The sequence below is a fragment of the Limanda limanda genome, chromosome 1, assembly GCF_963576545.1.
Source record: "Limanda limanda chromosome 1, fLimLim1.1, whole genome shotgun sequence".
NCBI classification, from domain to species: domain Eukaryota; kingdom Metazoa; phylum Chordata; class Actinopteri; order Pleuronectiformes; family Pleuronectidae; genus Limanda; species Limanda limanda.
The window spans coordinates 10,691,819-10,758,795 of NC_083636.1; the positions used below are offsets into that span (position 1 = coordinate 10,691,819).

A 66,977-nucleotide genomic window follows, 5' to 3' on the forward strand; every position below is an offset into this window, starting at 1 on the left:
ATGTGTGTTGTGCCGGGGGTCAGGGAGTGATTCCCCCGGAAGTGACGCAATTTACCTTTCTGGGTTGATTATAGACGGCAGCTCAGAAGTTGTATCGCCCTCCTGCGGCTAACGCATTTTCTTTGTACAAATTTCATTAAAGTTCGCTAAATACCCACCGTGGACTTCTCTGATTGTTTAAGCTGGCTGGATAGCTAGCGCCCCGCTAGCGAGACCTGCACAGTAAAAAGAAAGCATCACAGCCGGTACGGGAAGGACCACATGCAGCTTCGAGAGCTACGCCAGGAGCTAAGTGGCTAACACGCTACGCCAGCACGCCATCCAGCTTCGGGAGCTACGCGAGGAGCTAAGCGGCTAACACGGAGCTAGCGGCTAACACGGAGCTAAGTGGCTAACAGTGAGCTAGCGGCTAACACGGAGCCAGGTGGCTAACACGGAGCTAGCGGCTAACACGGAGCTAGCGGCTAACACGGAGCTAGCGGCTAACACGGAGCTAGCGGCTAACACGGGGGAAGTGGACAGCCTTCACGCCAGCCCATCACGCCAGCTTACCTCCTCATCTGATATCGTCATATCAACAGACTTTCACCGTCACGGACGACATGGACAACCCGAGTAAAGTGAGCTCAGCAGCAAGCTCCGTGTGCACGGACCCATCACCTGCATCATCCAGCTCAAATGGCCATGGCCAGAGCAAAAGCTGACGGTGCTCAAGCCAGAGCAGCACACTCCAAGAGGGAAATCGAGCTGAAAGTCGAGCAGGCACGCATTCAATCTACTCTGGATGCATTAAAGGAAGAAAAAGAAAGGGATGCTGCCATAGCTGAAGCTAACACGTTACAAGCTGGTTTATTAGAACTTGATGTTAATGTGCCCAGCAGAGGCCCTGGTCCCGTGTCTCAAGAAATGAAATACCAGCGCACTGCTGATTATGTTGAATGGCAAACTTGCTCAAGCACAGGTGAATTACCTATGAAAATAAATGACATTGTTGCCCCTCATCAAAGCAAACCACAATTAAACAATGAAGATGATGATGTAAAGCCAACACTACATTCCCCACACAAAGGTTTTTCCAGAACACAACCTGCTGCTCCTGCCTACACCACGCCTCATCAAACATCGCAGGCGCCTCAGGATTGTGGATCACCACCACAACAGAACATCGATGATCATTCTCCACTTCCTGAGTAAAGAAGCTCAGATCCAGTTATAATCAGCCCCAAACAACTATGGATCTGGCTAAATATCTTGCACGCAGCAACCTAGTAACCTCAGGCCTCACCACATTTGATGACCAACCAATGAACTATTGGGCATGGAAAGCATATTTTCTGACTGCTATTGCTGGTTTAGACTTATCTTCTGGTGAAGAGCTCGACCTGCTGTACAAATATCTGGGTAAAGAGTCAGCAGAACATGCAAGAAGAATCAAAGCAGTCAACATCAGAAACCCAAATGCTGGACTGCTAATGGCATGGGAAAGACTTGAGGAAATCTATGGCTCACGTGAAGCTATTGAACAAGCCCTCTTCAACAAGCTGGAAAGCTTTCCCAAGTTTACAACAAGAGAACCACAGAGACTCAGAGAACTGGCAGACCTGCTGTTAGAGCTGGAAGCAGCAAAGAGAGATGGCTCCCTCCCAGGCCTGCTGTACTTGGACACCTCCAGGGGGTTAAATCCAATCATCGAAAAACTCCCACACAACATTCAGGAAAAGTGGATGTCTTTTGGTTCAAAGTTCAAACGTGATCATCGTGTCAGTTTCCCACCTTTCTCTGTATTGGTAGACTTTGTTCGCACAGAAGCAAAAACTCGCACTGATCCCAGCTTTAATCTATTCACGCCAGTCTCCATGGAGAGAAAGAATAAATGGGACAGACCTGTGAGAATGCCTGTATATGTGCACAAGACACAAGTTTCACCTTCAGAAATATCTGAGTTCAGAGATGACAAATCAGCGGACCCCAACAAACATTGTCCCCTGCATAACAAACCACATCCTTTAAGGAAATGCAGAAGCTTTAGAGAGAAGAGTCTAGAGGAACGCAAACAGCTTTTAAAGGAAAACTACGTATGCTTCCGCTGCTGCTCATCCACAGATCATCTCGCCAGGAACTGCCCAGCTGAAGTCCAATGTATGGAGTGTGGCAGCACCGGTCACGTGACAGCGCTCCACCCAGGACCACCTGTCTGGAAATCCAAGACGTCCCCTCCCTCTTCAGAGTACGGCGGGGAGGAAGACAAAGCGGACATCCAGGAGGTCACATCAAGGTGCACACAGGTGTGTGGTGAAGGAGTAAGCTCCAGAGCATGCTCCAAGATATGCCTTGTAAGCGTGTATCCAGCCGGACGCAGAGGGGAGGCCAAGAAAATGTACGCAATGCTGGATGAGCAAAGCAACCGCTCTTTGGCAAGCTCCAAGTTCTTTGACATTTTCAAAATCTCAGGGTCCTCCTACCCGTTCACATTGAAAACATGTGCTGGACAAAAAGAGACAACGGGCAGGAGAGCCTGTGGGTTCACCGTGGAGTCAGCAGATGAGAAACTTAGTTTTCCTCTACCCACACTTCTAGAGTGCAACCAAATTCCTAATAACCGCTCAGAGATACCTACCCCGACTGCAGCTCCCCACCATACTCACCTGAAGCACATCGCCAACATGATACCACCCCTCGATCTGGACGCCGACATACTCCTCCTACTGGGCAGAGACATCCTCAGTGTCCACAAGGCCCGTGAACAGAGAAGTGGTCCAGGAAACGCTCCGTTCGCTCAAAGGCTGGACCTGGGATGGGTTGTCGTCGGTGACGTGTGCCTTGCAGGAGCCCACAGACCATCAGAGGTGAGCAGCTACAAGACATCCATTTTGGATAATGGTCGGGCCAGCCATCTGCAGCCATGCAACAGCAAAACCAAGGTAAAAGAGATCTTCAGTCAAGCACCTAAGCATTCACATCATGCTGCACTGACCCCCTCGTTCTGCTCAACGACACATCATGATGACAGCTTAGGACAAACGATCTTCACTCGAAGTGCTGATGAGGATAAACTTGCACCATCAGTAGAGGACACGATGTTTCTCCAGACCATGGAAGCTGAACTCCATCAAGACAGCTCGAACAGCTGGGTGGAGCCATTACCCTTAGGTCAAAGGTCACCAAGAAAGAGACTGCCTTATAAGAAAAAACAGGCACACAACCGCCTTGTGTCACTGCGGCGCACACTCAAAAAACGGCCTCAGATGAAGGCCCATTTCATCGAGTCCATGGAAAACATGCTCAGCAAAGGTCACACAGAAGTTGCTCCACCTCTGAAACAAGGACAAGAGTGTTGGTATCTACACCCGTTTGGCGTATATCACCCTAAGAAGCCAGATAAGATCCGTGTGGGATACATCCACAATAGAACCCAACGCATCCGTCAGTCACCAGGTCCTGGCCAATGGAAGTGCATCCATACGGACCTGAATCCAGCGGACGTCGGCTCAAGATCGGTGCCACCAGCTCTCTTAAAGCATGTGGTGCACCCTCAACGCGAAACTGACTCTCGTTAAATTATATGGAATCTTTAAAGACCCCAGACGGGGAGTGTTCTGTCCCACAAATGTAAACTATGTTTAGCTTTGCAACAGCGCCCCCTCGGGGCAGTTCAGATGTGTGTTGTGCCGGGGGTCAGGGAGTGATTCCCCCGGAAGTGACGCAATTTACCTTTCTGGGTTGATTATAGACGGCAGCTCATATGTTGTATCACCCTCCTGCGGCTAACGCATTTTCTTTTTACAAATTTCATTAAAGTTCGCAAAATACCCACCGTGGACTTCTTTGATTGTTTAAGCTGGCTAGATAGCTAGCGCCCCGCTAGCGAGACCTGCACAATATTATTAAAACTCTTTAAAGCTCACTAACTGAATGCACCTGTTCTCTCCCCACTGGGAACACACAAATCTACACTCTGAGTGCAGCACTCAAACAACTATAATTCAAAAACCATAAGTCCTATCTGTGAAATAAAGACACCGGGCGAATGCCAAGACTTTGCCGGACACACAGATATATTTTAAGATTTGTGAGAGTAAAAAAATGGGACCGTGGGAGCGAGTTATGCGAGTTGATGCTCCTTCCAGATATGTTTTCTCTGAAATAACATTAGACCCAATGGTGAGGGATTGGTTTGCCTTAAAGGAGCTACACACCTCATGCAATGTGCTCATTAGCTTAAGCTCCCGTCAACTTGTTCATAGGCACAGCCTGCAGAGAGAGAGAGAGGCAGCGAGAGGCAGGCTGCATGTACTCAGTGACCCCCCAGGTCGTGCATACCAGATGAACACAGAAAAATATTTCATGCATTTTTATATTTTTTGAAAGTAACCGTAAACCAGGGTGATTAAAATAACATACGGGCAACTGTGTGAGATACAAGATAAGATATTGTTATATATTCCACTCAGTGTTTTGGCACAACTCAGTTAAAAGTTTGGTGTTGAATCTTCTCCACTTTGTTTAAATCCTGGGTTCAGTGTGACTTTAATTGTCGCTATCGACGTGCAACGTTTACCCAAAAGATAATCTGCCTCTTCTTATCTACTCACGCTTGCAAGAAATGATTTGCGACACAGTGGAACATCCCGATCAATGCGACGTGTCTGTTCTGTCGGCTAGCCTCAGTGATAAGTCAAAATGTCGGGTTGGTACACGTTGCACGACTTTTACAGCAGCAGAAGAGTCTTCCTGCTGTGTGGAAGGTGGAAGGTTGTGCGTAAATCAACAGCTCAGACAGTAAAAGTGCTCACTGATGTGCCCTTCCAGTCAGACTCAGTGTAAACATGAACAGCTGTTAGTCAGTTACATGGTGCCTCCTTGGGGGGCTGTAAAACAAAAAAAACAGACACACATGAAAACATAACCTAAGTAAAAAAAACACGGGTACAGTTTGTAGCTAGTATTCAGAGGTGAGAGCTCTATGCCCAGTATGACTTCTCCTCTGGCTCTGCTGGTTTTATCTCTTAGCTTCATGACATATAGGTCATGTGATTAAAAACTCTAAATTGAATTGTATGTATTGATCTCTGTGTGTGATACATGGACGACTCTACCAGTGATGGTTCAGTGTCCGGCCACTCGCAGCCCTCAACAGGATAAACAGCTTAGAAAATGGATTGAATGTTAAAGTCTGAATAACCTTCAGTCATTCATTATATGTTTTAATACAACACCAACTATCACTTTGGCAGAGCACTAGGTGTCATTTTTCAAATAGCTGGAATATCTCCCCATTCTTTTTTTTTTTTCTGAAATAAAGCCATTACCCGCACGGCCATAACTCTTCTTCTTATTTGTCAAAGTGTGAATATCGATGGCCATAAAGTTATTCATGCCTGCATGGCGCATCATCTTTATTTGAGAAAGAAATGAAATCCTATTCCCTCAGACTCCCAGGAGGGAAATAATATGTCATGCCTCCCTCCCATCCATTTCACTATATCACCTGAATAAAGTGTGTGTGTGTGTGTGTGTGTGTGTGTGTGTGTGTGTGTGTGTGTGTGTGTGTGTGTGTGTGTGTGTGTGTGTGTGTGTGTGTGTGTGTGTGTGTGTGTGTGTGTGTGTGTGTGTGTGTGTGTGTGTGTGTGTGTGTGTGTGTGTGTGTGTGTGTGTGTGTGTGTGTGTGTGTGTGTGTGTGTGTGTGAGAGATGCAGTTGAGGAGGTCAGTTAAACTCTTTGCAAGTAATATCGTCCTCTCCGAGTGCAGAAGTGCTCTTGTGAATTTGTTCCGTGAGTAGCAAAGCCATCGGTTGAGCTTGAGCGCCCCGAATATCTGAATCTCGATATAGAAACTATTTACAACGGCGAGATATATTGCGAGATACAGTATAGAGCATTGAAGCATCACCCTCCCCCTGCAGAGTTGCTCTTTTTTTTCACAGTCCACGTCTTCCTTTTTTTAAAGTGATTTCAATGCCTTCGCCTGGATTCTCTCTGGTCACTCTGTGTCATAAGCTGTTTTCAGACATGAACTTTGAAGTTGGGCTTTCACATTTGAAGAACGCAGCAGGAGATTGTCAGTGTCGGACACGTTCACAACAACGGGAAAATGTGCGGAACATTCAGGTCGAGGGGGGGGGGCAAACGGGATATATAAATTCCTGTGTAGAAAGCCGAATAGCATGGCGAACAGCAGGGTCCAGGGATGACTCCTTTGATATTACACGTAGATATGTGATCATTGTTAATGTTTAAAAGATTAAATATTATAGCAGCTGTAATCTTCACAAAGGCGATGGCTTTTTTTTAATGACAATGTCCTTTGTGCGTGCTGCTGTGAGGACTCCACAGCTGCTTTGGTTCGTCAGTATGTGTGTGTGTAATTGTACGTTCTATGAACAACAGACTTCTTCCTAATAACAGAGACTAACTGTGACAGCGAAGAAACAACGTGGCTTGATTATTGCTTCCTCAGCTCAGTGTTAATTCCTTCATTCATTCTTTTGTGGACCTCCGCAGCTCACAGTCACGTTGTTCCGGTGTTCGAGATAGTCGCCGTCTGCAATACTGAAGATGACAACACAAAGAAGAAGAAGATCGGCTCCCAGCTGTATCCACATGCATTCACAGGTACTACGTTTGATTAAAGCAACACTGGGTAACTTATTACTTATCAATTCTGTTGGGCTCCAAGTGATTACGTGGTTTTTATGTAGAAAATGAACTGAAACATAACTGAATGCTGGATATTACCCATGATCCCCAGCTCCTGGAGCCAGAAGAGGTTTAAGAAATCTAAAAAAAAAAAAAAATTCCTTTTGAAATGTTGGAAACATACTTGTTATTAACTTCAAAGTCTTACAAATAACTTGACTTCAGACTTGACTCATGAACTTCACTCTACAGAAAATCAAAGTCTGTTACCTGGAAAAAAAACAGATCATGTGTCAGAGCTTCCATTTAAATATCAAAAAGTCGGCTTTCGGGGGTTTAGCTCCTTCATAATTCAAACCACGCAATCAAGCTAATTTTGAAGCTGCCATTTGAAGGTAAAAAAAGTTGCATGGTGTTGCTTTAAGGCCATAATATATTAACTAATGTGCATTTGACATCTTTGCTTTTACTACAATGATTTTCCAATTCTTTGAAAAATCTGTCCTTCATTCTCCATCTTTCTGGAAGTGCAGAGTTAATTGCTGAAGTTCCACTTTCAGAAACAGTTACAGGATCTTTTTTCTTTTGTCCTTCCAACAACATTGCCTAAAGCTGGCATTCACTTTCATTTGATTTGCAGTAGGTAAATGCCATATCACTGGGGTTTTTTTGGGTGGTGGGGGGTGGTGAGCATGCCAAGTGGTACTAATCACAAGCGATCTGCCAGTGGGGAATAAGCCGGTAGACAGCTCCACAGTCTTGCAAGCAATGCATTAACAAGAGAGTCAGTCACAGCTTAGCCTGACTGGGTCTGGGATGGCAGCGTGCCCCTGACTTATGAGCTAATGCTTGATTTTGGAGCCATTAGATTAAAATCCAAAACGAGATCGGATTTACATTATTTATCGCAGCCGAATGTTGTAAAAAAAATTAGAACATAACTGGCATTAGAGTGCGTCGACTCTGACACGGCAGAATCCGCAGAAACTTCAAAGACGCGTCCTGTCCTGATTATGTAACTTACTAAAAGGATGATTCAACATCTCTCCTACCTCACTGTAAGAGCCCTAAGTGAGGACTCCTGCCTGGAAAGTTAACTTCTCTATCTGATGTAGAGAGAAAAAAAAATGCTTATGTGATAACTTCACTTTGAAATGCTTAGCGAGTGAATCCGCTGTCAAAGTGCTTAGCGAGGGAGTTTCTTTCGGTCTTTAACGTAAATATTTCAGTAATGTTCCTTGAAAGATATTTCGCGACTTCCATCTCCACATCCAACTTCCTCTTACCTGGCTTCTTCTCCCCTCTTTTTCCCATCATGGCATTATTTCTTACTCGTTCACATATCTGATTTTGTTTTGACCTAGCGGGTGGAGATAAAGTCGGGGTTCATTCTGCCCCGGAGGAAAGCCAGGTAGTCGGAGCCAAAGAGAACATATGGGGAAAGTATGATACGTCTGTGGTGACAAAAAAAGACCAGCACGACAGCCCAGCAGCACTGACAGTGATTCAGAGCTGGGGAAGCACTTTTAGATGGCTGATGGCAAACATGATATGAAAGGAAAAACCTATCTAACGGTTTATTTAGCACGTTTGAATCAGATTTGGAATTCAACTGCGTTCCTTTGACTTTCTTTTTTTTTATAATGTTGGTCTAGGAACCGTGACGTGCTGCTATAAGTGGTGAGAGTGTAACACGGAGGTTGAAGGTCGATCAGCTTACGTGACCTGAAAGTACCTTTTGTGAAATGTAAAATACAAGCCATCTTCAAAAGTATAATTTTTTTCTCATTCTCTGTTCTTTTCTCGACAGTTTCCTACGTGGGGAGGACGCGGCAGCACCAGTGGAGCTGTAGTGACGTCACCTTCCACTGCGCCGATCTGACGCTCTGTGAGCAGTGGGTCCAAGTTATCAATGAGCAGTTGTCACTACTCAGTGCGTAAACTTAATTTCTTTTGATTCTTTAATGCATTTGATGACGTTTATTGACTAGATGCCAAAAGTGCCATTTATAGCAGCAGAGCTGTGAAATCCTCAACCCTTCCTCCTCCATGTTAGCAGAAAAGACATGAGCCAAACTAAAAAGTCAAAATACAGAGCATGCATTTCTTATCATCCACTAATCTACTTTTATTCGCACATAGGTAGATAATAGTATGTACTTCAGTGGGTCACTGCTGCTGATTATCATCCTAAGGGGGCTTGGGTCTGATCTATACATTATATTTAATAAGGTTTTATGTATTTTTGATGTTTTTATAAAAATTGCTCATATTTCTATGAACATTGGTCAAAGGTAACTGTAAGTACTGTATATCCAATAGCACTTAGTCACATGAAAGTGTCAGCTTAATGGCAAGGGTACAGTTTGAAATTTCATTGTAGTTGTGGTCCATGCTGGACAGCTACACTTGGTCTGAATTATGGTTTAGAAGCTGCTACAGCTGTAATTTGCCTGTCAGGCCGAGATAAGACCAGAATGTGTATATTGTGTTTGTAGGCACAGTGCGTTCTGTGAGAATCAGGCTATTTGACCTCTCGAGCAGTTCTAACAGCTGACAGCAGCTCTGGGCCGTGAATAAACAACACCGTGTTTTTCCATGCTTTGCTTACGGACTTCTTCACAGGGACGGCGTCCAGCATGGATGATAAGTTACTGTTGTTTCCCAAAGAAAGCGATTCCCTCAGCCTCCCTCATAATTAACTGTAACGTCTGTTTCGATTCATGACACTGCCTCCTGTCATGTTATGAAAAGAGTAAATTATATTTGTATTGAGGGCCACATAAACAGTGTTTGAGACCATGTTAAAGAATTTGACTGATCAAAATGTTCTCATATATGTTTTTGGGCATTATAGTTAGTGACAGTACACTGATTTATGTTCAAGTGTTCATGTTTCCAATGAGTTTGGTTTTACGTCATTATTTGATGCTATGAAAACTCAGTAAAACGTCCTTATATCGCAGACTCTGGCTCTGCGTTCGTACCCAGGATATTTCTGCTTCATTTCTGTATAGTGGGAGCACATGGAGCCGTGTCGTCCATATCTTATAGAACTTCACTACGTCAAGTTGGTGGAGATTTTAGATTAAAAAAAATATAAAACGTGGGTGAATATCTACATCGTTCATACAACTCATCATCCATCAGAAATGTTTGGAAATAATAGATCTACCTCTCTATGTTGTTAGTAATTTATCTGTTTTCCAGTAATTAATGAGCATGTTACATTACCATAAAAATGTTATTACACCATCAGTCAGAACATATTAAGCTTTGTTACATGTTTGACTGAAGAAAACACATTGTTCAGCACTTTGGGACATGGGATGATTTCACGATCGTTCTATTGGGCTCTAAAGGATCTAGCATGTGGAGATAAGCGTTTACTTGGCCTCATTTTTCCTGGAGAGATGAGTCAATTCCATGAAATGAACGACATTCATCGTGAATATGAAGCCTTGTTGTGCTCCAACAGTGTTCTTCTCCTCCACAGTGCACCCTTACATCACCCCGCTTTCGTTCGTGCTCATTTACCACCTGATCCCAATCCATTCGTTCTCCATCTCAGCAGCATGCTTTGTTCTCAACTATCTCGGTTTGTTGTCCCGAACGCAGTCTTCCACAGCAGCCATAAACAAACCATTTACCATGCTCCATCGCAGCACATTTAGGTTTATCACCAAATGATGCAGCACCTCTGAATCGCTCCCAGCTCCACCCAAAGCCAGTAGATGCACCATTATTCCTCCAGCAGCGCGTCTTGGAGACCAGTCAGTTTGACGGAGCATTTTGAGAAAGGTCTCTTGTTAATGAAAACTTCATCAGGCTGCTGTCATCCACACACTGGAAGAAAAAAAAAGAAGGTAAACACTGGTTTTTTTTAATGACTATCTCAATCCTCTCCTTTACTTTGCAGCCAACCGGCCGAGGAGCCTCCTGGTTTACATCAATCCCTTTAGCGGAAAGCAGCGCGGGACGCGGATTTACGAGCAGAAGGTGGCTCCACTCTTTCGCCGCGCCTGCATCTCGGCCGATGTGATTGGTGGGTCCCTCTCAGTGGTGTTCTTCAACATTTAAATAAAAAATGAGTCCCGGTGGCGGCCATATAGATCTCTGTGGCGGCCGTTGCCTCGCGTGGGGACCGCAGAGGCTGGCGAGGATATGATGTGGCTTATGGCGCCATCAATCACATCAGCACCTTAATGGTAGCTCTGATAGTTGATAAGCTTGGGTATCCAAACACATCTATTATTCAATAAGTGCTTGCTACTGCTACACATAGTCTGGTGTGTTGATAGTCCATCAGAGTGATTGCTGCTCACCGGGCTTCCTTCGGTAACTATGAATCGCAGGATTGTATCTGTGTTGACATTCTACGGCCGGTGAACAGATTTACTTTTGAAATATTACTTTTGTTTTTATGGGCACTGGACTCACTTTGCGGACTAATATGAAACAGCTGAATTACATTGCTGTGTGCCCTTGTGCCTTTTTTGGAACATTAATCTGCACAATGGGTTCCGGGTTAATAGTCTTTTATTTCAAAATGCCAGTAATAGCTCACTTGCTGTACTCCTCAATCCACACAGAGTCGAGTCATTTTTGTCTGCGCGTTCCTTTTCATTGACACTTGTCATTTTTTTTTCTATAGTTACAGAGCGTGCCAATCATGCCAGGGACCACTTGAAAACAGAGGCCAGTCTGGACAAATATGACGGGTGAGTGCTCGAGCTTTCAGGCTTATGACACTGGTACTTCTCCGTGGCATGAATAGAGTTGACTGTTGTGGTTCCTACTGTAATAAAGCCACTAAGAGGCTCGACCATGAGCTGTATGTCACTTAGTGCGTATTAGAGGCTTTTATTTTTTAAGGCCCTGCTGCGTTTAATGACTGGGATAAAGCCCTGTGAGTTTCTCACACTTAACCACCATCATTATATGTATGCTGATCTCAGACACTGACCTGCCTTCCCTTCTCCACACAGATAAACATCAACAAACATGTACATGGTCATACAGCAAACAAATTCTAAAATAATTATTTACATAAAGTATTTATATCCTGCTTTTCCAGTCTTATCGATCACTCAGAAGGCTTTATACTATAAATCATATTCACCCATTCACACACACATTCAAATAGTGCTTTTATACGAAGCACTTTTTCTATCACACTCAATCCATGTTCTGCTGGCACAGCCTTCAGGGGCAATCTGGGGGTACAGTGTCTTGCCCGAGGACACTTTGGCATGCAGACTTGAAAATGAAGTGGTCAACTGGAGCAGAAAGCAGCAGTTTAGCTCTAAAAGCAATTAAATAGATGTCACTCACGATGTCACAGAATTTCCAGATTTAACCATCATATCCAGCATGTAGCAGCACTTACAAGACAGATAAGTCAAAGTCACCGTTTATGTTTTCAATTCAAACTGTACACGATGCTTGCGCTCAGGTCTGAGTGAGGGGAGAGTGTGAAGTAAAGTGCAACTGATAATTGTAATTGCACATAAAAAGGTATCAGTAACATGAAAGGGTTTTCCAGAGCCCAACTCCAGCCTCTGTCTATCAGATATTCAGTTCAGCAGCGAGGGGTTAGAGCCATTATGCTTTCACCCGGCAGTTCAGACAATTTATACGACCACTTCTCTAAGGTGTGGTGAGATAGACCTAAAAGACTGTAATGCAGGGTGGCACCGCGTGATATTCTTATTTATTAAAGGGTTTCACAGTTAAAGCTGCTGCCCAGATGTGTTAATGTCAAGGTGAGAGGTAAGAACTTTGAGCCATGTGTGCAGCTTTTAAGTTGTTGATGTCATATATCTGCCCAGGGTGGTGTGTGTGGGTGGAGATGGCATGTTCAGTGAGATCCTGCACGGGTTGGTCACCAGGACCCAGACTGACCATGGCGTGGACCAGAACCAACCAGATGCTGAGCTGGTGCCGTGTTCTCTGCGCATAGGGATCATTCCTGCAGGTGAGCCTTCTCAATCATGCTCAAAGACTGTATGTGAAGATGGACGATGTGACTGCTCCCCAAAAGTGAAGCCAAAGTGTCTTGATTGCCCCCTGGTGGCTGGCTGCAGTATAGCATCATAAAGCCCACCTCTTGGCATAATATGAAATGTTGGCTTCAGTACTGGTTAGTGTAAGGAAATAGATACATGTCGTCCATCTTTTTACACAGTCAGTGATTATTTCATGTTAAACACATATCCGGGTTTTGAGAACATAATAAGTGTTTTTAGTGGTAATCCCCTCACTTTCCCCCCTGCTGTTCCTCTCTTCACCCTCACACGAGTATGTGAGACACGCCAGGTGTCTCGCTGTTGTCAAAATGTCCCTGGGAAATGGAGGAAATAACTTCTGACTCCATGGTGAAAGTTAAAAAAAAAATATATCGAAGAAGTCAGAAAATTAAGTGTAGACTGTGTCAGAGGGCTGCAGTCATTCTACTGCACATGTGCAATGTATAGTGCTGACACGTTTGATGGTTGTGTTGGATGGAGGTCGAGTTTCTCTCCAAATTGTACGATTGAGGTGCTGAAGTCTAAAAAAATTGACTTAATCGGTCACTCCTGCATAAAAATCCCATTATAGCTGTAATTGATTCTCATTGTGAGGATCAGCTGATCCCTGTGTTACACAAGATAATTGCTATGGCAACAGGTCAGGGGGTCCAGCTCGACCCCGTGGAGGGTCAGTCATTCAAATTTCCATCAATGGGAAACGTGCTGGGTGACACTTTGAAATCGTTTCGAAATTTTCATGATGATTGGAATACAGTGCATGAGGCCGTGTGAAAAAATGGATTGTGATTACAGGAGGGTTCATTTACAGCCCTGATTTGGATGTGGGGATCAAATTATCATCATTATTAGTTTTCCATTACAAAAGCAGATGAGTTACAATGTGAGCTGTGAAACACTGTGGTGTTGAATCCTTTCAGACGACTATACAAAAGGTCTAACATCTTATCATTACACTCCTGCTCAGGTACTTTAATCTGTCAGCGGGAAAAAAGGCCGGGCCGATCCACAATGAAAAGTCTCACTGTTCAACACCTGTTGCCAAGAGGAATTTAAATGTCATCGCTATGGCATTTAAATACGAGCTCTTTAGTGGTTGGATGTGGTATTAAAAGTGCTTTCTTTCTTTAATTACACCAACTTAAACAACCCCCCTCGTGGCCAAGGCCGGCATCTCTTCAGTGTTTTTTAAAAACCTTCAAAAACATTAAATAAGCACAAACATCTTGATAAGCAGTTGAAGGAAAGCTGTAGCCTGCTGTATACATTTTATAAACTCTTACCTACTTAATCTTGCTTGTTAATACTTTCCCCAATGCGTGCCTTCACAAACTGTTGGGTTTCCGTTGCTTTGGTTTTCCAGCATCAGATCACAAAGGATGTAAAATAATTGAGGTAGAAGCTTGAAGTAATCATGATATTGATTTGAAGTATTATCGCCCAGCCCTACAGTTGTAAACTCGATTCCGTGGTGATTCCTGCTTATACTATCACAAAGGACTGTGCCGTATCCTCCTGGGTATTGCTTATGATCTCATCGATGTAGTATCAATATTACTATCAAAGTAATCCTTTGTGATAACTGTGGTACCAAAGTCCTGCGTGCCATACTTCAAATGAGCTCATTCATGGCTTTGTCACATGAACTTCTATAACCACCTTTGGTTTTAAAGAGGATGTCAATTAACCCTGAAACTTTAAAAGACGATTATAATTTTTTTAAAGGAAAAAACTAGTGTAAGTTGTACAAAGATCCCCTGTCTGATTCCAAATGGTTCACTGATGTCGTTATGTGATACTGTCACAAGTGCAGCCATAAATCCATTCATGCACTGAGGATTCCAACGGCGGAAAACATCCTGCACTAAAAAGCATCTCGACCCCATTGTTGTCCCGGAGATAAAGATGATCTCCCTGTCAAGATGATCTCACTGGCGAGACAGTCTGGGGGAGGATACGCGGATAAAAACTGGAACTTCTCCGCTGAGGATATGCCTTGTGACAGTTTTCGCTCGCTCGTCTGAATATTCCAACAGGCTCCTGTGCTTGGGCAACTTAAGGGGGAATAAAACATTGAACATCTGAGGGCTGAACACCATTGAACATCTGTGAGCGCCACTTAAAGCCATTCAAAAGTTGGGTGGCTTTTACTGTGTTGCTTCAGAGGAGTCGAATGGCATATGTCACCGCTTTTTCTACGCTCGGCGAAAGAGCAGGCGGCGCGGCGCTTGTCAAGAGCGATCGCGAAGTGTTCGGCTGTGATTGCAAAGCTCCTGGGAGAAGAGGCAAAAAAGGCCAGAGTCAAGAGAACGGGGGAGCTCGTCTTCATACTCATCTGTGCCCGCCGCCGAGTGACGGGCCTGATCTCCTCCGCCATGCTTCCGTGAGCCAACTCAAAAACAGCACTAGTTAGATTTCACTCACTCCTCTCCGTCTTTTATCTGCGGCAGTGGGTCAATTTCACCACTGGAAGATGATCAAAGAGGGATGGATTGGTCTGAAATTATGGTGCGAGGGGGAAAAAAAGAGAGATGGAGCCTTATTACCTCTCAAGTTGAAAGATTTAATGTCAAACTGAGCATTTCAGCCAGGGTAGGGGGCGGGCCTCTTATTCTTCATTTCCTGGCTGAAGGGAGCTGATGATCGCCCAGGGGTCTGCAGCTCTCCGATTGGTTGACGCCTCACTTCCGCTTAATAAAATAAAATCCCTCAACTGAATTTTTCGCACTTGGCAGCAAATGTGCTGTGACTCTGACTTCTTTTAAGAATGTGCTTATGATAAGAATTTCCTGTCCACTAAAAACCAGAAGTAATTGTTGTATTTGTAGAATGAGTCCTGCATCTGATTCACTTCCCTTCTGCAGCAAAGCTGGAAGAAACAGGTTGAAAAACATGAAGGAATGCACTTTGCTTGCAACTATGCTGGGATTGGCCGACCAGCCAAACCAGACCTTGACATAGTCGAAATATCTATTAATTTCGAGGAAAAAACACATGGGTCATCTAATGGAACATTAATGAAGGAGAGATGGATTTTTCTCTGCAGAGAAGATGAGATGAGGAAATTCAGAACTGACACAGCAGCAGGGGAAAATGCAGTAAGACATAAATAAAGAATCTAGAATAAATAAGATAAAAATAGATCGTTGTGGTTTTTTTGTCAAGTGTCTCAACAGCTAGAATAAAATGTTCCTTTTGTAAAGCTGAGAAAATCCAGATGAAACTTAAGCTCCTTTCAGACATGTAATGAAAAGGAACGGATTTTCTCCGGAGTTGTCTCGCCAACCCTGATTTAAAAACTCCTGATAATCTCCAAGTAAGATTTGGTGGACGTGTCAACCACAATGACACTTCGATATTAACCACTAACGTATGGCAAAATAATTGATTTTCACTCGACACATAGTGGATTTAAAGGAGACATTTGATGCACTTTCATTTTCTCTTTCCTCCAGTGTGTTATGTAGCTTTTATAAAAGTTCTGCAAATTCAAAAAGCCCAAAGTCCCCAACAGAAAACACTGCTCATGAAGCTCTTGAAAAGCCTTGTCAGTCCTAAGACAAATACTTTTGCATAATTTTCCACATGTAAATAATGCAGGTCTAGTCTGACCTGACCAATCACAACAGAGTGAGCCAGCTGGCCAATCAGACAGTGGCTGAAAAGAGGGGCTGCAGCAATGGTGAATATGAGGAAACATTAGAGCATGTAAACCTTTTCAAGTAATAACCCAAAATATAAATATGAACCTGAATATGACCATAATGTTTTCTCGAAGTAGTGAATGTTTGTTTTTGTGACAATAGAGTCTATGCATCTGTCTTTCTTAAATGGAACACTAACCATCCACCTATGTGCCTCTCGTCCACCAGGGTCCACCGATTGCATCTGCTTTGCCACAGTGGGAACCAACGACCCAGTTACTTCTGCTCTACACATCATTGTGGGTCAGTAGAAATGCTTGCAGCGCACGTGTTGTGTATCTCAGTGGGTTCAGGGTTGCATCCTATTTCCATCTCAGAAGAAGTCACAACAACTTGTGGATGATAATCACAGCAGCTTTTCCACTGGGCTTGTCTCCCCAGGTGACACTCAGCCGATGGACGTGTGCTCGGTTCTCCACGACGACGCCTTCCTCAGATACTCGGTCTCGTTGCTCGGCTACGGTTTCTACGGAGACCTGCTGACAGACAGCGAGAGGAAGAGGTGGCTGGGTACCGCCAGATACGACCTGTCAGGTAGGGGGGGCCGTGGCTCTCTAAACTTGACTGACTGTCCAGGCTAATCCTGCTGTGGCTCACCGGTCTCAGAGCTTTAATGACCACACGCCTGCTTATATTAATGTCGGGTAAAACAACTGGAGTTGATCCCAGAGCTTCCTGGTCTCGCTCCAGGTCCAGGATCTGGGGGATTAAAGATATAAATAATACACACAGCCTCAAGCTTGCACTCCTGTGTAGTTCTGCAGTGAGACTCACTTCCACCACCTGACTCACTAACACCACCAAGATTTCTCTTCGCACTGGGGCCAGACATAAATACTCACATTCATTGTGGTGTAAAGGCATCCACCCTGATGCCAGTTATGGAACCAGGCTAAATTAAAGTGGGGACGACTGTACAGAGGAGAAAAACAATCCAGAAATGGAAACCTGGGGCCTTGTTTATCAACGCATGCATAAAACAACGCCTTAAGTGTGTCTCAGCATGAACACAAAAGTTTGTATTTAACTCTGACATCTTTACACTATGATGCACTGTGCTGTAAAGCAGCGAGCACACAGGCAACAGGCAACAAAATCATTAGGTTTTATTTTATGTCTTTTCCCACAAGGATACCAGTGTTAAAACATAAGATTTCACTGTGTCGTTTTTTATTTGTTCTTATACAACAACAACCTAATATAAGCAGGGGTGTTGCCCCTGAGAACCTCTCGTTCTGTTAGTCCGCAGCAATGACAATTTTGGGAGAATTCTGTGACTATTTTATATAAATGTTGAAGTTCATTATCACATTCATTTATTTTTTGATATTAATAGATTTATTAGCAATAACGTATTGCCATATTGGTCTGATTTTTCATTGGTCCTGATATCACGAAATTGCAAAAACAGCCCAAAGTAGCCTTCTCTCTCTATATATGCATTTTGTGAATTTATCACCAATTCGTATACGAACAGTGTATATGAAAAGGATTTATGGACACAAAACCAAAACTGTGTGGAAACGAGTGAATCAAGTACAAAACTACCACACCACACACTGCATTAAACACAACCAGACGTGACACATGTTAACTTACAGCGGCTTCGATAGAGAAAATCTCAGTTGGTTATGCGGATGACACATTTCTCCTCTTAATTGTCTTGTCAAATACAAAAACATATTGACATGCAGTCTGTGGCCCACACTGTGTGTTTGTTTCTTCCAGGGGTGAAAACTTTCCTGAGCCACAAATGCTACGAAGGCACCGTCTCATTCCTCCCCGCCGGGGACGAGGTGGGGAACCCGAGGGACAAGCTGCTGTGTCGATCCGGGTAAATAAACCATCGCAGATATCTATTTCCCTGCAGCACTCCCGGCACTATTTCAAAAAGTGCTAACTTATCTGATGTGCTGTAGTTCAATAGCGACGCTGCACCTGCCAGAGCTTAAATGGGCCAGGTTTACGGTGTCAGGTAGCCTAACTGATTTATGGCAGACCAAAACACGTTCGCTCTTTTCTGAAAAGTGCTTGACTAAGTGCTTTGTTGTTTTTTCTGTTTGAGATGCAGACATTGTTTGCATTTGTTACGGGGACTGAAAAGAGGGCTGAGAGCCATTAATCTGTACAAAATAACGCCATGTTCCCCGACAGCTCACTTCACCATAAAAAAGTGGTTTGACTGTGCTGCACAAAGGCCGCTCTCGACTTCTGTGAGCAGCTCTGATATAAAAACCCTCTGATATTTAAAAAACGCAGGTAAAGTGCACTTCAGTTAAAGATGGACCCAATTCATTCCTGCTTAATGAATCAATTAGGCTTCTTAGAGCGCCGCTGATGGTTTGATGACTGTGAAAACAAGGTTACGCTGATGTTTCAGGTGCCACGTGTGTCAGCACAAGGCCTCGTCAAACGACAACCGGCGGGAGATGTCAGCGGCGAAGGAAAAGTCTGGTGAAGGTACGAGTTCGGGGGATGTGTCAAATAAATCATTTCTGCCTCATTATCGGCTTGTATGTCTGCTTTAAAACCGCTTGTGAAAATGAGCAGGTAAGAGAGGAGAAAAAAACCCAAAGCAGAGACGAGACAATCGCACAAAGACTTTCTTTTCTCCTGAAGTAACACACAATTGCACAATTACACAATTACACAATTACACACACACACACACACACACACACACACACACACACACACACACACACACACACACACAGACCAAACCAAATCATGGGAGATTTGCATTTTTCCCTCTTTTAAAGTGTAAAAGAGTGTAAATAACATCATCTTCTGACTCTCATATTTTCACTTTATCTCCAATTTTCTTTCCGGGCTATTTTGTCCCTCCCTCGGCAGCACGCTGAAACTGTTGATGAAATTCTTGATGAGTTATTGACGAGAAAATATAAAACAATTTTAGTGACAGTGCAGGACTCCCCCCCGTCGGAGCCTTTTTTCTACCTCTATCGATTTCCAAATCTCCATAATCCACCCCCTTAACCCTGCTTGATCAGTTTGCTTGTTCCTCGATGAGGCTGGTGTGTGTGTGTGTGTGTGTGTGTGTGTGTGTGTGTGTGTGTGTGTGTGTGTGTGTGTGTGTGTGTGTGTGTGTGTGTGTGTGTGTGTGTGTGTGTGTGTGTGTGTGTGTGTGTGTGTGTGTGTGTGTGTGTGTGTGTGGTTGTGGGTGTACTCAGCTTTGGGTAGGACAACATCACCTCACCTAATCCCTCGCCTGTCCCCCCCCTGACCGTGGGACACACACATACACACACAGACTTCATTATCTACAATCCTCTCAACCCAACAACACGGCAGCACAAGCCTCTGGAGGCTGATGAAATACTGACTCCTGTGTGGGTGCACGGGTACGTGTGTCTGCGTGTGTCTGTGTGTGTATGTGTGTGTGTATGTGTGTGCGTGCGTTCTTTTCCCTCTCTAATTAGTGCCCTGATGTTTAATTCCAGATTTCTCTATCTTGGCCTGGACCTGAGGCTTCCTATGGCACATGTGTGTGCGTGTTATCTTGTGTGAATATTCAAGCGAGCGCAACCTGTTTGTGTGTGATGTGTGACAGACTCCCACTAATCAGGATGAAATTTGGCTCTGCCGGCTCTGACGGGGTGGTTTGCCTCACGCCACCGCCGCTGTTTGCTCTGCGATCCCCTCTTTCTCCTTCCTGGCGTGGGAAATCTCCGACAACTGCTAAATCAATGAGGCGCGACACACTCACTCTCTCTGCAAATGAGCCCCAGCCTCTCCTCCGAAAGCAAATACTCATTTGGAAACATTTCAGCTAATGAAGAGCCTGCAGGCCACAGTTGGATCTGTTGTTTAGTTTTTTTGGGAGTTAAAAATTTTGCTTTAATCACTTCTTCCCAATTAGAATATTGTTGTTTTTATGTAGCCTCAGCGGGCTTGTTATCATCGGTTCGCGTTATCACCTCCGTCGGTTTGTTTTGCGAAATGAGGGGGAAAGGTAATGAATCGTTTTGCTTTGCGAGATCATATAATTTTCCCTCTGAGAGGCTCGTAAAAACAGTCAGACGCTAATTTGGACGTCTGTGATCACTTTTTTGCAGCTCCCTCCGCTGACTATCACGCCGGTGACAGGCGCCTCCGCTCCCACGGGTGACGCCACCGTGTCTTTTGATACGCTGCTGCTTGTAAACAGTCGCTTAATCTCCGAGGAGCAGGGCGGCGATTTGTGAAGTGCAGCCATCGCGTCTGTCACTTGAGACTCGGAGGCCGCGTTTGCGTCTAATCACAACAAAACAACTTGAAGTGAACGCAGTCTGTCTTCTATCTCCGCGACTTATCTCCAGATAAGGGCGAGCCCCTTCCTCGCCCCCCAAACGTAATTGCGTTTTGGCACAGAAGACATTTCGGCTTCAGTACAGTACATTCAGCATCAAAGTTTCTATCTGGGCTCAGTCGCCAGGGTAACTCCGCTCTGAGGCTTCCTGCCAAGACATCTGGATCTTAATGGACCCTCATCAGCAGCACTGCCGTACTGTGACAAGCTTGGAACTTAACCTCAGGACTCATAAAGCCCGTGGAAAAAATACACAGCATGATTTCAAAACCAAATACCTGCTGGAACTCAGATGATTGGTTTCAGAAACTGGAGGCTGATAATGTTGTAGTATATATTTATCTCTTATCTATTACACACATATGCACGTCTCACACACAAAACACAGACAAACTGGAGTGCTGTGCTGTAAAGTCGTATTCGCAGTGCAGCGTATTCACTGCGGCACCGGCTCTCTTCATTTTACATCGTCAGTGTCAGACGGAGGAGCTTTAATGCTGCAGGAAAAGAGAGCAGCTCAGTAAATGGTTGGTGGACGAGGCCTGACGTGTTCGGCAGCGCTTGATTTTCTAAATATTTATTTTGGCTTCAAACCCACCGGTCTCCCAGTGTGAACGTGCCGGATTTCATTTGATTTCGAGCGAAGGTAGTTCACTTATTTGGTCTAAAGTTATTTGGAGCGTGCTGCCTGCTGAAAAACCTCACAGGCGACTTTTTAAATAGTTAAACTTGTCTACTGTGGTTTTGTGTAGCTTCTCAACAACAAATATACTAAAAGCAATATTAGTACTCACAAACCACTTTAATAAGGCAGGACCCATCCTTATAATTTGTGGGGATGTAGAGAGGTCCACAAAATTTCATGAAAATTTATTGAATATTTTTTGCCTAATCCTGATAACTAACAAATAAAAAAGGCAGAAAAAAAAGAAACCTCCTTAGACGAGGTAACTAACAAGTGGATATACTCGTTATTACTCGATTTTTTAAATCAAGATCAACTTGTCAGACTTTACAGTAGATACATTTGGAAGATCCTAGTTTATTTTCTCTATGTCTAGGTTAGTTCACTGTGAATTTAAAGGGGTTCAACAGAAGTAAAGTCAACATGGTCATTCTGATAATAACCCTTGACCCCTGTTTCAGATGACGACAGTGGTTTGGGTGTGATCCGTGGAAAGTTCATCGCCATTAACGCCGCCAGTATGAGCTGCGCATGTCCCCGCAGCCCACAGGGCCTGTCGCCGTACGCCCACCTGGCCGACGGGACCACCGACCTCATCCTGATCAGGAAGTGTTCCCGCTGGGACTTCCTCAGACACCTTCTCCGACACACCAACAAGGACGACCAGGTAGGAGAGAGGCCGCTGGTGTTAACATATGCAACCTTAACTGGCTCTGTATATTTTCTATCTGCAGCGTGTCATCCCCCCCCCCTCCCCTCCTCTCCCCTCATATGGCAGTTTACAGCACATTAGCACTGTGCATGTGTGCAACATTTTTTTAGAGCTGAAATAGGCCAGCCAATTCGATATGAGTTGGATCCAGCAGGGATAAAAGAAGTCCCGTCTTCAAAGAGCGAAGAAATCTCTCCAAATACCACAAAACTTTTTAGGCGATTTTCGATTTCATTTCAAAACGCCCCACCCCCCGCCAATCGCCCCCTCTGCTGCAGAGTTCAGTGCTCGGCATCAAGAGTTTCTCCATCTGTGCGCTGATGAATTGAGTGTGTGTTAAGTCTGTGAATGAGCCCGCTTGCTGTGCTAGCACCTCCGTTTGCTGACTCCGCTCAATTTCCCAACTATGGTTCAATTTAGTTCAAATGCCTCAGCCCTTGTGCCTTCCCACGTATCATAAATAACCTCCACCGGGGTCCGGAGAGGCGCTGGTAATCGCTGCATCAGGGATATGCTGTATACTAGAAAGCAGGCTGATACCAGACTAATGCCCTCTTAGGGTAGCGCAAGTATTACCAGGGGAAGTCTGGTGATTAGTAATTATTACCTCAGGAAAGACCTCGGGAAAGTTTATCCCATTTAGAAGAATCGTGTAGAGTAATTTGAGTTGCTGCCTTGGTACAAGAAAATGCATTGCAAAGTGTATTTTGAGCCAACACTGACATCCTGAGGTGAGTTTAAACTCTTGAACATCAACATTTTGCTTCGTGCACACGACTTTGTGCATCAGAAGGAGGAGTTTTACCCTCGGCGTCAGGTAAAACCGAGAGATGATGTTTTTAAAGAAGCGAGAGCAGATGATGGCGAAATGTATTAACTGGAGGAAATTGGATGTGGCTCTGTGACATGAACCGTGTCCTTGGATTGCTTCCATCCAGGCGACATGAAATGGTGACACGCTGAATGTAATTACCAGCGTGCGTGGTTAAGGTCAAATTACCAACTTTTCCCACTAATACTGCTGCAGAGACGCATTAAATCAGTTTTATGACAGAATATTACAGTAAATTTCAATAACGAGAGACACCAGCAAGATGTCACTGTATCAATATTAGACACCTCGAGCAGTGATTCTAACAAAGGGTTACCGACCCCCACAGGAGCAGCGAAATTATTTCTTGGGGTCTCCAGTGTGGCTGTGGAGAAAAGATAAATCATTGTACAACAACCATTCGTACATTCAGTTTCATAGGTTCTCTGGCAAGAGGACGTCTGTGTTCACACATACAGACGCTCAGGAGAATGTCCAGAGATTATCTGGAGCTCATGTGCACCTACCTACAATCACCTAACTCTGGATAATCTCCATGCATGCTCCAGAAGGGCTGTATGCGTGAACACGAATGTCCGGGGTTTTACAAGGGGGCCGGTAGGAGATACTCCCCAAATTGTCCGGAGCCTCTCACTTGGATATTTAGGCTCACACATCCAGCCCCTCTGGAGAATATCCACAGCTTATCTTGAGTTCTTTGTATGTCCCTCACTTTAAAATCATTTTGTAATTTGTTGACTAGTAATAATAATCAAAGTTTTTTGGACCATTTAATTCTGCACTCATGGTGAGATTTTGAAGATCCAGTGACCTTTACTCTAGCAACATTTTGGATTTACCAAGTAAAAGAAATGTGATTTATCGTAAACCTTTGCCTCAGGATCACAGTATCTCAGTATCCCTGCTGTGGTGCCGGCAGTTAAAACAGACTCCAGCTTGGGGATGTCTTGGCTGCTTTACTTGCAGCACCCTAACGGTAGACAAGTGGTCGTAGGAGCAGGCGGAGCGGGTCTTTGCATCAGAGTTCACTTAATATCAGCATCACTGTCCAGCCGAGCAGAGAGAAACAAGGAGTGAGAAGCCACTAAGCGTATTCATGGCCTTGTCAGAAAGCCTTTTAGACAGACCGACCGGCATGAATGCAAAACGGCTGCAGTCATAAAGTGGGTCTGATGTGAAATAAATGGCTGTCACTCCGCTTTTCGGGACGACGGAGGAAGAGGAGGAAAGGAGAGGGAGAGAGAACGGAGGAGGAGAACAGAGGAGAATAGAGAGAAAGTTCCACAACGTGAAGTTAGAAGAAAATAGTGCGGCAGACCGAGCTGAACCTTTCTGCGACGCAGAGGGAGATGAAAGGGGATTTTGACAAAATAATTTATTTTCACCTCGCTCTCTCTTCGACTCTTCACTCCTCTGGCATTTACATGTTTTTTTTAAAGCACCTGAACTTTATCCCGACCTCCTCCCTCCTTCCATTTCATATTTGTTCTCCTGTTTGCTATTTTTTGATAGAAAGCGGAAAAGAAGGATAAACCCACATGTAGTTTTGCACTTCATTACAAAATCAGTAGGAGTCCTTGAAAAAGAAAATAGAGGAGATATTACATTTTTACCTCTCACCAGGAGATTGTGAGCTTAAAAAAAAGGAAATTACATACCAAGGATCGGTTTACCGCGCAATGCAATCATCATATTTCAGAGAAATGGTCCATTGCCCATTTTCAGGGTTGATTTGTGTATAAAATAAAGTAGATTAGACGTTTAGATGTTCAAAAAGTTTATGTTGTTTTCAGAAGACGGCCTGAGCTCAGCGTGAACACTAATGGATTTAGTTTCAGTGATGATGCAATCGTTTTATTGTTCTGACTTCAAGTAGAGCCATAGACCAAGCATTAAAAACTAAACAATAATTATTATTATTATAGTAATAGTGCTGTTTAAAATAAAGTTGCAAAGTGCTTCCCTAACAAAAAACACAAGGAAGAATACATTAAAAGACCAGTGTTGGGAGTAACGGCGTTTAAGTATAACGGCGTTACTAACGGAGTTCTTTTTCAGTAACGGAGTAATCTAATTAATTACTTTTGTCATCGTTACAACGCCGTTATCGTTATTGATAATGTAAAGTGGCGCGTTACTACAATTTGGTTGAATGAAGCGGTCAGTCGGCGATCTCAACCGGCAGCGACTCCGCAGTCACCGACCGGCCAGGGCTTACTCAGTCTCTCTCAGAGGTCCGCTCCTTAGTTTCGAGGGTTTCCACTGCCTCTCTTTCACTTCCTCCGCTATAGTGGTCACGGTGTTTTGCCGGCTTCCTCCGCACTTCCGCTTTCTCCTGTCCCTTGCGACTCCTTCTCCACCAATAAATAGGCTTGACGTCGCTCGCTACGTCATCATCCGGCGACGGCTGTCAAACAACACTCTGGTGGGGGGGGGGGTCTCTCGATCCGTTACAATATTACACCCCAGCTGCGTGGAGAGAGCTGTCTCACTGCACGCTCTGACTACAGCTCAAGACAGCGACAATGGCGACGAGCCAGGGAAATTCAAAAGTAGCGTTCAATAACTGGAAGTACCGGCACTACTTCTCACACTACTTAATGGCCAGATTTTCCTTTGTTTCTTTTTACCCAAGTTTACATTTGCACTTGAATTTTATTTTCAATATTTATTTTTATATGTTTTAATTCTATGCATCATATGGCAGGCTGCAATCTATTGAGTTCAAATAAATACCAAATGTTCTAAAATACTGTATATAGTGTTTTTATTCTTCAATCAGTTAATATAAACATCTTTGACGTTAAAGATGTTACAGAACGTAACAGCGTTATAAAACATGAAAAATAACGCCACAGTTACTTTGCTGAGTAACTAATTACTCTAACAATGTGGTAACTGAGTTACTAACTCAATTACTTTTTGGGAGAAGTAATTTGTAACTGTAACTTGACCAACACTTTAAAAGACACATAAAAACAAGTACAAACTCAGCTATGAAAGAATAAATAAAGAATAACAACACTTAACGTGTACAGAGATTTAAGTATCACCTCCCAAAACTATAATGAAATAAGAAATGGAAGGAATGCGGTACAATGCAATCACATCTTATGCTTTGATTCAGAGGAAGCTTGTGAGGGCTCCATAAATGGACTGAGTGTTCAAAAACTCGATAAAATTCTTTCTAGAAATATTTTTTATACCGTATTCTAAGTGCGTTAACTGAGAATTTTCAGCATCAAAAATGAAAATCTTAAATTAAATTAGCTTTTGCTCCAGAAAATCATGCCCCTGCAACGTGTTACAAGTGAATGTAACATTTTTTTGTGTGTTATTCTTACTATACATAGTAACAGATAGAAATGATGAATAAATATTGTGTTAATCATATGCAAGATTTGTTTATTCTAGTTTTCAATAGAATGTTTTTGGATAAAAAGTAATTTACCATTAAAACATTCTTAAGTTCTTAGGTAATAATTCATGCAATCGGAGGTAATAACACAAAATAAATCAGAGCCTCCTGAAAAAAACTTTTAGAATTAAAAATAATAATAAATAGTTTCATTAATGTAATTAATGTTCCTTTATAACATTTCTGTATTATTAAAAATAATTTTGTGATTAAACTCGTAAACCCTTTAAGAGACTTGGGGTCTGTAACCTCTGCCCCATCTGTAGCCACATATGTTCCTTCATCCGTTCATCTCTCCATCCCCCTCCTCTCTTTCATCCACTCCTGCATCTGTCTCCATCTCCCTCCCCCAGTTTGACCACTCCTTCGTGGAGGTCTACCGCGTGAAGGCGTTTCGCTTCCTGCCGCAGGACCAGGAGCTGGTTTCACTCGAGGACCAGAGCGAGACGCAGTTAGAGAAGACTGGCTCCGGTCCCATCTGCTCCGTCCAAACAACCTCCCACAGCAAAGCCCACAGCAGCTGGTGCTGCGACGGGGAGATCCTGCCTCACGCCGCCATCCAAGTCAGGTAACCAATCAACTGCAAACTCCAAATAAACCATAGACTGTATGGACGACATGACAGCTCCCTCAAAGTGAAGCCAAATCATCTGAACTGCTCCCTGGTGGCTGAGGCTGAAGTATAGGTCATTAACCCCGCCTCCTCTATGTTAGTGGATGAGACTTGGACCAAAATAAAACACAACTTCAAAATAGATTTACCGTCTGCTACCAGCTTTAATTATTTTCAAACTAAACTTTTCTGATTACTGCAGACTTCTATTGAGTTTCTTTTATTCAGATGTGACATAATTTTGCATTCACAATATACAATAGTCTATAATTTGTCAGCTGTTTTTCTTTTAATTAACATGAGCGCAATGCATTGTGGGATACAATGAGTTCATTGTATTGGGTATGCAGATTCTCACCAAACATTGGGACAGCGCTACACTAAGTAGTGTCTGATTTGGGACTCAGCCCACTATGGCGAGGTTTGGTACAATACTTACGTTCACGATTTCTTGGTAGCTTCAGTAGACTCCGAGGTCACTGTGTGTTAATGAGTGTAATCTGGTCTCCTGCTACTTTTTAGATAGATATGTGGAAACGTCCCCTATCCAGAGGTGGGTGTCCTGTATGCACCACTACAGCCACTGAGCCAAAGTAAAGGAAAAATATCAATAATTATAATAAATGATGAAAATAAAGTAATTGCATTGTGAGGATTCATCTTCAGAGGAACAAAAATTCAGAAATAAATAGCAGATAATTGAGATATTTTATTCTAGACCAAAGAAGTGTGGCTCTAAATTGGACGTGTGCACTTCAGTGCACTGTGAGCCCAGAGCTCCCAGGCACATAGAACATGGTTTATTCCTCCTTCAGTTCGTGATACTCAGTAACATTTTAGGGCAATTTAAACCAACATTAAAGCCTAATACCCAAAAGAAGAGTCTTTTCCCTGAATACCCAGCTATGGTGATGCAATGTGAGTGAGCTCTGCGAGTGTTTCAATACTTCTTCCATTACAGCGCCTCTACAATATTATGTGCACAGATTCAAAGCCATTTGCCAGTCGTCATCTAAGCAGAGAGTGATCCTTCCCGCCTGCCTGCCTCATCATTTTCGTCACAGGCTTCAAAATACAGAGAATAAGAAGGCACGGTGGGAAAATGATGGAAGTGTGCCTTTCTTTAGCAGGCAAAATGCCTCTGTGTGCCTGGTTAAAAAGCTATGTACATGAGCAAACATTCATCACTACAAGTAAGAATAACTTGTTTTTTTTTCCACTGCTGGCTGCCAAGGTTCTTATTCATTCTCTACAACGAAGTTTGACTTTCTTATTGTTTTCAGCTGAGCAACTTTATAGCTTATAGAAAACAGAAAAGCATGGAATATGTCGCTTGAGATAACGTCTACTGTATGTTCGGAGCATAGACTGTGAATAAAGATGGACGACTTGTCTCCGCTTCCTCCTGTTGTACTAAAATTTAAAATAACACAATGCCGTTGTTGCTATCTTGGGCTTTTTTCCCCTAAGAGTCTGGGAAGTAGTGATTGTGGTGTTGAGTCGTGGTATCGCGGTCCCACCCACATTTGACATGTACTTAACTTTTCCATGTCCCATCAACTAACATGGAGGAGGTGGGTTAATGTTGCTAGTCACTAGGGGGCTATCAAGATGCTTTGGCTTCTTTTTTGGGGAACAGTCATGTCATCCATCTTTATGTACAATCTATGGGTTTAAGTTTCTATACAAGGAATGAGTGATCATCGCCATTTTGGGCATGTTAGCATTTAGCTCAAAGCAAAGTGGCATGTTTGCAGGTTCCGACTGCTGGTTCTACAGTATGTTATTCATAAACAGGAAATGGATAAAGCAGTTGATATACAACAAGGGGCCAAATTTTAAATACTGCAAGTATTAATATGTATAATAGTGAATCAGTGAAAAGCAAGGCAGAAGCTGTCCTCCTTGGTGAGACAGTAATGAGAGCAGTCGTGCCATTAGCTCTGCAGAGACTCTTTCATTGTTCTCTGCTGGATCATCCCGGCACTGCGGTAGTACCAGCCACTCCTCATTATTCCGTCCCCGTCCGCACCTCAGCCTACCTCACTATCAGATCTCTATACAACCAGCGGGCCGCCGAGCCACGCATCATTTATTTCATGCTCCATTGTATTTTGCCAATGATGCATGGCGCTGTAATGTGGCTAATTTAATGGCCCTCCCCGTGTTAAAAGGCTACTCCCCTTTAATTAAAGCAGAAGTCCGTCCTTTTATTGCCTCTTCCGCTCGGCTAATCGTTCTAAGAGTGAGCCAGCCAGAGTGCGGATAATTAATGGTGATGGCCCGGGCGAGATAGATAGAAAGTCAGAAAGAAGGAGGTGAAGAGTTTTGTTTGGGAAGTTGCAAATATGTTTGGAAGAGAAAGTCAAGGTGCAAACAATTGAGAAAAGCTGAAGCAACACTAAATATGTTGCTGTACTTTGATTTATGTGTTGTTCTGAGCCTTTTGGGTTTTTAACATGATTTATTACAGGAAATAAACATTTCTCATTGAGCTGAAAATGAGAAGTTATCATGCTACTCCATTTCTAAACCGCAGCTGAAGCCTGCAGGTAAACAACAGGTGTTCCAGTAAAAACACAGGTGCCAGAGGCGATACAACACTACTGTTCTTTGACTGCTGTTTTTAAATCAGTGTACTTTTACTTGTATGAATCAGGGTGTGTTATGCATGTCAATAAAGTACGTCAGGCCCATCAGTATTATAACATCTGTTCTCGCAGCTCTTTATACTTAACACGCTACAAAGACTGTATCACTTAAAAGTTTGTGTGTCAAATTCGTACACAGGGGCGCCGTTCCATTCCGTTTACATCCGCCACATGGACAGTGAAGTGTCATCGAAATGAGCATTGTCGTTAAGTTGATGATTAGTTACGCTAAATGATGTGTCGTGTGTGTTTTGCCTCTGTAGTGTCCAGTGCCAGCTGATCATGCTGTTTGCCCGTGGTATCGAGGAGCAGCAGGAGTGTGTTTCTGAAGACCCCTGCACACTGTGGGATCCAGAGCCAAACACACACTGAGTGAGTGGACTGAGAGCTGGATGGGCCACTAGAAAACACAAACTTGGCAAAAGTTTTCCTGGAAACTGCACATCACATAAGTGTAAACTCCAGATGTTGGCATCCAGGTCTCTCTTTCTGTGCGTCTGCCTGAGGGAAACGTGCACTATCTGCACAAGAAGTGAAAGAAAGATTTAAAATAACTAACTCCAGAAAAAAGATGGAAAACTGCAACTACCAGCCATAAGAAAATGAAAGATGGAGATCCAAAGAGACTGTGTGGATGTTCAGACGGCCACATGAAACAGAGCTGACCTGGCCTGAGCTGGACTCATGGACTCACAGCAATCAGACAAAGGTTTCCACGCTGCCATGAAGGAGAAGGCAAATAGGATATCTCCCTACACACAGAGGAGGGACAGCCAAGGAGATACAGCTTTGTGAGAAGGATGAATTAAACAAATACCTGTGAAGTACACTGATAATATGAAAAGACTTAAAATGCCTGGGCTGCACCAAAAAAGACCCACGCATGCAATCTGCTGGTCCTTTTTGGGACAGAAAATATTTCATTTTCTTTTCACCCAGGTGAAATCCGATTCGAGCCAGGGGCACTAATGAAAAGAACTGAATACCCTGCTAATACACTAACAGGACCCCGGTGGCTTCTGGGTAATAAGGCAAAGTGGTTGCTAAGTGATTCACTGGGTCTCAGCACTGCTGCGCTGCACCTGTGGCTCCGAGCTCTGCTCCCCTCTGGCTGAGAAACTACCGGCAGTTCAGTCATCGCCTGGGATCAGCCAGAACTATACGTTGATAAAGTTAGGAGAGATAATCTATTGTACGGCTCTGAAATTAGCAGGTCAAGCTGGTCTTGATGTGTCTATAGACAGGTTCCTGCAGAAGGACAGCGGCAGCTTTAATTATTCCTGTTGCTGCTTCAATAAAACTACATAGAACTGCCTCTATGATAATATCTAAACAAAATGAAAGGTGTGTGTATGTGTGTGTGAGTGTCCGAACGGTTTTAGGGTTAGGGTTAGAAGGAGGGTAAGAGGAAGGGTTAGGCATTTAGTTGTGATGTTTAAGGTTAAGGTAAGGGGCTAGGAAATGCATTATGCCAGTGAGTGTCCTCACAACTAGAGAGAGACAAGTGTGTGTTTGTATATGTATGGGTGAGTGTCTGTGTTTGCAAAGGTGCCAATGTGATGAGTTTGTTTTATCACAATTAGCCTCATGACTGCTATTTTGCAGATGCTCTCTCACTGCAGCCAACACACTGCTAAAACAAGTATCTAGACAGGCACACAAACACACACACACAGTTTCTCTTATCCGCACACACACACACACTCTTTAACTTTTAACACCATAAAAGCTCTGTCCGCTCTTTGAATCCTCTCAAGTTTAGTTAATACTCACTCTGAATGTCTGTGATGCTTCACCTTCAGCACTGGCTTTTGACAATCTGCACTTTGAGGCTCAAATGCTTTTAAGTCCACATACAAACATGTGCTTACAGCGAGGATTGTTTGAGAATTTTAGCAATTAGTGACGGACAATGCAAAAGCTGAAAAAAGTCCAGATGAAAATTGGAAGTTTCTTCGTTCTGCGTGCAGGATTTATTGCCATCTAGTGTTACTGTGGATATTACGACCAATTAAACCAGCCTTGCCTCATGGCCCCCTTCAAGAGTGTAGGAGAACAAGTGATGGCTACACAGCAAGTGCTAACATGTGAAAGGTCCTCTTGAGAGCCGGTGTCTGGTTTGTCCTTTCTGCCATTTTAAGCCAACAAAAACACAACAATTCCGCTCGGCTAGCTAACATTGGCTCTATTACATGTCCTGACATTATACAAATTTGGCTAACATTAGCCCAGCCATAATACGACGACAATCTTGTATCACAACTCAAAGTAACTAATATTTGGTTTTACTTTATGTGGATTAAAAGTCGTTGATGAGGAACACCCAGGTTCACAAAGCTCAAACGTCAAGAATATAATAAACGCTGATTTCTTAGCAGGAGATAATTTGCATTTCAGCTTGACAAGTTTTTTAATTTAAACTTGTTGTGCTCCCCGTATTTGTGAAAACACATAAATGAAACTGTGATGTGAGCAGATACTGTGATGTAAGTAGATTTGACCTATTTTATGAAAATGCTTAATAAAGTGCCTCTGAAGTGCGTCTCTCTGTCCTGTGTGTGATCTCTGCGGTGTGTTGGATGCCACTGATGTTTCATTCCCTCCTCTTCTTCTTTCTCTCCCACTCATGCACAGAAAGGTCAGAACACCCTTGCTCTGGCTTTCTCAATCTCACTCTTTCTCTGTCTCCCCCTGTATGAGTGGAATTTAATGGGGTGCTCTGATGTGAGCGAGATGTTTCATTAAAGAACATCAGACATCAAAGGTATCTGCTGAGATGGAGTGGTATTTCAAGCTGTGCTCATTCTGCACACAGTCTAGAGCTTGTTTCTTCTTTTTGATACCGCCAGGCAATTGCAAAAGTGTCAGGCGGCAAAGGGGAAGGGAAGTCGGAATTTGGCATCCGTGTTGTTCAAAAATATCAATCCATAGTCGGAGTGATCCCGATGATGATGGAGGCCGTGGATGATACAAACTTTTGATCTGTGAGTGGTGCTCAGGGAATCTGGTGCCAAAATATACCACAACAGCAAATGTCTGTTCCTCACCAACAGTTAAAAGGCAGTGCCAGAGCAGCCATTCAATATCCATAAGATCTCCTAGCCTGTAAACTGTTACTGATCACTTTACTTAAAATGAAATTTCAAGGCTGCAGCAAACTCAAGTAACTTTTATTTGTACAGCATCAAATCACAAAATAAATCATATGACGGCACTTTTCATAGTGAGGCTGAGACCTTAAAAAATTATAGAGAAACCCAACACTTCCCACACTAACGACTTTGGAAAGGAAAGAGAAAACTCCCAGAAATGTCATGTACATCAAATGATCTTCAAATGATGTTTTTCTGTTAATATTTAGAGATATAACAGCAGAACAGTATTTACACAATGGATCTCAGATGTAGAGATGAAATTGTGTGTAAGTTTTCTATCTCAATTACAGTATTATTGTTATAATGTGCTGACAATGATTTAAATCTCATTGAAAATATTTTGTAGGCGTAAAAATACTAAAGCAGCTTATTAAATGTGCAACAATAAGATTGAAGGAGTTTGTCATCAGCTTGTTAAAGAGTCATGTCAGTCACAGTATCACGATGAGTCCATTAAAAATCTGTGTTTTCTATAAGAACTTCCTCCTGCAGAGCAAAGACCTGACTCCAGAGCAGAGTTGAACATTGACTGAACTTCACACAAACACAAATCATCAGGTCACATAGTTCCAGTGGAAAATTACACACAAGAAGAAATAACGTGTTGTGAACAGCAGCACATGTTTCTCCTCCATTGTCCGTTTCACTGTCAGTGTGAGTCTCTACAGTGTGTTGTTGTTGTCACACAGTGTGTGTCTGTCACTGTGCTGTTGTGCGAACACTTACTGTTTTCCCTCCACTCCAACTGGACTTGTCCGGCTCAGTGGGGTCACTGCTGCTGCACACCTGGGGTTGGAACTCAGATCAGAGACCAGAAAAGAGGTAAGAAGTCTCACTCTGTAGATATTTTACAACCTGATACTTTTTCACAACAAGGTGAAGCTAGTTTTCACCCCTTCTGTTTGTTTCGGGATCATCAGAAGGAATACCATTGGCTCTCTCACTCTGTTGGGCCTGAACCTCACATTTTGAATTGTCCTTGCACCAACCTCCCTCTAAGTATGTGATGCAGCAGTGTTGAATTTTGTAATTTGTATTTATTTATTTTAATGTTAATTGTGTAGATTGTCTCTGAGCACCACAGACTCAGACTGACTTCCAACTTCCCTGCTCACACATTTACGGTGATGCAGTGCTGCAGGTATATGTTCCACTGAGTCCTACTCTAGTTATCTTCTGCACTCCCTTTTGGCCACCACATTGCAACTGTGCTATGCTGCTGTTACCTACATGTATTTAATATTCTCTAACAAAGTGACTGACTGGTCTCATAATCTAATACAAGCTCGAGTGTGGCAACAAAGACCACGGGGGGATTTCCCAGCCTCTCTCCAGTCTGCAGCTGCGACCAAAAGTTGTTTCCCCTCGCTCTCTCATTTTCTCCTCATCACTTTCATATTGATTTACCCTCCATCTGCTTGTCGGAGGCCCACGAGAGGGCCGCTATCTCATTCCCATAACCCACCTGAGACACAAGGTGAAACCAAAACGGTGGCAAACACACACAGAGAGCGCGGCGGCTGTCCCCAATTCCCCCGGTGACTTCTCTCAAAGAAAAGGTTCCAAACAGGACGTGACAGCGCCGCCCCCCCCCCCCCACACCTCTTATTCACACTCTGCCCCTCTCTCACCCTCACACATACACACTCACACTTGCATTAACATGTCTCTCTTTCCTCTCCCACGTGAAGACTCACACCTACGACAAGCTCCCATCCTCTCTTTTTATTTCTACCAGAATGTGACCCCATGCATTCTCTCCCATGAGACTTTGTGGCTTTATGAGCTGTGTTGAGACTAATCCCATTATTATTGGTCTGATTTGGCCTTTTCAACTAGTTCCTCCAATCACAGGCAAAGAATGAACAATTTTCGCGCCTTCAACCACCTCCAATGTAATTTTCTTCCTGTAACCTTTACCCCATCTGTGATCCACACATACAGTGCAGCAGGAGAGCCAGTCTCCTAGAAGCTAAACAAACTCTCCTGAGATGGAAAGGTTGAGGCAGCATAACACCTGCCACGGTTTGCGTGACGTACAGTAAACAATTACAGTGGCCCACTATGGAAAATTACTGTTTTCCTAGCGCAGGTCGGGCAACAAGAGCCAAACAAAAGCATAAACGGTTTTGCTGGTCTGAGAGACTGAAGGGAATGATGTGGGTGGTGTGAAAGCTTTGCAGCTGAGAAACAGCGGGAGCAGATAATGCAGGGGCGGCGGTCCAAGCAGCACTTCTCCCAGTATTGATTGGAGCCAGCTCCCTGTGAGAGATTTAGATCAATGAGGCCATAAAAGTCCATCTTCTCAGTCAGGAGCCACTACCGGCCACTTATCTCTCACTCTCTGTCTCTGTCTCTCACACCCACACACACACACACACATTTCAACTCACTAATGCAGTCACACACGCTGGAGGTCTGACCTCGAAGGGATAGTTCACCCAAAAATCCCTCATTATCTAGTCACCACTATGCCGATGGAGGGGCGGGTGAAGTGTTTGAGTCCACAAAACACTTTTGGAGTTTCAGGGGTAAACAGTGTTGCAGCCAAATCCGCAGCAATTGAAGTGAATGGTGACTGCAAAGGTAAAAAAACATAACATGTCTCCATGCTGTGTCATCCAGGGAAGCCAGTTCTGAACTGAAAGCTCTGATGAGGTAAGGTAAGGTTAGGTAAGGTAAGGTAAGGTAAGATAGGAAAATAAGATAAGATAAGATTAATATCAATCAGCTAAAAGCCAAAACTAAGAATAATTTAAGGTTTGTCAGGAATCAGACATTAATACAAATTAGATAAGATAAATAAATCCTTTCAACCTCTGGTGTGTTTCAAGAGTAAAGTAGAAAACGTCCACGTTTAAACAGATGTGATCACCAGTTTATTATGAATGTTGTAAGTAAGCACATACCAGCTCATAGTGTATTCCTTCTTTCATTCATTCTTTCATTCATCCTCGACTGCCAACCATTTCCCTTATTATGCTACTTTGCAGTTAAAGCCAACACTCAAAGTGAGAGGCCCTTGAATCAGCATTAATTCAGCAATTAGCCAAAGCAAAGACGGCATCTTCGTAATCTGGAAAATCATAATCATCATCTCAAAGTACTGCAGCGATGTGTAGTTCACTCAACAGTGATTTCACTGAAGAGGGAGCGTGGCCTCATGTGTACTCGCTGTGGAAACTCCTTACATGTGCTGTCTTCACACCAAATGAGTTGTGGCTTCAAAAACAAAACACAGAAAATGCATAGAAGATATGTTAAAGGTTCAGTGTGTAGAATTCAGTGACATGTAGGAGTTCAAAAGGTGTTGAGTTTGTCCAGTCTGGGCTACTGTAAAAAAAAACATGGCGGCCTCAGTAGACAGGACCTGCTGCAAATGTGAATATAAAAGTATTTAAATATTAAGGGCCCATTCTAAGGTAGTCACGCAAAAGTGAAAAAGCTTTAGGTGGCCGATTTTGTTTGTGGGTGGCAATGTCCTCATTTCCCGCTGTGATGAGGAATTCAATGCATCATTTTATGTTTCAATTAACTGACTCAAAAGACATGATCATAAGAGCCTTAACCGAGCTAAGCATCTTGTTTCTGGAAGAACTGGAACAAAAGGCTGAATATGTGTTTGTTCCCTAACAACTTATAACGTGTGATGAGTGTATTTCAACACTTTTTAACAACCCCCTCCTCGCCATAAGCAGCCAGTGATGATGTTGGTTAATGTTGACATAATAAAACAGTCGGATTGGTAATTTTCTCTTAGTTAATGTTTAAGTGTCATCTCATTTGAAAAAACATATTTAAAAAGTTATTTTATAATAATTAGCATTAAAGTGCTTCATCAATAGACAGCGAAAAACCGGGCAATTACAAACTCATGACTAATAACTGTCTATATCAATGGAAACCTCTCCCACTCTGACAAGTTCATCACTCACGATGTAACAATGGTGCTTTGGGATAAACACTAATGATCAAACATTTCAATATGTCATCAAGCACTGATGATTGAAACAGAACAAAGCTGGGAGCGGTGACGGGCTCTAACACACACGATCGATATACGGAAAGAGAAAGTCACCAATGAGTCTCACAAATAATTGTTGTCAACGTGACCATGGAGGTCACAGTGAGTGAGGATGGAAAGCAGTGCTGCCTTTTAAATGCCCGAACAAACAGGAATAATGAGAGAGGGAAGGTCTGTCTCTTAAGTGGATGAATGGTAAATAGAAAAGTTTCGAAAATGGGATTTGGACCAATAATTTCAGTGCATCTGCAGGATTCTCTTCTCGTGTCTCTCAGGTCGTCACGTGTGGAAACGCAACTCCATAGACCTTCATTCATATCAACTCTATTACCTGTTCATAATAGAAAAGAGACACAGTGTGGTGTACTCAAAAACTGTAGCAATTCATGAACTGCATCCTTCTGAGGCTGCATTTTAAGACCGATAGCTGACCTGTGGATGCATAGAAGGATGGAGGGATGGTAGGATGGATGAAAGGATAGATGGACAGACGGATGGAAGGGGGAAGGATGGATGGATAACTTTGAGGAGTGGACAGAAAAACTTATATCGTCTTGTCACCACAGCAAAGTGAAAAAATCTGTTTTGTGGTGAAGTTGTGCTTCCCCTTAGCGGATCAATCTAATGTGTCACTAATTACTTCCAAAGTAGCTTAAGACGGACCAGACTTCATCCTCGGCGACACACTGGGAAGCTGCTGCTGCAGTCGTAGCTGCTGGGCCCACAGAATCACTTCGGCCTGGGCCAGCGGGCGACTGCAGAGTGCTCCTCAGTGATAAGTCATTACCTCTGCTGGCACGTTGTTAGCAAACAGAGGATGTGTAGCCGGAGCAATCTACTCATTACTTGTTAATCACTTGAATAGGAGGTCTTGTTTGTACAGCCGCGCGTAAACCAAGCGCCACACGCACAGACACATCCGGCGAGCACGCTGGACTTTGTTTTTCCGCTAAGCACGAGCGTTATTGTGTTCCTAATGGTGCTTGAAGTAATTACACTCTAATGTTACTCGCCGTCTTGTCCTCTCCAGCAAGCCTCAGCGTGGTAGCTCCGTTCAGAAGTACACACACACTCACTCTGCCATTCTCCCCTAAGCACCACAACGACTCCATTAACCAGAAGGCATCTGCAATTGCTTTGTCTTGTGCAAGAATATGAGGCACGCTTCAGCGACAGCCTAACTGACTGTACACACAGGGTGGCTGGTCAGCAGGAGCAAACTCAGAGAGAAATGTGTGTTTACTGCCGTTCTAGAAGTGTGTGTGTGTGTGTGTGTGTGTGTGTGTGTGTGTGTGTGTGTGTGTGTGTGTGTGTGTGTGTGTGTGTGTGTGTGTGTGTGTGTGTGTGTGTGTGTGTGTGTGTGTGTGTGTGTGTGTGTGTGTGTGTGTGTGTGTGTGTGTGTGTGTGTGTGTGTGTGTGTGTGTGTGAGATAGCGCTTAAAGATCTGGGAGAAGTTTGAGACAATATGCTGTCGAACAAACATCTGAACAAAGACAATTTGCAATTTCATTGTGGAAGTGGTTGGAGTCAATGTGAGACAAAGTAGTTGAATACATTTGAGGAGCTCCAGCATTGATGCAATCGCTTGCAACTTTCCCCGGGAGTGTGCACCACTGAGTGATGCCCTGAGTTTTGGAAACAGTGAGGACATTATGTCACGGCGCTGCCACGCTGCACACGGCAGATCTGGATACACACCAAAAAACTGAGGTCACTAATGCAATTATTTATGACAGGGTATTAATGCCACATTAAGGGAAAAAAAATAAGAAATGTTGAGACTAAGTCATAATTTTATAAGAATAAAGTTGTTGTTTTAGGCTTCTTGTCATGTTAAAGAGTGAATATCAGAAGAGCCGTCTCTCTCCTGAATTACAATGAAGAATACGAAGCATCTTGTAGAGTTATACTTGTATAAGCTTCACAACAATATGAATGGTTCAAGATTTTACATCCAGACGGAGTTGGACTCTGGCAAGCATGGTTTTTCTTTACAGCACATTTCATAAAACATAACATTTTCTTTATTCTCATAATCTTATGACTTTTGTTCACATTAAACTATGACGTAATATTCAAATTTTTTTCTACATCTTCTATCTCTTAATATTCAAACTTATTTCTCGTTAAATAACTTTTTTCCTCTTGTAATATTGAGACTTTTTTATCGTCAATTACAGCTTTATTTTGTGATATAAAGCCTTCTTTCTCATAATATTAATTATTTCTTCTCTTTGAATTACAACTTTATTCTAGTCATATCATTTATGTTAAATAATAACATTATTCTCGTAATAATAAAGACTTTTTCTCATTGAATTATGACTTTCTTCTATTAAATTAAGACTCAGAATAGTTTTTTCTTCAATATTCCCCCTCTGTCTAAATGTACGCTGTTAAATATTATGCACAATTTGAATAAAAGCCCTGAAAACCTATGTCATTTTTTTAATTGGTTTGCAGTAGGTGGGTGGAAATATATAATCTTACTCTGTTTTTTTTATGTGCTGTCAGTTTATGAATAAATCAAAATCAAACTGCTTTAAGTTGTCAGGCAGTGACAGTGTTTTACTTCTGTTTTCACTCTTAAACTCGTGAAACATGATGTGAAACTCACCTGTCAGGAGCTTTAAGTAAACCCATGGACCCGCGCTGTCCCCTTTAACGTCCTCTATTTAATGCCTCCTGTATAACCTTCAGCCTAGGATTTAACATGGCACAGTGTTGTCTGTGTATTGCCTTCTTCCTGCAGCACAGGATGGATACGCTCCTTTCCACTGGCTCTTGGTCTGTGTCAAGACAAGATGCAGCCCAATCCACTATTAATGCACCTCAGCCGCTGTGACTGCACTGCTTGGTGCTGTGAGGCAGTTTGCCCTCCAGAAAATTCAAACCGATACCTCCGCTCTCCAATCACCCTTACGACCCAAGTCTCCAAAGCCCCTGAGGAGTATTTTGTTTAAGTCATTTCCTCCTGTGTCTATCTCCCTCCTCCTCCCTGCCTCCCTGCCTCTTCCTCCTCCTCTTCTTCCTCATATATTTCGTGTCACAGACCTATTTTCTGTTTATGACTGTGGATGATGGAGGCGCGACGCTCCCGCTCCAGGGGAGAACGCAGTAGGACACGGACAAACAAAAACTGTCACCTTCTACGAGTGGTTCAACTGGCATAGGGGGGATGAGTGTCAGTGTCTGAGAGAGTGTGTGTGTGTGTGTGTTTGTGTGTGTGTGTGTGTGTGTGTGTGTGTGTGTGTCTGTGTGTGTGCGTACTTGCATGCGGCCTCCTCCCTGGGGGCTGACATCTTATCTCAGCGGCGTCTGTGAGGAAAAACAGGCCAATATGTCGGTGCAAAGATGTGCCGTGGGTGAGAATGGATAAGGAGACTTTCTGATTTACCTGCAGTGACAGGACCAAAGGGCGTCCTACTTTACTGTGCAACCAGCCATTTCAGACCAACTCTTAGAGACATCGAAATGGAGGCGGAAAGGTAAGGAAAGAAATTCTGTAGCAGGATCATCCAGAATGTTGGAGCACACCGCGTTTTGTCTGTGGCAGACAGAGAAACCAAGCTGCCGTATCTGACAAGGGCTGACAAATAAAAAGTGGGTGTCCGACAGACGTGATAGGTGGTGGGTTCATGCTGGAAACAGCACAGTCAACTAGTCACCGGACATCTATTCATTTCCTGTTAAGCTTTGTCTACAGCACAACATAACTTCATTTTCCTTCTTGTTTCCCTACCAGTGTGATTATATGTTGTGACAAATCATCGGTGGGAAGTGGGGCCGTCACTTTTTATGAGACTCGCCTCCAAGAGTCCACGATCAGAGATGAAGCAGGTGTTGACAACAGGAGAGACACAAATCTCTTTGTACTATTCGATCACGTCCAGTAGGCCTTCACCACAAAACCATGAACATACTCGACACAGATTGTCCAAACACGTCTGAAGACAACAGGGTCATTGTTAAGACTGGGCACACCGCAAAGCGAGGTGAGGATAATGGAGCCCAAAGATCCTGCACTTGATCGTACAAACAAGTGAACAAAATCCTGTTTACATCCTTTCCTCCAAACACATGACAAAAACTTTGTGAAGTCATTTTTTCGAAAAGATACAAATAGCGTCAGACCCCAGGTGACGGGGCTGCAGACACATCAGCCAGCACTTAGTTTGAAGCTTACTGCAATTTTGCAAAGTGTTCCTCCTTTAACAGTTGTACACTGACTTAGAGGATGACCAGCCACAATGATGGTCGCCACCCAACCAGCCATCCTGCAACAGATGCTGGTCTACAGCATATCTACGAGACTAGAGGATCACAGCCAAGTTTTAATGAGGGTAACACGCCAGAAAATTACAATTCTGGACAGAACTGAAACTACTTTACCCTGAAATAAAAGCTTCAAAATCATAGTGATGGAAGCTGAGTTGTAATAATGAACGTACTCTCCCGTCCCAGTCTCATGAATCCCTCATCCTGCACTACGTATGTATGGCTCCTAGCACCTTCAGTTTAGTGCATAACTGCTGTGGGTTTGGCTGTTTTCGAGCAGATGATCCAATGATTAATGGTTTGTACTGAGATGATGATTTGATGTTCCCCTGCTGAGGGATTTAATTTTCTGCATAAGAGCTGTTACTTTCTCCAGGTAAGCAGGGGCGTAGGCAAAGCAAGGAATTACCTGGGGCCCCAAGCTGAGAGGGGGCATCCCGAGAAAGACAATTTTGTAAGAACCTGTTTATATTTTATGATCTGCTCTGTACAGGAAACTTTGAAAAACAGAGTTTACAAAGTGCTATGACAGACAAAGCAGACATAAAGACAGACTCAGGGGAAATTGCAAAAATGCATTTACACAGATAACAACAAAAGCAATAAGACAATAGTACAAAAGTTGTAATTACCAATAAAAAAATAGGAATGATAAAAAGAGGACGACATAAAAACGGCAAATAAAGTAAGAGAATAAAAGCACAAATACATAAAAGCATAAAAAGATGACCTTAGTTGGAAACCCCCAAATGAGAAACAAAACTTTTTGCCGAAAGCTTAATTTTAGAGCTTTTGTTGAATACTAGAATTTCTAAATGTGTGTATGCTGTGCCAGGGCTGATCTTTTTTGTCTCCATTACTATTATTTATGTGAGTGCACTTTATTTATAATTTTGATCGTCAAGGAGTCATTTGATGATTTGAGTTATGTTGATGGTATCATATCATTCTTGAGGTTGGTGATTATTTTTGGGTGGAGGAAGGCCCACTCAGTTCCCTTTGCCTGAGGCCCCAAAGTCCCTTAAAACCCCCCTGGATGTATGTTACTTTCAGCATATATAATATCTGCTTGTACCAACAGAGTTAAATACTCTGACGTCCTGCCATTCTTACTTGTGACTCCGGAGGCCACTGTTGCTTCTTCTCAGCAGAAGTTCACAGTGTTGCTTTAAATCGATAGACTTTCAGTCTATCTTCAACTGACCTTACATCTTTCCCGAGAACCTCGTTCCTACAAGTGGTCGTTACATCTAACGGTAATACTGTGCATCTCAAAGGATCGGTCTATGAGCTGCTCTCCTTCAAGCACTCCTCGAGAGGTGTGCATAAAACTGACAACCTGCTACTACTGAGAATGTTAGGAAACAAGTATTACCTTCAATTTGTATTTCCCATAAACTCACTCATCCCATGATGCTCTCAAAAATAGATCTTCTTGAGCCTGTGAGCTGGGGCCCCGACTTCCTTGCTTCCTGATTGCAGGTCCTCCAGTGCCCCCGTCAGGATCTTTTCTGCACCTCCACTGCACCTCTCTTCATGCTTTCCTTCATCCTCAACATCTCATTTTCCTTCTTCTTCTCCCCACCACCACAATATTTCTTTTTTATTCCTCTCTCCCCTCATATCTATTTGTGGTGTGAGTCAGGAAACCCCACTGTACTGCTTTTGGGTGAAGCCATTAAGAAACGGCAAACAGAACCGTCGGGTCTGCAAACAGTGTTGTGCGTCAGGTGGTGCAGAGCCAACAGACAGGAATCATTACACTGTTCCACCTCGATCGCTGCAGGTCCGCTGGGACCCAGTCCCCACAGGCCTGACATACAGACACACACACACACACACACACACACACACACACACACACACACACAAACAGAATCAATCAGATATGCCGCGCAGGTATATCAAAAATAAAAGCATGCCAATACAGGCTTACAGGTGCATCGCTTTATCTCAACTCCAGTTCCTGAAGAGAGGACAGACACAGGAGGACAACTAGAGTGAAAAGACAGCGAGCCAAGAGAAAGGCAGAGACAAACCTACATCTCCACTGGCTATTGTACCTGAGGCCAGAGAGTCAGCTCGCTCCGCAGCCTGGCTAATGGTGCGTCATTCTCCGGCATATTTCACCTGACACATTTACATTTGCTGCCGCCCTGACCTCGTCATAGCACATCTCTCCCTCATTTGTCCCCTACGACAGTGTGTGTGTGTGTCTGTGTGTGTGTGTGTGTCTGCAGCAAGGATAATGACTGCATTGATCAGAGACATCCCCAATGGGTGGTCTTGTTCCGTCAAGGCTGAGAGAAAACGAAGGGAGAGAGAAAAAGGGAGAGAAGGGGAGCAGGGCCAAACGGGATGCCCTCTGCCGCTACCCGCCTCATCGCATTAGCCAATCAAATATCCATCTTGGCTGTCGCCTTCCTGCACCACGCAGACTATCAAAAACCAATCTGCTGCCCTGTTTTTATCGCCTGTCATGTCTCCGCGCCTTCCTTCCTTCATCATCCCGCCCCGCTCCCGCTTAAAAGTATCATCTCTGGCGCTCACGTTTCAGATCTGTGGCTGATTTACAAACCTGGGGAAGAAAATTCTGCTCGTATACCTTTTCTTTTTGTAATTCAGCTGAGTTACTCACTCGAGTGGGGTTGACAGGAACCCTTAAGCTCCTGGTGACAGAGGAAAAGTCTTTAAATCTAACAACTGCAGACGCCTCCTGCAGGTCAGGGTCACTGAGTGGTTTAATGAGTATGGAAATTGTGTGTGAATCATATACAATGACCTTCACAGTCACCTGATCTTAACCCAACAGAGCACCCATGGGTGAATCTGGACAGTGACAGTGCTCTGAGATACCATTCTCCAAACACAGAGGGACCGAATGAAGCTCCTTTTCTCCAGTTGTGTCCATATTTGAGTCCTTTAAGTTGTGTATTCTTTAAAAAAACATTTCTCAACTCTGTAACGCATATTCCAGCAAAACCAGCTGCACTGCAAACCCCTCAGTTGCTCTTTTGTTCACCTTGCGTCACAATGAATACCAGGACTTGAACCTCCTACCTCAGGGGTCACAGTACAGCTTGGAAACCTACGCACAAGGTCCAAGCTACATTATGATGCACTTAGTTTTGTGGCTCCTCAAAACTATGGCAAGTTAATACTGAAGATAACAACAGGGAAGTTGAGCACAGTCTCAACAATCAGCTTGAAGTGCCTCTTCATCAGTGAGAAGTAAAAGAAAGTAAAAGCACTTTCAAAGGAATAAAAGGCTATCTTCAGATTCAAGAGCAATGACGCTTACAAACAAATCCAAGGCCTGAGTTCCATAAATAAAAAACTTTTATATTACAGGGCTGTTAAAACATGACTGAAAATGTTATAAGACGCTTTGTCTGAGTGTTTAAGGTCAAATGCAAATTCACTCTACAGACACTTAGTCAACGTGGATGTATGAATGAACCTACAGCACAGGAACACTTTCCTATTCACTAACTGATTTAACGGGATGTGACTCCATATTTGAGACACATGAGTTTATGTTTAACCCTCTGCTGCTCTTTATAGCATTCATAATTGTAATAATAATCATAATAATAATAATACTTTTAAATACAAGTTACACATTTTCCAGCATTTTCGGTCAATAGAGGCTCATTGCAAACTTTCCGAAGAGTTGTTTCTGTTCTGTGTCAGGACTGAAAACGGGATTGGAATGTTTCAAATAAGTTATCCTCTGTCACGTATGCTACTTATTGTTTGAAGCTTTTTCAAGGATCTTGGATAAGAAAGAGAGTTTTCAAACAGTTCTGTAATTATTGAGAGAAGAGGGTCTAGGTTGAGTAATAGTAGTAAATAAAAGTATATAAATAGAGTTCCTGTAAAAACACAATGAAAGGATGACAAGATCAAAACGTCAAGGATAACACAACAAAGTCGATTTCTGATCCTTGATGCAGCACTCCTAGATTAAATGCATCTTACAAATACTTCAAAAACAAATATATAGTATATATATATATATATATATATAAACCAAACAAATCAAAACAAGAGACCTAGCTTCAGCAGCCATAGAGTCTCTTTTAACAATAAACTTTGCTGTTCATACCAAAAGCCTGGTTGAGTTGTTCAATTTCCCAATTGTCATAGTCATGATTTTCATCAAGTTAAGTAAAAGTACATCCATAATCAATTAGAATGGAAACAACAGTGTGTCCAGAAGACTACTGTGTGGGACCCCCAAATGTAATTAGATAACCATGAGATGCTGTATTTGGCCTTGAACCTCATTTTTTGACAGTGTAGAGAATATGAGGCAGGCCTAGAGCTCTGATAACATCTACTGTGAAAATAATCACACAAGTGAGAAGTATAGGATATATGGGGAAGATAGCCACCCCCACATTGTTTGAATTATGCAGTTTAAAATTGCATTTTAATCTACAAGGAAACAGGCTTCTTCTCACCACAAGGTCACCAGGGTTCGCGCAAAAAGTTTCAAAATAAGCACTTTTCTATGTCTGGCAACACATATGCACCCACTAACGTCTTCTTCTTATGACACTGAACATAAATTTGGATATGGAAGATCGAGGAATCGCTCTTATTTAAAGATAAAAAAAAAAGGTCTGAGGTCTGACAGCTCTAGAGTTCCATTAAGAATTCTTCTAAATTTACAGTGAGAGCGAACCGCCACAGCTTGCCGCCCACAGAAACAAGGCAATCACTCACCTCAGCCCCTCTACACAGCCAGACAGCGTTCACAAACACACACACACACACACACACACACACACACACACACACACACACACACACACACACACACACACACACACACACACACACACACACACACACACACACACACACAGGCACGTGCACACAAAGACGCAAAGACAAATGTTTGTGCATACATGGAGGCAGATTCGGAGATATATAGCCTACAGCCACTGGAGACTAGAGGAGAGTGCAGATGATAGTGCCAATGATTTCTCGTTGCTGACAGTTGGCTTCTCTTTCTCGAGTCCCACGTGTGTGTGCACATGTGTGTTTGGAAATCTTTATGCATGCACGTTTGAGTGTGAGTGTGTGTGTGGGTGGGTGGATAAGGATTCGTCATGGAAAAGGTTACGTCTGGGGCCAGTGCAAACAAGAGGTGCAAGATCTAGCCGCAAACCACCAGACAATCTACAGTACGCTTCCCCTTTGAGACATATTAAGGAGAAATGCGCACATGTGGCTCACACACACACACACACACACACACACACACACACACACACAGTCATGCCAACAAATATTGGAAAGAGTCATGTTGTCGCACACACATGTGGAGGAGAACACAGAAGTACTCCCCGTCTCATTATGCAATCAGAGGAGCACGTGTTGGGGCTGACACTTCTATGGGAGTATTAAAGGTCTTTGCTATTAGTGTAGATGACATTCAGAAATATTGGATGTTCCTTGGTTTCTTATCTCTTCCTCAGCTCTCCTTGTGGGAGCATCAGGTCTTTACAAACCAGGGCATATGGCACGATGCCTGCAGGAGACGTGGAGGAAGGACCCCCCCCATCTCATCATCAGCGATACACAACCCTAACCCAAAAGGAGGAGGGAAGAAGATGAAGGGAAAGACAATGAGCGATGGAAATAATTGAGATGCGAAAGACAACAGTTTCAGAGCGAGATGAAACGAGTTGGCGGTTTGGGTGCGCGATCGCAAATTGACATAAAAGCAAAAGAGCACACAAAGACAATAAATCCGCAGCTGTCTCCGGTGAGTTGGGCTGATGTCTCCCAGGCTCGGTGAATATTAAATTGCCTCTGGTAAATCAAAGAGTGGTGTGTTGGAAAGGACTGAAACTGAACCAAGTGGGAAAGGGCAGATAATAAATTGACTATTTTTCATGGATGATGCCAAAGTAGAATTCTCCCCACGTGAGAAGACACAGAGTGAAGTGTTGGCGCTGCCTAATGGCGTTGATTTTTCAATGCCAAAGCGTGGACACACACACACACACACACACACACACACACACACACACACACACACACACACACACACACACACACACACACACACACACACACACACACACACACACACACACACACACACACACACACATTCAATAAGCCATAACAAGGAGAGTTATAGTACTGGTCTTATCTCATCATTTTCTCTAACATCTCACACAGTTGAGTGCACTTGTATTCGCATGTGCGTGTGTGTGTGAGTGTGTGTGTTTGTAAGTGTGTAAGTGTGTTTCCATGCCTTGGCGTTTACTGCACTGGGTCAGTGCAGATATTCGCACAGAAAGAGGAGTGGATGGAAACAAAGGAGGGTGTGTGTGTACTCTGTGTGCTTCTCTTTTCTTCCCTTGGATGCAGCCTTGGGTCGTAATGCGATGGGGAGACAGAGGAGAGAAGGCAACAGACATGAAGCGAGGGAGTGAAAGAGAGGGGGGGGGATGATACAGGTGAGAGAGAAAATCAACCAGCCCTCACACAGAGACAATCAATAAGCTCTCTTCTCAGTCTATTTCCTATGGGCTGACCTGGGTAATAGCATTGTGTGCCAGAGCCGCGCCGGTGTAGCCTGGGAATAGGTTCAGGAAGATGTGATAGTGAAGTAAGAAGCCGGCGCCGCGGTGGAACTCACACTAATTGTTACTTTTGTCATAAAGAGGGCAGAGGAATCAGTGGGCGGTGATAAACGTACAACATCAAGGGAGTTTAGGTGCAGGGAGAGGAGGAGAAAAGCGTAATAACTCATATTTTGTTTTTCTTTAAATGGCCTGAATAGAGAAATTCACTTTGAGATATTTATGGGTTCTGTTTATTCGGTTCCCGATGCTTAGTTACAAGCAGAATATATATATATATATATATAAATGTTTACGAAATGACATGAAGCCAAAGACTCTGGCTGGCTACAGCATAGGTTATAAATCCTGCCTCCTCCATGTTAACAAATGGGACATGCACATAAGTAAATAGTCAAAGTTCACATGAAATACTTTTTCTGTCAAAGATGGTTTCTGTCATTTAGGGAGTTCTTATCACTTTGATGTTTGTTCAATAGCTAATTTCTCTGGTAAGTTTTAATAACTTATAAAAAATGCTATAATAACAGATTGAACAGCGTGATTGACAGCTGAGACTGACTCATGATTGGTTGAGCATGTGTCACCGAGAGGATCACACCTCCATCCCCTGATCACTACAGCACACAGACTCTGGCTCTAAAGGTGCAAGGTGGCAGTGTTCTTTTACAAGTTTATCTAGTGCTTATGTTGATGTACATTTTTATAATTATTTAATGCGAGTACATTTCTCAGCTTGACACAATTTTAGCTTGTTTGCAATCCAAACTCATTCACGATACAATACAAATTACACATCCCACTTTTGGCGGATGATAAGAAAAAGCTGATATGAAACATCACTATGTAAAGAGATGTTTGTAGTCAGCCAGTCAGTCGAGGTGGGCTGGAAAAAAGTGACGTAAAATAACAACCTGCAAACGCTTGGGAAATGTTTTGACGGGAAAGTGTAGTTATTAAGTACCAAATAAAATGTATTTTACATTGCTACAATCTTGAAATGTTTATTTGGTTGGTTGGTTTTAGTTAATCATCTCTCAATCAAAAACTAAAAATACTACTCGCCCCCTCTGTTATTATTTGTTAATGCAGGAGCCCTATTTTTGCAGAGGGGTGATTAAAATACCGTCTCGTCTTATAGTTTCCATGCATCATGCGCCTGCCTGTCCCTCTGAATCTCCACCAGGAGCAGGAAATAAAACCCAGTGTGACACATGGGGGATGACGAGAGTGGAATTTCCACTCCAGTGCAGGTGAACCCAATGATTCATTAAAAAGAACGAGCAAGTCAGCATGAGTGCTGTGGCGAGGGGGGATACTTGGGCAGGCGGGGGGGCGGGTGGCGTGGGGGTGGGCAATGCGGAGAAGAGGAGCGCGGAGCCGAGTGCAGCTTCCATCCATATGGTCAGCCAGTTGGTCGGTGGGCCAGTAGTCAGGTCTCGTTGGTCCTGAGCTCCAACACGCAAGATCGCCAAATCAACACACACACACACACACACACACTCTGCGAGTTGTGTGTGTTCTCTGAGAGGCGAGAGGGCTGAGGAGCGTCCACGAGTGTGTGCGGTGTTGGACAGGTGCACCAGATGTCCACTTTCCACTCCCATGGCCACTGTCTCTAACATGCTCAGGTAGCATGGGGAGGGATGGAGGCCAAATGGCAGTGGCAGGAACCAGCGTATCAAGGAAACTGAGAGGGGGGGGGGGGGGGGGGGGGTCGGCTGCATCCACCTGGCGAGCAACCCAGGTAAACACCTCGCATGCCAGCAATCCTGAAATATTTCACAAAAAGGCCAAACACAAGTCACACTCAATCCCTTGCTTCACCCCAAAGACCCAATGGTGTTTTCTGAATAACTACAATGATCCCATCCTATTAGGGTTATCCACTGCTCATGTTGAAGCATCAATTATTATTTTGTTTTACATCAGCTTGGCTGCAAAACTTGAATGGGTCACGTAGAAAAAGCTAGGGAATCTAGTTTATCATAAAAAGATCCGACACAGATGACAGAGGTAACAAAATAAATACATTACAAGTGCCTATGAAGCTCGTCCATTACCATGTAATCTTTTAAATAAAGACTTTGTGTATAAATGAAAGTGGGCAATCGACAAAAGCCCGAGCAACTGACTCGGACATGCCTTTTCGCATACAGCTCCAATGTCTGGACTTCAGTGCCATCTGAAAGCAGTTCTAGAGATAGTGCTGTCAGTCAAGTTTTACTAAAAAAGCCACTTTCCTGACCTTATAAGGCAGTTCTCAAATTACACAGACAGATTCGTCAAAAGCCCAAATTGTTTTCTTTAATTCCTCGCAGAATTTCAGGAACTCCCACGCACAATGTTAATTAAAATCATGACATACAAACAACCGTTGCGGGGCAACAAATACAACTGTGGCCTTTCAGTCGGTCCCTTAACTGAGATCCTGATCACTGAACTGAGCTCAACAGGCCCCAGACCTCCCAGAGCCTCGAGCTGGAACAACGCAGCAGACAGACACAGAAGAAGAGACATCAGCCTTTGTTTTCCCGCTCTGGAATAATGCACATGTTCCTGCTTCCTTGATTGTGACTAATAGTATTTTGACAGAGCAGCCAGCTGTTGTAGCGGCAGGATGGGCTAGCGCATCTGTTATCCTTCTCAACTTCTGCACGACCTCTTTGAGGGAAGTTGACAATGCAAACACACACACACACACACATAGCACACACACAGCACAGGAGGCCTGTCCCATGCAGGGCAGCTGAGTGAGCGGCTAGCAGCCTGTGACCACGCTGTAATTATGAGCTGTTTTCTAATTATGATGCACTCTGGTGGTTCGGCCTCGACCACTGAAACTTTTCTTTTCTTTCTTCTATTTTCTCTTTGACGGGCTGCAGCAGCACAGACGACAGGTATAAGGATGAAGGGAACGGATGGGAAACAGTGGGGGTCCGTTTCTACTACTTCAGAGACGAGAGAGAGAGGACAGAAAAAGCGAAGAGAAAGACAAACAGCAAACAGTGAAGGAACAGGAACAGCTGTCCCTCAGCTGCAGTCTTCTCAGCAGGATTCTCCGTGGAGGGAAGTGGCAGCGAGGGGCCTGTAAAACACAATCATTACACCGTTAACCCCCGATCCATCTTCATTTGACTGTGCTGTAAGAAACTATATCAGCAAAGAAGCCATGGAGCTTCTCGGAGTAGAGTGGAGTCGAGTGGAAATGGGGTGGAGCAAGGGCTAGGACCGAGTCTGGGTCTCCCCCCCCCCCCCCCCCCACCCCATCTGTGGATCTGTGGTTGGGTGCAGCAATGAGAGGTGACTCGTGGCCAATTGTGATTTATGTGGCGGCAGGTTCGGGCGTACGGGGCGTGGGCCGGTGGAGGGGGGGGGGGGGGGAGATGGATCCAAGGCGTGACCGAAGGAGACAATCTGATTACGGCCTTCTACCTCCTTTCATCTTCATCTTCATCTTCGACACTCGCCGGTTCACTCGCCCACGTCACGTCTCCATGGTAACCTCAAAACCTGGTGAGAAGCCAGGTTTATTCAGAGATTAGAGATGAAGAGACTGGGAATCAGATCACAGAGGTGGAAACATCACTAAACTGTTCCCAACAGATGAGCCAGTTACACTCCAGTTTCCCACGTGAGACAACCAGCTGAGTGGAAACTTTAAAGCTCTTCATCAACACTTTCACTTATTTCAGTGAGTTTCAGTCGCCAGGTTTCCAGCCAAACTTTGACCAAATGTAAGAAAACAATGTGTTTATTGTGAATATTAGAATTTGATTCATCAAAATAATCAGTGTGTCACCTTAAAACTTTTGCATACGGCGAACATGCAACTAGTATTTGTGAATTTTGGCATTTCTAAATTCCTTTTTTGTATGTGCTCATTAAAGACAGGGGAGTGAAACCCACCTGCTGGTTTTTTTACTTTAACATCTCAACTATTAATTTAAACGCTTATTGGCATTTCATGTCTCAAATCTTCAGCTTTGAACGACACACATAATTGACTCAAGCTGCTTCTCACTTTCATTCCACTTCAACCTACATCTCCCTTGGCTTGATACACTTAAACTGACATTTCTTTGACAACTTCAACTGTGACGGACCCTTCCAGCAGAATTTATCTCTGACCGTACACGTCTGGTGACATTTCAACTCCTTTAAGTACTTGAACTCCAGCTGAACGCGCACACACACTCACACACACACAAGTTTTTACATTGTAGACTCAAAATGATCTTAACAAAGATATCTCTATACACACACAATGACACACACATTAACATGACGATGACTGACAGAACAGTCTGGCACCTTATACTCACCTCTCTCCCTCTCCCTCTCTCTCTCCCTCTCCCTCTCCCTCTCCCTCTCCCTCTCCCTCTCCCTCTCCCTCTCCCTCTCTCTCATCTGAATGCCAACCACTCTCGCCCCCGCAGATTATTTTATTTATCTCTCTTAAACTCAACGTCATTCTGTTTTACGCCGAATCCTCACATCACGAGGAAACTTCTGTTGAATGAGAATAGCGGGATCACAATTGGAACACCTCACATGTCTAACCCCCAAATGAGCAAGTAAATAACCAATCAGCTCGTCCTCTCACTTGAGAAGCAGCCAGATGATTGGCTGTGACTGGCACTCACACAAACAAAACAAAAAGTAACTTTCATTTGGTTTTGAATTGTTCGTCAGCTGCCACCGGTTTAGCTTCATCTCAGCTGATCCTTTCTGAACAGTTAACGCTCCGACAGACACTTGGGCTCCCTTCAGTGTTTCAACCTCAACTCAATCCTCAAATCCTCTCTGCACATTTGCTTCCACTGATATTTGCCCTTCATGTGGCACTCACAATTAAAACTACTTGATTTACATCTACATTTTAGACTTTGAGCTTTGCCAGGTCAAGGTGAATCATGCATGATAGTTGATATAGCTTGGAGCTGCATATATTCAGGGGAAAATGTGCATGTGACAGCAGTGCATTGTTGATAATTGTACATTGAAGGACGTGTAACTCCTGGTTGTATTAGTATGAATGTATAAATCTATGAATCAGATATACGTCTCCTGTCCAATCCCTACGAGCATTTGCAAACATCACAGAAACCTATACAGAATGAATGTGCATGAACGTCAAGGCCAGCCATTAGTCCACTGTGTGCTGAGACTGCCATCAAGTGGCCGCAAGAGGAAATGGATGAGATTGCAAATTATTTTCTGCACTCATATTTGATGATACAAATTATGTGACTGCATAAAATTAAGAATACATTTACTTTACACAGTAAAGTAAAGAAAATAAAACAATCGGCACCATCAGCAGTGAGGGCTCAGCAAACATATTTGAATTGGCACCGACAAATGCTGACTTTCCCCACACAGCCATAACGATGAAGGTAAGCACTTCTCAGCTCTTCACTAAATCAGAGCATGGACAGTAAATATGAGGAGTTGATTGTCTCATCTGGGGCCCGGGGGGAGAAGTGAAATGTTGGTCTTCCCCGGATTAGATCATTTATCACCATCGTCGGTACAGTGAGTGTTATTGTGCTGCGGCGGGAAGAGAAAACAGCTGAGCACACTGTGCAACCTACACCCCCACCTACAGCACTCCGCTCCTGACTCAGACATTATGAGAGACACTAAAGACCCACACCTCTGATTAAAGAAGCAGCTTGAACTTCAGTGAATCACATTTTAATGTGAAAGTTACAAAGATTAAAGTTGGTATTCAAAATAAGTAGAGTGGGCTAAAAAAAAGAACTGATCATGTATTTTTTTTATATTTTCTGGAAGGCCTAACTCTCTGTGTTAACTCTTTAAAATCTGTTTTCCCCCTTTAACACTTTTCATGTATCTGTACTTTAGATAGAAGATTTATTTTTACTTTTACTCCAATATATTAGAAAACATCTGAACCGTTTACTCCACAGAGCATCGTGTACAGGATCACAGAGTTCTTAATGTTTTAAAAGTTATCAAAACTGACAGGGGGATTTGTCCACTGATCCAATCAGAGTGCAAAGGTAACATTAGACCCCGCCTCCTGCAGCAGCCATAATGATGGAGTGACAGTTACAGTAGGGAATAGGGTACTATCTGCAAGTACTTACTCACTACAAATATTTTAAGGCATAAAGTATATTAAATATTTTTTTGATCATTTAAAATACATCTAGGGTTCCATAACAAGTTTTTAGTTTGTGTGAAGTGAGTACAGTTCGACAGTGTTCAGGAAGTTACAATGATTTACCCGAGCTTTTAAGAAGTCAGACTCAAAGATCACATTTTGAAGGTTTGAAAAAGGTGATCAGTGGTAAATTTAAACAACATTGTTTATTTACCTGATATTCTGAAGACATGGAATATCATCAAATGTGACACGTATGCCTCACACTGCTAATGTTACTGTAGAGATTGTCAGCAGCATTTCTCACGTCCACAAAAACACAAGCGTGTTTTACGATGCACCCTACACGTTATCCAGAGTCTTTTTGGCTCTCGCCTTTCCCGAGCTATCAAAACGAATTTGACAAAGAGTCAAAATCGAGAGTCTGAAGTTTTATTCCTCCACCTGTCAGGGTGACTGACAAGTATAAAAACAGACCAACATATGGGCCGACAGACTGATTAACATCCAGACAACACTTCAGCTTATTACCCTCTGGTCTCAGCAGAGCAATGTGTGTGTGTGTGTGTGTGTGTGTGTGTGTGTGTGTGTGTGTGTGTGTGTGTGTGTGTGTGCGTGTGTGTGTGTGTGTTTGCACCGTGCACTCACTAACTTCCATCTCCCTCCTGCCTTCCTTCATTTTGGATGTGACATGAATAACCACATAACAATTATCCCCGGCTCCCTGATGCAGCACAAGCCTCCTACGCGAAAAAAAAAAAAGAAGAAGAAGGCTTTGTGTAATTAAAATCAGACAACAAAAAAGCTTAGGAAATAACTTTTGAGTGTCAGGATGGACGACAGGAAAATGAGAGGGATGGGGAAGATGAAGTGAGGCCGGGTGTGAGGAGCCTCTGTAATTCTAGTTTGATTAGTCTGAGAGAAAAAGGGGAAATAAAGATGGACAGTGTGGGTTTGAATCTTAAAGATGTGTCTCTTTTAGCCTAAATGAAAACAAATATCAGGGAGAAACAGTTTTAGTTGAGACAGATCTTCCTCGGTGTCATGTGGAGTTAAAACTCTGTTAATCTGAAAAAGACACAAAACCAAAGTTTAATTTCTTAAATGTGTCATCTGTCCCTGTTTAGTTTTCTCAGTACAATGTGAGTCACAACCCAGTTTCTTTTTTTCTATCTGCAAAGGAATTTAAAAAACGAACATGAATCATATTATACAACTTGTTTCTCTATTGTGGACTAATTCTCAGTTTGATTCACCACCTGCTGTCTCACACGTCAGTCAAACAGTGGAACTGAAGACTCATTAGGTGGAATAGAAATTGTTAGACGAATAAATGTTAATAAAACACACAGGATTAAAAGGGACTGAATCCATAACTTCACACCTTTATATAGATGTAAAACAGATGGCAGCTTCAGACAGAACAAACACAGCTTTAAATCTCAGCTCAGGAGAGAAGAAGAGAGAGAGAGAGAGTCACAGATGTTCTTTTATCACTATCATCTGGCTTCTCCAGCTCCGACCGGCCAATAGAGGCAGAGACAGTGAATTATCTCATGAGAGGACACAGGTGCGGTGCTTCTCCTGCCATCGAGAAACAAACGGTTTGTTTTTCCCTGAAAGAAGAGAAGAGACTCTTCACTTTCCTAATGGACAAGTCCTGTGTTCAGCTCTCGGCAGGAGAACAGATGCAAAAAATTACCTTTTCAGGGATTTTAAATTTGACCTAATTAGACTGAATCAGTCGAAAGCTTAACCTACTCACTATCTTGTCATTGTCATAGAAAATTAAACAAATAATAATAAATAAATAAATCCGGAATCCACCCATTTTAAATAATATTTTGTATTAAATATATTATGTTTCTTTCTTGGGTCCTGTCTCACCGCTTCATATACTCAATGGAAATCAGTTTTGTAGCTTTTGTGTAATCCTGCTCACACACAAATAAAATGACAAACTGACAATAATCAATAATTGGTGGAGGCAAAACTAGTTCCACTAGTACGACAAACACCAAGATACCATTCACTGCCTAAAACTGAACAACATACAACTCCATGCTTTCCTTCTGGAGAAGAGAAAATAAGGTGCCAACAACAACAGCTTTCATCAGACTTTCCAATGTTTTGCAAGTGATAAGTAGTGGCACAATATCTATTACACACACACACAGAGAGAGAGAGAGAGAGAGAGAGAGAGAGAGAGAGAGAGAGAGAGAGAGAGAGAGAGAGAGAGAGAGAGAGAGAGAGAGAGAGAGAGAGAGAGAGAGAGAGAGATTCCCTGTTTGATAACCATAGCCTTCGATGTCATGAGGAAACACAGTTTTCTCCAAAGCAGTTGGAGACAGAAAATATGAAACTCATTCAAAGTGAACAGATGAGTTTTATATGTGCTGTTAGTGAACCATTCAGCCACTGCACAGACTCTTGCTGCAAATGACGTCATCGGCGCAAGATGACAGAGTTTGTAGCCAGGATATTTTGGCTTAATTTCTGGATAGTGGAAGGAGGAGGACCCACGTCGTCCATCTTCATTTACAGCTTGTGGTTCAAACTAACATTCCAAAACAAGTTTGTTCTAACTCACTGAACAGATTTAATGATGACTAAAATTTTCAGTGCTCGACCCAACGAAACAATAACGTGAGTTGAAGCTTGACCTTTGCGACCTAACAAATCTGCCACAGTCAGCAAGGGGAGAGAGGACGAATCAGAGCGTTCAAGTCGTCAAAATCAGAGATGCAACGTGTTCCTTCATTCGCCAAACCCTGGGTCATGACACTCCTCAGTCATCTGTGGGAGTTATCTGCTTGATGCGTCCCCTCCCTCATCTTACACAGCTGCCAGTCCCACACATACACACACCCACACACAGACAGACACACACACACACACACACACACACAGACATACCATCTCCCTGTTCACTCCTCAGACGTGTGCCAAATAAACATCATTAAAAGCAGGCAGCGGTCGCCCCCATGCGACACCCACCATGCATGTCGGGTAAACACCACAACAGCTCATTAGCATCCACAGCCATCAGATTACAGTGTGTGTGTGTGTGTGTGTGTGTGTGTGTGTGTGTGTTTGTTTGTGTGTGTGTGTATAGGAAGATTCACTTTAGGTGCAGTGAGTAGCTGTACAGTGAGAAGAGAAATAGTTATGTTCATGTGTGTGTGCTCACGACACTACATGCATGAGTGCCTCCATTTATATGGCTTCAAGCAAAAGGGGGGGGGGCAGCTCATTGTGCAATAAGCAAAACTGGTTTTGTTCAAATATTCATGAGCGGGCTCCTCAGCAGGTTTAGTCGGGTCGAGCTCATTTAAACGGCCGCGCGGGCGAAAACCGAGACAGCTGCAGAGTTAGGGTCAGTGATTTGAAACCTTTCGCAGCGGTGATGCAAATGTTGAGATGACAACATCTGAAGGAATTCAAAAAGTCGTTAATGCCTTTACAGCTTTGCATATATTTGGCAGAACATTTTCTGTTGGTCACAGAAAAGATTAAAAGTTAAGTTTGGCCGTATTCTACATATTTCTCAGTGTTAACGCAGTGAAAACTCCCAAACCTCCCACTGTCCAGAAAGGAAGCCACAGTTTCCCGGATGCGAACGCTGCCTTCTTACACTGATTACGTCATCAGGAGCCAGAGGCTGTTCAGTGGCAATCAGGGGATGGAGCCGCAGTGTAGAGGTCCCAGCAATACAAGCTCTCGACCAATCACAAGTCAGTCTTAGCTGTCAATTATGATGTTTGTTCAAATTAAATAATGAATTAAAACCCTTGACCAAAATCGGTGTAAAAGAACTTCCGAAAATTACAGAGATCATCTTTGACTCTTTAATTTGATTCATGTCTGATCCACTAACATGGAGGCGGGGCTTATGACCAATACTGCAGACACTTAGATGGATACACAGAAACAGCCGGACCCTTCTGTCTGTCGTCTTCGTTGATTTCGCACAGGAACAAACATCCCAACATCCTCCACCATCAACATGTTTTCGTTGTTAGGTACTCCCGACTCTGCGCTGCCCTCTAGTGGACGTATTGCATAACGATGGTGCCAACAAGGAAGCACGGAAATATGTGGGCGGGGACAGTTGCATCATTTGCTGAGAAAGTTTCTCTTTTCGTTTCATAAAAGCAGCATAAACGATCCTGGAGAAAAGCCTCCTCTGCAGTGTGTTCACTTATAATCTGGTTGAAGGCCCACATTGATGTGAAGCCTGAAAAATCCAGCCCATTAAAAAAGACAGGGGAGAGATGTAGTTACACAGTGTGTCAGGCTTCCAGTGCTAGAAGAGAATTAACAGACAAACACAGTTTAACTTAACAGCTGAGCAGAGCAAACAGAAAAGTGCCTCATTAAACAGGGATTCAGACACGGGCGGGCGGGAAGGATTCACGAGCGCAAACAAACCTCAGCAGAGCAATCCGAGCATTAGCTGACGATTGTGTCTACAGCAAACGTCTGATTTATTAGATCTGATGCATTAATACAGTGTTGCTGCCCAAACCGCAGTCGCACAACTCCGTGGCAACGGCAGGAGTTGACTTCCCCCTTCTCCACCCTCAGTCTTCATTTTACTGCAAACAGCTGGAGGCCTCTGGGAAGGTCGTGAGTGTTCCTCTGTGTGTGTGTGTGTGTGTGTGTGTGTGTGTGTGTGTGTGTGTGTGTGTTGTGTGTGTGTGTGTGTGTGTTTGAGAGAGAGAGAGAGAGAGTCGTGAGGGAAGGTTTCAGACCTAATTGGCGCCGACGTGTCAAATGTTCCTGTGAACCAAGCTGGCACCCCTGTACGTTGCGGAGCATGAATGCGACTAAGTGAGCCAAAACCCATGAGTGACTTTCAGCATCTGAGTGCTTCAGGCAGTTTATTAAAACAAACAAACAAAAGAGACCGGGACAGGTACACAACCTGAAGTTCAGGCTTACTTGTCGTGCCGAAAATCTCCTAAAGTAGAGTTTCACTGCAGGATCATTTGCGAGCAACCGGAGAAAAGGCAGTCACAGAGTATTCACCCATTCTCCTCCAGGAAAGAGGAAGAGGAGGACCTGGACCTGGAGTGGGGAGGAAGAGCAGTCAGGGCTGTTGTGTGTGGGGGTCGGAGGCGCACACAGTTTGGGGAATATCTCCGTCTCCTCCATAGAAACATGGGGCTTCTCTCTCTCTCTCCTCCTCCTCCTCCTCCTCCTTCTCCTCCTCCTCCTCCTCTTCATCACATTCATGTCTCATCAAAACATGTCACTGATTTAACTTCTTCCCGGAGATGGGGATTAGGATTACAACTAGACTGTTTGGAATATGCCTTATCACATATACTACAATTACTGACCGTTATACATGTCATTACTGCTCCTTTCATCGTTGTCAAATATTTTCATATTGTATAAATACTTTTAGCATTACAACTACCTTTAAAACGGTTCAACACTGAAGCGCATGAATCCTGGGAAATGTTGTCTATTGCACCTCTGTGACTCTCTCTGAGGTTTTGGTCGGGGGTTAAGGACACAGGATGTTACGCCCTATGAGGCCAACTGTGATTTGTGAATATAGGCTTTACAAATGAAATCAGGCTTGATTTAAAATGACAGTTAAGAGGTATTTTGTTAAAGAGTGATCTTTACTTCTTTAAGAGAAGATGAGCCGAACTCAGTTTAGTCAATCAAAGTATTTATTTAGGAAAGCAATGAACAGGTTACAGCAAAGCAATGGGCTTCCAGTACATTAGATGTATCAGAGCGCCCTGAACATCCGGCATCTGTCTATTTTTGTATCAGCAGATCTTCGTTCCTCCTCCGTGGAAGTGCGCACGCGTAGGCCATCCTCCTGGCATTTGGTATACGGAAGTGAAAAGGAAGACACTCCCAATGACGCTATAGTTGCTAGGTAACCTTTTACTTCATAAAAGACCTTGAACCAGCAGATGCAATGTCGGCCAAAGGTGTTTACAATTGGAGAAAAGATTGTTATGTTTTCTGCTTCATCAACACAATCCTGACTGTAAACATTCGGATCCTCGAAACCAAAGCAACATACAAAATTAAGTCAACAACGTCACTCTGTCTGACCTCCTATCAGGACAGCTGTGAGACTGACCATCAATGTTACACACACACAATTCTAGCTAGCTTCAAGATTGAACATTCTGAGAATCAAAAGATTATTGCTAATATTCTGTATGAATACCTAATATCTAACTAAAACTACCTCTAGCTTTATTTGGTTGGAATTCTGTCAGCTCAGAGAGAAACTAAAATGTTGAAATCTCAACAATATACAATAAACAGTTGTCCTTTCTGCCTCGTCTCCCCTCGTACAAACTCTACTGCAACACTGAAATATACTCAAACCTCATCGGTGAGCTGTGTTTTCAGCAGAGTCGATGAGCTGATTAAAGCCCGAAACACCTCAGTGGATAGATTTAGATTTTAATGAGGGGAGAGGGGGGGGGGGGATTCTTCAAACTCCTATAAGTCCTTAATAAGTTAAGATGCAGCGCTGCCATTAATAATCGCCATTCTGTGGAGACAAGGACGCTGACACAGAATTATTTGCTAATGAACTTGAATTAGCTTAATTAATGGCCTCATTAACATAACTACTTAAGTTCAATATATCACGGAGATATGGTGCGACATTAAGCCGCTCAAGTGCCTCTCGTTTATTATGGCTCCACCTAATTATACTATATATTTTAATATTTTATGACATGTCACATGTTATGTATGTATTTCACATTTTCAGGATGTTTTATCTCATATATTCTGAACTTGTGTTAATCTTCACAGATGAGCGTTGGTGTTTCCGTGATAAGGGAGAGTACAAAATTTATTAGGAAGGGAAGTTGGGGCTAATAACCAAAGAAAATATATCTCTGTGGTGATTTGGCCTAGAGAGCATCATCAGGTCAATAAGGTGATCCTATCCTGGAGAACTCAGCTCTCGCAAACAAGAAAAAAAGGAAGAAAATGGAGGGAATATAATTCAAATATGCAAAAAATGTATCTTATCTCCATCCTCTTCTCTTTACACAAGCTCCCTTTACTGTTTACACAATGAAACCACAACACACTAGAACACAGGAAAACATGACAAAGCATAATAGGTCTCTAAGTTGGATGGAAAGTCAGTCCATCCATCCCATCATCTATACCACTTATCCTTAATGGGTTGCAAGGGAAGCTTGAGCTCATCCCAGTTCAAGAAATTATGTTTATCCTGAACACATCCCAAGCATTTTAGCAGAAGTAAGTGTTACCAAATAACCATTTGGGTTCATGTTAGGATAATTATTATAATTATTGTAGTCATTAACACTCACTCATGACGAGTGCTTCAGTAAGACAAGTAAATGCATTATATTAAGGGATCAGGCTGTGTTTGTGTGTGTGTGTGTGTGTGTGTGTGTGTGTGAGAGAGAGAGAGAGATTACGCTGGGTGCTAGAGGAGAGCTGTGACCAGAATGGGCTGCTTTAGGGAAGCGTCATTTCAACATTTAACTCCTGACTGATGGCCTGGCAGCCACATGCCTGTCCTGTCTACCGCAGCACACACACACACACACATGCAGAGAGAGAGGTCACCTCAACCCACCGCAGCTAGCGGCTGGACAGTGGACACACACACACACACACAAACACGCCCTTGAACATGTGTATGGAAGGACAAGGTCAGTAAACTCTGGTTACACCTCCTGCTTTGTGAATAGTTTTTACAGATGAAGTTTGAGAAGCATAAAAGCTTAGGATCGCCCTGCACCAGAAAGTGCATGTGCAGATCTAACAGCATAACACAGTGTGTCCAATTAGGCAGTGAAGTGAAACTTGTGTAGATAATCAACATCATGGTTCTAAAGGTGTAAAGCTTATGTTGCATGAGCTGCAATAGACTATAGAATGTCTCCCTAAATAAGTACTGCGAGTGTAGGGCTATGCAATAAAGCAATATCAATAATCATCAATATACAATGTTCATCATTAGCAATATAACAAGAGTCTAACGCAAGAGGAATGGAAAAGTTATATGCTACATTTTAATTATTACATTAAATCCAGTTAATTAGTTGTTGATATAAATGCTGAACTCAGGCTTACCTTTACTCGTACATTTAACGTTTTTTTTTGCCAGCATGCAAACCACCAGAAAATCAATGGATATCTGTGTTTACGATTTCATTATATTCTTATATATTTCATGAGGTCGTAGAATATTGAAATGCATAAAATGGAGTGTTTTAGCTGTTCTAGTTTGAAATTAAAGTGTCCAGGTCAACAAATTAGCAGCTACCAATGGTCCATGCAGTGGAGCAGTTTATACATTTTATGAACCTAGTTTAAGTGAGTGTGTTTGATATGTACAACATGTACACACACACACACCCTGAAGATGACAAGGAGACGGAGAGGTGCTGTCACCATTTTGTACACTGTACAAATGGCAAAAGGTGCCACGTCTGGCTATGTCTCTTTTTGGCAGACTAAAAATATGCCGAATCCATCAAACCAAGCAGCGGGGAAGACAGAAACCTCCCAATGACTCGGAGGTGTCATTTACAGAAAGTCGCTTCAAAACCACCTTTCACTGAACCACAGTTCCTGACACCCTTTTCTCTTGCTGGGGTTTGAAGTCAAGCGTTTATCAACAAAAGAAAAAGTTTCTGAGCGTTAGAGGAATTCATCACACTCGCACGTCAACACAGATCAGAGGACGGGCGTCTTCTAAAAAGTCAATGTAAGAGAAAAAATAAATCTGTGTTGGGTTTGAGCTTTGACAGGTTCTCTGCAGGAAATCTGTTTTAGATGAGATGCACATCTTGTACTTTTGAAGAAAAATCTAATATTGATTTTTCTATTGATTTCTTCACAGGTTTGGACTGAGAGGACAAATGTCGGTGTAAAACATGTCGAGTCAAGTGTTTGACCCTGATACATCAACTCCGATGAAAGAAAAACCTTTTTCAGATCCAGCTTTGTTTAGCAATGGAGTTTTCACTGGAACACAGGCAAGTTAATGCAATGAAAGATTGTAATGTTGATTCTCTAATGTTTTATTATCATCAAAAAGTTGATTTCTTCCAACCTTTGTTATTGTTTATCCTTTCTGACGACCATTTGATCATTTCTATCAAATAACTGGAATGCTTTGGTATTATAATATTTGTTTGTTTCCACATCTGCAGGTGATCACTCACATGCACGTTCACTGTTCAAAGCTGTTAAAATGTGCATCAGATATTGAATGGTGGAAAACTGGGATTCCAGCTTCAGAAGACAATACAAAATAATACATTCAAAACTGTCTTTTTAAAAATTTAAATATGCATAAAAGATGCACTTTTTAGTAGTTATTTGTCATTCCTGTGGAATACAAACCCTGTAAGTCATACTCATATAAGCATTGCTTTTGCAAAACTGATATTATAAAACGAATATTATATTAATACGTTTTGTAACTGTTTTTAGCAGAACCACTAATCCATGCAGCTGGTGATGTGGAATGATCCAGATAGGAGATCGCTATTCGTCCTTGAAAAGCAAAGCTGAATCCTGGCGCCTCTCAGGCACACCAACCTGTGTAAAATATCTGTTCATGTTTATACTATATATACAAAATAAATACAGCAAATCTGTTTAATGTCCCTTTTATTATTGCACTTTTCATTTCAGTAAAAACTCAATTGAACAAACTATTTCAAAGCAAATGTGTGAAATGGCACTAGAAAAACAATAACATTCAAAAGATCCTCCTCCTCCTCTCTGCAGATCCAGGATCTCTCCTCAGTTCAGCTCTCCGCTGTTTCCCCTGTTATCAGGCTATAGTCTGCTTGCTAACGTTAGCCCGCATTGGCATTCAGCTAGCGTAATAAACGCAACAGCTGGTAACATTTCCTCCATGTGAACCAACTACTGTTTACAGAGGAGATACACACGTGACATTAGTACGTATGAATCTGCATTTTGAGTTTGAATCTGAATAAGTGGCTTTGAAGTCACGTGTGGAAAAAAAAGGAACCGTTGGTATCCATGACAACCGCAGGGATGTAGGTAGACGTCTGCTCTGCTGCAGGTTCCAGTGACACGTGTTTTCACCAGCTCTGTCTGAACTTTCAGAAAGTTAGTAGCGATGTGTGCTCCGGGTGGCTTCGGGTCCGGCACTGTGGACAAGCGGACCACGGTCCACCGAGAGTCCAGAAAGAGACACTTCTGTGAAGTCTCGCAGTTGGGAATCCGCAAGAGAAAACCAGCAAGCGCTTCCAGAGAGAGGAAGAGGATCCGACTCTACGTAGAGAGGAGGTCTCGTCGTCCGCCCGTCCAGAGGCTGAGCCGCAGAGGCAATAAAAGGTCCTTCAGTGAGATGACTGAGGACATGGAATGTCCCCAAGAGATGTCCCCCCACCCCAAGAGGAGGAGGGTCGACCCCGGGGAAGCGGTGAAGAACACGGAGGCTCCTCGCACCTCAGCAGTGGATCCGTCACCTGAGCTCAGGGTGAAGAGGAGGAGCTGGAACCTCTGCTATTCAAAGGTAACTTTTTATTATCTACTTCATTTACTTTACTATTCATGATTTATATTTGTCCAAGAAAAAAAAAGTATAATGAATTTAAAGGTTTTTGTTTTCTTGTTACAGAAAGAAAACATTGATTGTAACTTATATCTAACAAAATTTTCTTGTTTTCTTTTCAAATGACAGACTATACTTGACACTAAAGAGAAGGCGAACGAGAGAAAAGTATCACACAAAAATATCTGGATCATTGGATCCAGCTACATCCACCGTGGGGAGAAAGCTGCCTTGGACTGTTTCGGCCAGAACTTTGGACTCAATGCAGAAGTGGAGTGGTTTGGCAAAGGAGGCCTGCAGTGGGGTGGAGTCCTTCCTCGGTTCTACAGCACGATGTCCACGCAGAGTCCCCCAGACATCCTGGTCGTTCACGCTGGTGGCAACGATCTGGGACTCGTGCCAGCTAAGAAACTTGGCGTTGAAATGACGAGGGGCTTGATGCAGCTCCACAAAGACTTCCCCTCCATGAGGATCGTGTTCTCCTGCATCAATGAGCGGCAGGCGTGGCGCTACGGTGAGCCAAGGGTCATCAACGGGGACAGGAGGACAGTCAACCAGCTGATGATAAGGGCTGTTCACCGCTTTGGAGGTGAAGTGGTTCAACATCCACTCCTCCGGTTTTTCAGGAAAAAACTCTATCTCCCTGACGGAGTGCACTTCACCCAGGAAGGAAACCACATCTTTCTGTCCGGGATCCATGGGGTCCTGAGGAAGATGCTCCTCTAAAGAGACTCCCTCCACTCCTCCCTTCTGAGAAAGTTGTTGATGTAAATAGATTGTTGATGAGGAAACTTCCTGATCAGTCAGGAAGCAGTGAATTGAAAACACTTGGAGTCTTAATGTGTTTGTGACTTGTCACCTGGATCACAGGAAGTTGATGACAGCACATGTGCTTTGTGACAACATTTACAACACTGTTGAGAAAAGACGGCGCCTCACATGATTGGAGAGGTTTATCAATGTTTACAGTATTTATACAAAAGAAATGCAATGACAATAGTAATGATAATAGTGTTGCTAATAATGACCGTATATGAGGAGACATGTTGTGTGTATATGATATAGGACACATCAGATGGGTAGAGGTGAAGCAAAACCTCCATATGATTCTATACTAGTGCACTGTGTAGAGCAGGATTATCATGTATTATTAGTAGTAGTATTGTTTTATCTTGTGTAAATATTAAAAGCACTACCTTTGAATAAATAAACAAATGCATTGGTGTAAAGAGTATTTTGAATTTAAGTAAGATTAGGTACCATAAGGTGCTTGAATCAAGTTTGCATCACAGCAAACTTATTACAGAAAGTTCATTATAAAACATATAGTGTTATTAAACTCTTAATAAATATCTAATGCTAACAAGAGTTACTGTTAGAGGAAGACTTTCAGTAATGTTTGGTGTAAGATTTAGGAGAAAGGGATCTATATTTGCAGAAATTAAATATAAAATGATCCCATTGGTGTTTTCACTCGTGTTCCATCTAAATTGTGCTAACTGTTTTCTTTACCATTGCCATTTATATTTATATACTTCATAGTTACATCCGGAGCAGATCATCTCAAAATCTGTATTTTGATCAAGTTATTATATTTCTTTATTTCAAATCCGTCTTTTAAAAACATTTTCTTTGGACACTGAATCTCCTGGCTTTCCTGTTTTCCATTTGCAGTCATCCTTCACCTTCACAGAAATAACTGGTATTTGTAACATGATACGCTGCAATCAGACAGATGGATATTTCTATCGCCTGAATCCAGTCCACGGACTTCATCTCTACTGTGGCTCAAACATCATTGAGTGTCTTGCAGCCATCATTCAAGAGAAGTGAGGAATATAATTTATAAGTAAAATAAATAAAATAAACATTGAAAAGTGGTTGCAGGTCGTGGCTACAGAGTGTACATGGCTGTCGCTGATTTTAAAAGGATTTTTTTTTTTGTTTTGCCAGGACATTTACTGAATTCAACAGCCTTAGAGTATTGCTGCCTGAACTCGTGAAGGTCACAGGAGCAACACAGAGTGTAACCACGTCTTCCTCCACCTCCACATCCATCCCTTGGCCGCGCAATCTCCATAGAAATGGAGTGAGATTTGGTGGGAATGCATAACGTGTCAAACTGCCCACTTTCTTATTCCTGCGCCGAGGATAAAGGGCTGAAATATCCCTGAGCGAGAAGGTTACACAGCTAACCGTGACCTCTGACCTTCCAGTGAAGAGAGAGAGAGAGGGGGGGCCGAATGAAAAAGCTCTCTGGGCTTTTCGCTTTTACACAAGGTGTCACAGTGACCTCACATGGGTGAACACAGGTACTGCAGTGTCGAGCCGATAAAGGGAAAGAAATTAAGTGGAACAGACAAAGAGAATATAGCTTAAATTCATTTACTTAAATTAAAAAATGTACATCACATTATCCTTTACAATAGACATGTCTTTTAAAAACTCAGTGGTTTTCCTTTTCTTCACTGTACATTTCAATAATCTGTATACAAATTCCTCTTTGACAAAAAGAAAAAAAAGAAAAAAAGGCCTTACAGTGACCGTCACAAATGAGAAGTGATTTACTCGTCCCAGTAATACTTGGGCTTTAATTGGAAATTCACTGCCT

The 66,977-nt window shown here is 43.0% G+C and overlaps 1 protein-coding gene across 1 annotated transcript; it reads left to right on the forward strand.

Annotated features, from left to right (window-relative positions):
* Positions 1-6,501: 6,501 nt before the first annotated feature.
* On the forward strand, positions 6,502-32,134 carry cerk (ceramide kinase; the record flags this gene model as incomplete). The annotated part of the gene is given in 12 exon segments (XM_061072412.1): positions 6,502-6,612; positions 8,447-8,569; positions 10,556-10,681; positions 11,291-11,357; positions 12,468-12,613; positions 16,538-16,612; positions 16,751-16,903; positions 18,098-18,203; positions 18,750-18,829; positions 21,828-22,033; positions 26,682-26,896; positions 29,856-32,134. Coding segments are annotated over 12 exon segments (1,517 nt in total), but the record flags the coding sequence as incomplete, so codon positions are not given.
* Between the last annotated feature and the right edge of the window lie 34,843 nt (positions 32,135-66,977).